Genomic DNA, 72,089 nt, shown 5'->3' on the forward strand with positions numbered 1-72,089 from the left:
ATTTTCTATGATTTTACAATTCTCTAGCCTAGAGACCTCTTTTCCCCTTCTATTTAGGCAAGATCTAAATCCCTATTTCAGGAATACAGCAGAACAGGAACTTAAGGCCAAGTCTCTTCTATGCCAGGTGAATACCCTAACCATAAGGCTACTCTGGTTTGTGTTTCTCCTGGGCTTTAAACAGCCAACAACCAATTAGAAGTGTTATACAGCCTCATTTCCAAAAAAGGTTGTAAATTAACTAAAGAGTTTAATTCAGATTCATCACATTTATAAGAGCATTTATGTGTCTAGCTCTACTTGAGAAGCATCATCTTTGTGAGAGTTGTTCTCTGTGCCAAGTTCCCAGTACAGGACCATGCACCAAACTCTCCAGTAGCCTAAGGAAGCATTATATTAGATTGCCATAATTTAGTGCGATCTAAATGGGCAGGCACAAAAGCATTCATAGTCACCCCAACAATCGCTCAATCTAAAGTTAGTTCTTGTCAGATAAGAACTAACTTTAGATCAGCCTGGGTTAACCCAACCTAACCTGGCCTAGTGAACACTGGCACAGGTCTCCAGCACAGCCCCCAGGCTAGGAAAGCCCAGCCACTTTCCACAGCTCCAGGGCTGTGCTGTTTTTGCCCCCCATTTACCCAAACCAGGCTTTTTTTTACCCACCCTACCCAACCAGTACCCCACCCCTACTAGGTACCCCAGCCTCCTCTCCCTCCCCCAGAAGACCTATTTGCTTTCAGTTGCCTGTGCACAGTAGAAACTGCCTCAGATTTAGGCAGCTCAAAGTAAGCTGCCTAACCTGAACTAGGTCTTCTGAATGCTTGTTTGCACTCTAAAATACATCCCTCATGGTGCTAATCATTAAGAGAAAACTCAACATTTGGTGAACACAGGGCAAAACCTGATTATTTAAAAGTTCATTGAGATTAACTAAAAGCAGCAAGAGGACATTTGACTCAATTTTTATACTCAAGCAAAACGTCTAACTTTTACTAACTGGATTTTTAAGGGATTGTTGTCATTAGTGTTTAAGAAATGGCCTGGAAGAGTTCAGTATTAGTATAAAAGGGAATCCATTACTTTAAAAATCTGCAGTGAAAGTGTCATCAGAAGCCCTCCTCCCAATGCATCTAGTTTCATCAACAGGAACCATGGTGCAGGCCAGTGAAATTTGAATATCCAACCAGTGGTGATTTTACCATTATAATTATATGTGAACTAGACATGAGTGTGGCAGAGCAGCAAGCTAAAGATACCCTTATCATTACAATCTCCACAGCTGTATATATTTCATTTTATTGCTGAACAATTTTTTAAGCCATACTAATTAACGGTCTTCAATGAGTTCTTTAAGTGGATTCCTGAAAAATGAAACCTCTGGGCTGGTATTTTCAGTAAAAGAAAAATTATACAAGCAGACTAGCAGACTAATTACTGAAAAGGGAGCTTAGTGCCTCAACCCATTGGAATACTGATACCTAGAGGTATGTACATGTTGCTTTTAGAGTTCTCTAGCCAATAATTCAAACTTCTTTGCAACCTTAATGAAAAAAATCATAGGAATCAATATGCTAGGAAGAACAGTTTGTCCATTTAACTTGAAACGGCTGTCTTTAGAATTAATCCAAGTCAACTCCTTCAAAAAAGAAATGTGGAAAACCCCAGAATTATCCATGAGGGACTGACAACCCCTGGTACATGTGCCAAACGTGGCACGCAAGGCCATTTTTTTGGGCATGTCGCAGCCAGCCCCAGCTTCGGGTAGCTGCTGCCAGTGATGGAGCCTGGGCTGCTCCCAGCAGGGCATGCAGCATCCCAGCTGCCTGCTGGGAGCAGCTCAGGCTCCTGACTGGCTGCAGCTCCCCAGAGCTAGGGCCAGCTGCAGTCGGGAGGCTCCAAAAAGCTGTGCCAGGCTCTGTGCAGCTCCAGCATCAGCTCCACGCTGGCATGTGCAGGTGCACCTCAGAGCAGGTGGTGGGGGAGGGCCCTGAGGCAGCGCAGCCCTGGTCTATGAAATCTATGAAATCTCATCTTGTTTTTCTGCCATGGCAGCACTCTGGCACCTTCTGAGGTAGGCATTGTGATGTTTTTCGGCACTCTGGCTAAAAAACATTGCTTACCCCAATCTATATTGTTGTAACAGGGACTCACGCAGGAGCCCTGTTACTTAGGTAAAATTAGGCAGGGTTGACCTGAGGATGAACCCCACCAGGTGGAGGGACTTGCACACCTAAAAGGGCAGTGGGTAATTAGCCGCCAAAACTGGCATAAAAGCCAGCGGCAGGAAAGACTTGTTGTCTTCAGGCACCAGAGAATGGACAAAGAATGATCATAATCGTGGTGGAGAAGACATCAGCAGCTGGACCTGTGACCCAAGAGGATGCAGATACCAATGGACTCTGGAGAATGGCAGGTCAGACACAAGACTGGTCCCTTACCTGTAGATTTTGACCGTTCTGGTGAGTCTGGAGAAGAACCAAGGCTCTACAATGCAACTCAGTGGTGGGAGCAGGAATCCCAGAGTGAAGAAGGTGTCTTGGGCTGAGACACAGGCGGGGGAAGCAAGCACCAACCCCTGAGATAGTTGGGACTGCTCCAGTGCCATAAGTGTTGGTACTGACAGCAGGGGAGCAGCCTGGACCACTCCCGGCTCAGGACACCTATAAAGAATAAAGAGGCACGGTGAGCATGTACCAGTAATGATGTAATTAGTGGCAACAAGCGGGTAACAATGTCTTTGCCTCCGTCTTCCTAAGTAGGAACCAAAACAGCCACCTCCCTGCTGGACCCCTCTCGGGCCCCAGGAGAGGCACACCTGGGCCCAGGGTTAGTGGGGAACTAGTTAGGGAGCTTCTGGAGGGACTGGACGTATTCAAGTCAGCTGGTCCGGACGATCTCCACCCTAGAGTTCTAAAGGAACTGGCTGAGGTCATTGCAGGACCCCTGGCATGGCTTTACGAGCACTCGTGGTGCTCTGGTGTGGTGCCAGAGAACTGGAAGAGGGCCAACGTGGTTCCCATCTTCAAAAAAGGGAAGAAGGAGGACCCGGGAAACTATAGGCCAGTTAGTCTTACCTTGATCCTAGGCAAGCTGTTTGAGAAAATTATTCTGGCACACATCCATGAGGGGCCAGCAGGGAACTGCATGCTTAGGGGCAACCAACACGGGTTCATCAGTGGCAGGTCCTGTCAGACCAACCTGGTGGCCGTTTACGATCAGATCACCATATCATTAGATGCGGGGGTAGCAGTGGACATAGTCCTCCTGGACTTCCGGAAGGCTTTCGACACTGTCTCTCACCCCGTTCTCATTAAGAAACTGGGGGACTACAGTGTCGACACCCACACAGTCAAATGGGTTACCAACTGGCTGGAGGGCCGCACCCAGAGGGTGGTAGTGGATGGGTCCTTCTCAACCTGGAAGGACGTGGGCAGTGGGGTCCCCCACGGCTCGATTCTCGGGCCCGCACTGTTCAACATCTTCACCAGTGACTTGGACAAGGGGGTAAAAAGCGCCCTCTTCAAATTTGCTGATGACACTAAGATGTGGGGGGATGTGGGCACACTAGAAGGAAGCAACAGGCTTCAATCAGACCTAGACAGGTTACAAGGGTGGGCGGACGAGAATAGGATGGGATTCAACACAGACAAGTGCAAAGTGATGCACCTTGGGAGGAACAACCGGCACCATACCTACAGGTTGGGGAACTTCCCTCTTGTCAGCACGGAGGCGGAAAAGGATCTTGGAGTCCTCATTGATGCCAAGATGAACATGGGCCGGCAGTGTGGGGACACAGTCAGGAAGGCCAACCTTACCTTGTCATGTATCCACAGATGCATCTCGAGCAGGTCCAAGGAGGTGATCCTCCCCCTCTATGCAGCACTGGTCAGGCCACAGTTGGAGGACTGTGTCCAGTTCTGGGCGCCGCACTTCAAGAGGGATGTGGACAACATGGAGAGGGTCCAGAGGAGGGCCGCTCGCATGATCAGGGGGCAGCAGGGCAGGCCCTATGAGGAGAGGCTACAGGACCTGAACCTGTACAGCCTCCAAAAGAGAAGACTGAGGGGGGATCTTGTGGCCTGTTATAAACTAGTCGGGGGGATCAGCAGGCATTGGGGGAGTCACTGTTCCCCCGAGCACTGCCAGGAGTAACCAGGAATAACGGTCACAAGCTGGCAGAGGGTAGGTTTAGGCTAGATATCAGGAGGTGCTACTTCACGGTCAGGGCAGCTAGGATCTGGAACCAACTTCCAAGAGAAGTGGTACAGGCTGCTACCCTGGGGGTTTTTAAGAGGAGGTTCATGAACACCTTGCTGGGGTTGTTTGACCCAAGTACTCTTTCCTGCTATAGCAGGGGGTCGGACTAGATGATCTACTCAGGTCCCTTCTGACCCTAGAAACTATGAAACTATAAAGTAACCAACTGACCGAGTGTTGGAGGATGCTTTGTACCTTTCCCTCCTTCCTGTTCTTATAAGCCATCAAAAGCATGGGCACATCTAAGATTTTGTAAAGAGGAGGGTGGAAGCAGTGATTAGTGTTTCAGGGTGGCTGCATCTGCACCCCCACTCCCAGCTTCTCCCTCCTACCAACACCCCCTCTCACTGGGTTGGACAGACTACACTGTGGCTTGGGACAGACATTCGAAAAGCCAGAGCCTGAATTGATTCAATCCTTGCAGGTTCATCTAACCTGCCTAGGCTGAGTCAGTGTTGGAAACTTTTGTATCTATAACCTGGGTGCGCCTCACCAATGAAGTAATTGGTGAGGCGATGGGTGCTGTAATGCCTGTGAAAATACAGAGAATAAACCAAACCCTCTGAGCACATAACATCTGGGTGGCGGTTATTAATCTCGAACAAAAAGAATACTGATTTCCTTCCTTTTCTTCTTTATCCACGTCGTGGCAGAAAAGTACAAAGGGGAAGAAGTACCTGAAATTGCCCAACCCGCTCATAATTGTACTCCCCCTCTCTAGTTTGTTTTTGGTTTTTTTTAGAAAAAAAGCAAAACACATGTACTATGTTTATGCCCTGAAACCTGAATTTATATGAACAGGAAAACTGAAATGGTTGTAACTGCAAACTGCTTTTGTACATATAAATATTTAATCCTTTTTCAAAGCTTTACTCTATTTGCCACAAGAATTTCCTGCAAGCAGTGAGGTACATAGGTTAATTATATATTGGTTGACTAATAATACACAACAAATAAGGAGTAAACAGTCACATTATGAATTATTGCAGTACTTGATATTAGTTCTCACAACAGCAAAAGAAGATACAATTTTCCAGTTAATTAGTAGTGAGACTTGAACACAGCGAGACTTGAATTATTATATAAAAGGAGTAAGAATGCTTGCAGTCAATGAACAGTATGCTAAGAACACAAAAATTAGTTTTTAGCTCGAGGATTTAGGACAAAATAAGTTTCCTTGTCTTATGTAATTTATCATGTTTGTTCAAATCACATCTGGCACCTCAGTACTATGGGTCACTTCTGTTCTTGTGGAGAATTTGATATCTCCCACAATTGTTAAATTATACAGTCTTCACACAAGCCAGAGTTGAAAGCCCCATATAAGGTAAATTCTAATCCTAAAATTATTTCATGAAGTAGCGAGATGAAGATGGGACACACCATACCTTAGAAGATACCCAACTGATGCCACTGCTCAGTGATAGTGGCAGGTAACCTCCAATTTTACAGAGTTAAAAGACTAAGATGTCTGTTTTCAGGTATGCCAAATGCCATGGACTTCCACAGCTCTAACTAAAAAAAGAATTTGGTCCTAGACATGGAAGACATTTCTTCAACATCTTTCTCTTGTTTTCCATTACTCCTATATGGACATTTCCCCCCATTTTGAAAGTGCATCCATGTTTAGTTGTTTTCCTTTTGAAGCAGTATGTTATAGTTCCTTATATTTGCTTTAAAATGGGCAATGTGTAAAGTGGTGCAGCAACCTAGCCTGTTTACAACTTTCTTGTGTGGAGAAAGCTTAGTGCTGGAATCAATCAAGCCAAATTAGGAGGCAGTTGGGATGCACAAAGATTATTAAGGATTAAAATTAAATTATGAACTCAATTAGTTTCACTTCAGGCCTCAAGAGGATTAAAAACCAAATGAAGAAATCCTCTAGGCCAGTTATAGACCCTCGCCTTCAACTACAGCAAAAGCTCTGTTATCTGGCACCCATTGGGAATGGGCAGTGCTGGATAACCAAATATGCCGGTTACTTGAGAGGCATGAACAGGCGTCTTTGCCTGTTCGGCCACTGCCCTCCTGCCACATCCGCTGCACTGCCGCCCCTCCCTGACATCAGTGTGCCAGGGGGACAGGGTAGGGGGCAATGCGCAGGCTGCTTTGCCCTGGGCCATGGTCCAAAGTCGGTCAAAGTGGAACTCAGCGAAACTGGAAGCGGGCCTTCTGGTTTCACTTTTGCCACGTTGATCAATATGCCAGTTAACGGAGCATGCCAGTTAATAAAGTGCTGGATAATGCAGCTTTTACTGTATGTAAGTTAAGAAAGCTCCTTGTCAGTCTAAGTCCTTAATTAGCCCTTATTCAGTCAAGATATCAAAGATATTTTAAAATAAAATGTGGGCAACAGAAAAAAAAGGCAGGGTTGGGGAAGAGGGAGAGGGAGAGTTGGTGGTATTAACTTTGGTTCTAGCCCAGTATAAGGCCTTCCAATTGATTTGACTTCCTGATAGCTCCATAGCTGGGAACTACCTCTGCTAGCACAGATTCTCTGTGGACAGACTACCAGGATAAAAGTGTCTGTCCTGCTGGCTTCTCTGATGAAGTGAACTGGAGTTCACAGAAGCTTGGGTTCTATCTGTCTTATTTAGTTAGTATATAAAAGGTGCGTTTCTACCCTGCCTTCTCTGATAAGGAACACGCTACCCCAGTGTCAGCTCACCCTCCACCATGGCAAGATGCCAAAAGTCGGGTGACCTCTTCCTCCCCCTGCCCACACAGGCCACATGACACACACTATATATTTGACACCCCTGATTTAGGTAGAAATAAGCTAGCCTGCACATTAAGTTAAAAATCTGCATTTACTATCTACTGCTGAGCATGTGTCAAGAGATTTAATACGGGGAACTTAGTAGCCAGCTCTTCCCTCTACCCCATCCTTAGTTGTTTGAAGAAACAAAAAAGTATGACCTCTTTACATTTGTGAACAATCTTTGAACTGTATGAATTGTTACTTGCAGACCTAGTCATATGCTTGTTGATTATATTATTTCAGCAAATGACTATTTTTGGCCAATAAGTTATTTGATTGGAATATAACTGGTTAAATTCTAGTCATCAGTTAATGAATCAGATGCTTGGATTGTCTACATTAATTTCATTCCAGGAATACCCTCTATTCAAACATGCTTAAAAGGATCTTGTCACATCTATTTCTTTGATATTTGTAAATAGATGGCATAAGAAAACATTTCGGGATATAGTTTGCTCAGGCTACTCATTCGAAATATTACTGCATGAATAGGTAATATTCACAATATGATGGCTCACAAGAGACATGGGACATGTCCAGATGAGCACGCATGTGTCTCTGGCCCCACCTCAAACCCCTTTAAGGTGGGGCCAGAGCCATATGACCTGCTCCACTGCAAAGCTAGACTAGAGAGCCACATGGGGCTGGGCCAGGTCCTCACACCCCCACAGGCATAGTGGGACAGAGGCAGGAACCAGCCATGACGCTCAGGTCCCCGCATGCCATGTCAGGTCCTGCTGCCTGGCCAGGCCCTTCCTACAGTGGTAGGACCCAACCCGGTATGCAGGGACCACACACAGCTGAGCTAGGTCTTGCTGGCCCTGGGGCTGCTCATGCCCCAGGGCCAGCAAGACCCAGCTCGGCTATGCATGGTCCCCACACACTGCACCTCACCGGTCTGGGTCCTGCCACTATAGAGCAGTACAAGCAGCCCAGGGCCGGCAGGACCCAACCGGCTCCACGTAGTCCCCACATGCCGGGCCAGGTCCTGCTGCCATAGGAAGTGATTGGCCAGGGGGCAGAGCAGTCCTAAGGGTGACAGGACCTGGCTGAGCCCAGCCCATGGGAACCGCATGCCATGCCAAGTCTTGTTGCCATGGGCCCGGCTTGGCCGGGTGACAGAGGGGCCCCAGGACCGAGGTGGGCCTGATGCCAGGTCTTGGTGCCATAGGCCCAGCCTGGCCGGGCAGCAAAGGGGCCCCAGGACCTGGCTGGGCCCAGCACTGGGTCCTGCCACCTGCCTGGGCCCTTCCTATAGTGGCAGGACCTGGCCCAGTGCATGGGGACCACGCAGAGCCGAGCCAGGTCTTGCCGGCCCTGGGGCTGCTTGTGCTACCTGGCCTGGCCCAATGCGCGGGGACTGTGTGGAGACAAGCCAGGTCCTGCTGGCCCTGGGCTGCTCATGCTGCCTGGCCCGGCCTGGCCTGCAGGGATCATGCGGAGCCAAGCTGGGTCTCGCCAGCCCTGGGGCTGCTCGTGGTGCCTGGCCCAACCTGGCCCAGCACATGGAGACTGTGCATAGCCAAGCTGGGTCCTGCCAGCCCTCGACTGCTCATACTGCCTGACCCAGCCAGGCAGCATGAGCAGCCCCAGGGCCATCAAAATCCAGCTCGGCTCTGTGTGGTCCCCGCGCACTGCACCGAGCCGGGTCCTGCCGCTATAGGGCAGCACAAGCAGCCCAGGGCCAGCAGGACCTGACTCAGTTCTCCGCGGTCCCTGGGCTGCTCATGCTGCCCAGCCTGGCCCAGCATCCAGGGACCACGTGGAGCTGAGCCAGGTACTGCCAGCTCTGGGCTGCTCATGCTGCCTGGCATGGCCGAGTGGCATGAGCAGCCCCAGGGCTACCAGGACCCAGCTCAGCTCTGCATGGTCCCTGTGTGATGGGCGAGGTCCTGCTGCTATAGAAAGGGCCCAGCTGGGCAGCAGAGCAGCTCTAAGGGTGAAAGACCCAACCACCCTGGCACACAAGGACTGCGTGCTACACCAGGTCTTCTTGCCATGGGCCTGGGTTGGCTGGGCGGCAGAGTGGCCCAAGCACTGTGTCTTGCTGCCATGGGCCCAGCCTGAATGGGCAGCAAAGGGGCCCCTGGACCTGGCTGGGCCTGGCCCGTGGTCCCTGCATTGGGTCTTGGTACCATGGGCCCAGCCTGGCTGAGTGGCAGAGGGGCCCCAGGATCCAGCTGGGTCCCATGTGCCATGCTGGGTCCTGCCACCATGAGACCGGCCCAGCTTGGCGCACAGTCCCCCCACTGCTGTGAAAGGTCAGTTATGGGCCCTGGGTGGGGGGGGGCTGGGGCCCTCCAGGGTGGAGCTGGGACTCTGGGCAGGGGGGCTGTGGCCCTCCAGGGGTGAGCTGGGACCCTGGGCTCAGGGGGGAATTCCATGTGCTGGGGGGAGCTGCACCCGGTGGGGGCCAGGGGACCCACCCCTCCTGAGCAGCCCCCTCACAAGTTCCCCAACACCCACAGTCCCCCCAGCAATTGCCCCACACCTAGCCACAGACCAACCCACATTCCCCAACACACACCCACACACCTTCCCCCACAAGTACACATCAACACATATAGGTATTTAGAATTTATTTTTTCATGATGATAGAGATAGTTGTAGGCTTCCAAATTGCTTTAACATTGTAAATATACCAATAAAGCATTACCCAACTAATCGCTGTCCCTCTGTCTCTCACACTCTCTCTCTCTATGGGGGTGGGGGTGCATGTGTAGAGTGGTTTTTTGTTTTAACTTTGGAAAAGCATGGATTTGGGGGTATTTTTAAAAATGGATTTGGGATGCTGCTGCAGCAGTCCAGCTGGCACAAGGGATAGTGTCCCCAGGTACCAATTGACTGGGCCCCAGAAACTCCTGTCTATTTATATCCTTCAAGTATCCTTCCATTATTGTGGGCTCTAAGGCCCACCTGGCTAACTAATAGACCCTACTGTGTGGGGCCAATGGGTAAAAGATACAACAGAATTCTTGGGACAAAAAAAGGCAAAAAACAGGATAGGAGTGTTTTGTGGGTCAAAGGGTCAAAACATGAAAGTAAGTACACCTGAGAGGACACCAAGCACAGCCCCCCAGGCTACACCTACTGGTCCTCAAAGGCATCCAAGGAGCCAGTGGATGCCACCCACTGGTGCTCCAGCCAGAGATGTGGCCCTGCAGTCTCTGGGCACCTTCCCAGCCAGAGCCTCCTTCCTGGTCAAATACAGGGCCCATTTGGTCAAGGCAAGGAGGAGGCTGACCAGGAGGTCCTAGGATTCGGTGGGGCTGTGGATGGGGTGACCAAAAACAAAAAGGTGGGGGGTGAAATTCAACCAGAACCTCAAGAGGAGGGTCTGGATGTGGAGGTGAAGGGCTGCAGCCTTGAGGGTCACATGTGCCAGGGTCTCCCTCTGCCCACAGAAGGTGCAGGAGACCGGAGTGTTCGTGAAGCTCACCACATACACACTTCATGGAGGAGCCACCAGCTGAGGTCCTCAGTGGCTCGTGGGATAAGCATGGAGTACAAACTCAGCCACTGGGGTGCCCCAACCATGCCCTCACTGAGCAGGTGTCGCCAATTGGTGTCTGGCCAGGATGCAAGGGTGACGCGATGGACAGTGCAGTGCACAAGCATGTAGAGGTGACAGCAATGGACGGTGGAAAAATGGACTGGTCTGGTCTCCTCCAGCTGGCTCAGGTGGTGAAGCAGGGAGCATCATGAAGCTGGGTGAGGCACCGGCCCCACAACAAATTCCGGTAGGCTGGAAGACATTGGGAGGATGGGGAATCACCGCTGTGCAGGACCTGGTCAATAAAAGGCAGGGCATCAGGAGGTAGATTTCACCTCCTGGACCATATGGTAGGTTACACATGTCATGGGTAGACCCACGCACCGGGCCAGCACAGCGGGGTCCACCCACTCCTGCCTATCGTAGTCTAGGAGATCTCCAATATGGGTGACACCAGCCAGAATCAACCTCTGTTGCAACCAGGGCACCTCTGCCATTGGCACCTCCAACTGGGTGTTTCAGAGATGGAGCTTGATGAGCAGGTTGGCACCCTGGGCAACTGTTGCAGGGGACCAGGAGGTGGAGACAAGCCTCCAGGTCTGGAGAAGGTCCTGGTACAAATCTGGCAGCCCTTGCAACTCCTGCAGGAGAAGCTCTGCAGGCTGAGGAGCTGCCAATCATATCAGAGCCCCTGGAAGTGGTGGAAGAAAGCGCGCCCCAGGTGGCCCCATGCCATGTGGCTGCCAGCACCATATAACAGTTGCTGCAGAGCCTGCAGGCAGAATGCCAAGACCTGGCTTCTCAGGCAAACCAGGCCCTAGCCGCCTTCCTGCAAGGGGAGGCTCAGGACCTCTGCAGCGACCCAGTGCTGTCCTGGCCAAAAAAACTCGAGCACCCATCTCTGGAGTCGCCACCAGGACCTCAAGGGGCACAGGCAGGGTGTGTATGAGGTGCCAGAGTATGGACAGGACCAGCTGGTTTAGCACCAGCACTCTCCCACGGAGGAAGAGACATCGCCCTGTCCATGCCCAGAGCCACTACACCACCCTTGCCTACAGCTAGGGCCAGTTCTCTAGTGAGGAGGGGTCTGTGGGAGATAGGTAGACCCCCAAGTACAGCAGTGAGCCTATGCCCCAGTGGATCCCGTGGAGCATAGGTGGGAGTAAGCCTACTTGCCACCTGTCACCCACCACCAGGCCAAAGCTCTTAACCCAGTTGACCAGGGCAGAGGAGGCCACTGAGTACAATGCCTGGCAGGCCTCCACCCACACCAGATCACCTGAGTCCTGGACATTCTGCAGAGGCGTACAGCACCTGGAGAGCCCACACGAAGTGGGGCCCAAAGCCAAAGGCCCGCAGCATGCCTGTGAGGTACCCGTGATCCACTCTGTCAAATGCCTTCTCCTCGTCCAGGGATAAGAGGGCAAAAGACAGGCCCTCCCCATGTGCTAGCTCCAGGGGGTCCCTAACCAGGTACAGGTTGTTGAAGATGGAATATTTGGGCACCATATACTTCTAGTCGGGATGGATCATGTCCATCAGCATGGACCACAAGCGCAACGAGATGGCCTTGGCTACCAGCTTGTAGTCTGTGCAGAGGAGGGACACAGGACACCAATTCCTCAGGCCACAGGGATCTCCCTTCCTCAGCAGGAGGGCAGCATGGCCCTCTGGCATGTCACGGGGAGCTTCTCACTTCCCTCAGATTCAGCCCAGACCGCAGCAAGGTCTGGGCCGAGGACGTCCCAGAAAGCCTGACAGAACTCCAAGGTCAGTCCCTTGATGCCTGGAGCCTTGTTGCCAGACATCAGGCAGAGGGTGGCTGAAAACTCAGCCAGAGTTAGAGGAGCTTCCAGCCAGTCCCAGTCAGCCACGCTGACCTACAGGCTTTGGCATCAGTCAGCTCCAGTGAGAAGAGCTCTTCATAGAAGGCCCATGCATGCTGGTGCATCTCGCCTGGATCCGTGAGTGGGGTGCCGTTACCAGCCAGAAGGCAGGTGATGTACTTCTTGGCCCCCTGCCTCCCCTCCAGGGCATAGAAGTGGGACCTGCAGTCCATCTCCCAAAGGAGCTGGACATGTGAGCAGACAAATGCAGTGCAGGTGTGGTGGTTGTTCAGAGCATGAAGTTCTTCCCGCCTCTCCCAACACTCTCCACAGAGGGACAGGTTGTTTGGGTTGGTGGCCGGTCACCTCTCCAGCTCCAGCTCTAGCCTCCACATAGTGGAGGCTGCAGAAAGCTCTGTAGGGGCATCTGTCCCCGCCCCCCAGAAGGTTCCTACCCTGCCATTGCTTCACATGTGGGGCTGGTGAATCTAGTAGGGGCAGGCTGGGGTTGTGGGGCAGAAAGGGGATAGGGAGGAAGAGAGCTGAAGCTCATTGAGCCACAGCCCCACAAAAGAAGAAAAAACCCCAGGAGGCCTACGCTTTGAGAATGGGGGGGGAGGGGAACACACACACAAGGTCCAGGAAAAATCGAGCTGGCTTCAGCCACACAACCAACACCAGGTCAGGAGGAGAGGACCACAGGACTTACCATACAAGGTCAAAAAACACACAGGGAAGGCTGCTGAGGCAGGTGTAAAGGATGGCTGGAGCAGTGGAGGGGCTTTGTTTGTTAAAGATCTGTCCAAAAGCCCCTCAGGCCTCCAGGCGGTCACTCAGCAACACAGCAGTAGGCAGGAAGACAAATCAAGATCAGATGCAGTGAGGTAGCTGTAGGGGAAGGTAGGAGCAGTCAGTCAATTAGGTAGTGATCCAGTCCAGGTGTGGTGTCAGGTGGTGCAGCAGGGAATCTCCCTCTCTCCTGGGAGGGGGCAGCAGCAGAAACAACGGCAGCAGCAGCAACAGCAGCAGTGATAGTAGGAGCCATCCAGTTCAGCCACTTAAGGTGTGCTTCTGGTGAAAGTGGAGGTGAAGGTCGGGGAGGCCTGCCAAGGCAGCTGAGGCAGGCAAGGTTCCTTTAGGCTCTGGCCGTGATGGTGGGAGAGGGGCCCACAGGCACTGCAGGCTCCCTCCCCAAGCTGTCCTCTGACCGCAGCTTCGCAGCGGGTTGGGCAGCAAACCAGAACAGGGCTGCAGAAGCTGGGGTGCAATGCTGGGGTGCAGTGCTGTGGGTCTCTCCCTGGGGGCAGCAGCATGCAGCAGAGGACCCCCCCTGGGGGGAAGCAACAGCAGCAGCTGCCCAAGGCAGGAAGGGGTACGGCCAACTTCTCCCCAGAAGCTCCTGAGACCAAGCTTGCAGCAATCGGCCACAGCAGCAGCAGTCTGGGACAGGAAGGGGCATGGCCAACTTCCTCCCAGAGGCTCCTCCCCCAGAAGCTCCTGAAAGTGAGTGGCCCTGAGCTGCTTGCCAGGGCAGCTTTTTGTATGGATGGGGCCAGGACAGGGCAGCTTTTTTATACTGCTGGGGACAGCACAGGTGCTGGCCTCAGGCTCTAGCTCCACCTGGCTGCAGATCCAGGATGAGCCAGCCAGGGTTATTTTGCCCCAGGTGTCACAATTTGCTCCACAACAAAGTGCATGTCTAAGCATGTGCACTGAGGCAAAAAGCCCTGGCTCAAATTTGCTCCACTTCTATCTGAGCTGCTGCAAGTGCACATGGTTGCATGTGTGGACATGCCCATGTGGTTTATTTCTGCTCTTTGTTTGGATGACTTCCAAGTTAGAAGGAACTTTCAAGATGGCCATGTAAACACTTTTCACACACACTCATGTGCATATTATATGACTATATAACATTATAACATCACATTATAGTAACTAAAGTACTCAACCATTTGCCATCACTTTTGGCAGACTTTCATTCACAGATGTCCACTGGAGCAAGTTCAGTTTTTAACCTTCAAAGATATTTGCAAGTGCCTTCCGCAACAATCACTTAAATTAAGTTGAGAGTCAGAAATGCAAGTAGTGAAGCTATTAAGGACATGAAGCAAGCATCCTGGATGATCTATGATCTACCTAGGCTGATCTATAATCTTTCCAATTTTTATATCCAAAAGTAAAAATTACAGAATGACCAGTTGCTATATACAGTATACCTCGTCTTTTCAGAAGTCACTTTTGCTCAAATAGAAAAGTCACTACACTTACGCAGATAAACAAGTCAGAAGCCATCATACATATGCTAGTAACATTATAATCTTACTGGAAAATAATAACTAAACAGATGCCTCATAACCAGATTTTTCCTAAAAATAAAGATGTCTGATATGTTTTACACATCACTCAGACAATACCAGCAAAAGCCTTTTGAAAACAATGAGGCCTCTTCTGCATATAGGTGGAAGCGAGGGTAATCTGTTAGAGTGGGAACAGAAAATAAGGTCATCTCTTTCAGTTAAAGTTAATTATGCCCTAATATTTCCATTCTTCGAGTAATGTATGAACATGTGCAAAATTTTCTACAATGCAACTATTACCTAGAGCAATGTAATATTTTCCCCATCTTCCAAAACATATTGCTGAGAGAAGCATTTGTCAGTGCTGCTTTTAGCCTGTTCTCAAGATGACCAAAATTGTCTCTCTCCATTCTAAGTCACATTAACTTAAAATCAGCTTGCTGCACCTGAAAGCCTTTAGATAAACAAACAAAAACAGTCTCATTGTTCAAATTATTCTGGGGGGCAAAAACTGAAAGTTATATTGAATAAAGCATAGAATGCTAGAAAACCAAAACTGCAAATTTTAAAACCCAGATTTAAAAGCCCCGAAATGTTTATTACATTTACATTGGTCACGAACATAAGCTCAAAACACAAAAGGTCCAAAAGAAAAAGCAGCTGAATGGAATCACAAAGCATCTTTGAGTAATTGAAAGATATGGCTAAACATCTGTGCAGTTCCACCAGTTTCAGTAGGGGTATATCCTTTACACAAGCTAAAAAGGCTACGGTTTTCAGGTGCAGGCACATGACAGTTGCAATGGATTATGTACCCTGGATGTTATTTCACTGTGCTTAGTAATAAGTAAAAAACATGTGACCTTTTGTCCATATGAGATGCCCATGGTAGTGACTATTATACCTCCTGTGCACTACATGGTAGAGTAGACAGCTTGCACTGAAAATAATTTAACTATGGAGACAGTGGCATACCATGGGTCTCCGGCACCTGGGGCCCAACACTTGCACTTGTGCTCCCGTTCCCACCACCCCCCCAACCCTGAGACAAACCAACTAGGGTGCAGGGTACAAGGCAAATCAGACTATGCAGGGCCCCACCTCCCACCCCACAGCACTTCCACAGGGGAATTAGCAGCACATCACACTGGCCATAGGGGGAGGCACAGTGGCTAGAATTTATGGCCTGAACAGCCAAAGACGGCCACAACCCACCAGGTGGGAGGGTGAGCCACACACAAAACGTGAGAGGTGCTGCAGCCTCTCCAGCTGGCACCTCCCCCTGCCCCACCCCCAAAGCCGGTGCCCAGGGACTATGGCCCCCTACCGCCTCCCCCCTGCATCAGTACGTCACTGTAGGGAGACCAACATGCCTCAACTTCTACATAGGTTGAGTTACTACATATTTTTCAAGGGGCAACTGTACTCTGGATTTGAAGTCATTTACTACTTGGCAGGACCAAGCGGTCTGCTTTTGATTACTATGAAGTAAGTGTGTCCACCACTTTAGTAAGGCATGATTCTCCATTGCTTTGTACCTTGTGTATTCATTTAGATTAATGGTGGTTGTAAAATGCTACTATTACAACTGACTGGAGAAAAAGCATTTTACAACAATTTAAATACTTTCCTGTTCCAAACACTACATGAATCAGTATGTCTTATCACTTACACATACCACATTTGACTCCAGATATTCTGATCTGGCACCACTTTATAGCCAGTTTGAAGAGGCTGAAAACAATCAGTGGCGAAACACCACCTACGCATTTTAGGAATACCTTTCAAAATAATTCCATAAATACTACATATGCCATAAAATAGAGTTAGAACCCATGAACTATTAGCTAGAGCATCCAAAAAGGGTTCATGGTTTTCCTATAGTAAGGAATTGGGTCAGTTCAGTTATGACAGCATTCGTTCCATACCATACAGGAAGCTTGTGATAGTTTCTGTCTAGCAAAGAGAGAACTCAGCCTGGCACTGAGCGGAGACTTTAGGCACAGTGGGCATTTTTACACATGCTCTGGGAGTGGGGGAGGGAGTGCTTTAATTAGAGCAGCTACAAGAGCTGCTCTAATTAAAGCACCCGGAGCATCTCATGTATTATCATCCCTGAACTGTAAAAAGGCGGGGGCTCATTTTAACTGAAGCTCATCAAATGAGCTTTAGTTAAAGTGCCCCCATCACTATTTTGCACTGATGCACAAGATGCAGAGGCTGGCTCAAGCGCAGTAATTACCATGCTCCAGCAAACTCGATTGAGTCTGCAGCCTCCAGGCTCATGTATAGACACCCAATGGCACCATGTTTTGCTACCATTCTTACAGAAGTAACTTAATTATAGCTCTGGCTGGGGTATTATGATCCCAGCACTCATTCCTGCCCAGGGCAGGGGTTTGGACTTGATGATCTGTTCAGGTCCCTTCCAACCCTAGAAACCATGACACTATGGACAGAATAATTCAACTGATTTACCACTGGCAAGGCTGAACTGATATAACTGTTTTGTCTATCCACAAACACCAGTATAGGGATGGAGCTGAACCACTATAGACAAACCTATTTCATGCTGGTTTAAAGCTACAGTGGTTGAGTTACATCTATACCAGTATAAGAATAGACAGACAAACCAGTCATATTGGCTCAGCTGATGTACTCCTGAGCTATAAGTGTCCTCTCACCTTTTAAAGCATGTATCACTGCATCTGTGTGTGGCCTCAGCGTAATGCAAAGTTAACTTCAAAGTATCTGAATTTCCTTAATAATGGCTGCTTGAAAAATATTTCAGGAGGAAACTTGTTATATTAACTGAAGGTTCACAACTCTATGTTCCTTCTTTCTTGAATTAAATGAAATTTTCTCTATGTGTTAAACTTTTAATAAGGTAGAATTTAGTTCTACTCATTTTGGAATTTTTTCCAAGATGATTAGCATTTCTTTTGATAGGAGAAGCCTGGAACATAACTATGAGTAGAATTAGTTAAAAAGGAACCAGTTCTGGTCTCTTGTACATGCCACCTTGTCCACTTTGATACTGGGCCTTAAATATATGGAATATTATTGCACCTGTGTGTTTCAGACTGTGGGGGAGGGAAAAGAGGATCTTTAGAGCTAATTGTTCACTGTTTAGTTGTTCATTATGTTGGTTGAAAAGCCTAATTTAGGATTCCATTTAACAAGCAAGGCTGCCAGTACACATCAAGTTATTTGTCATTTATGTGACAAAATAATTCATGAAGGGATTTAAAATTGTATCTGATTTCCCTGTAGCTAGCTGCAGTCTACAATACTTAGGAAACAGCTGCATGAAAGCACTTGAGGCTGAAAAATAAATGTAGTTTGATAATAAAAAAAAATACCCTGAAGACTTTAAAATACAGTCAGTCATTCTGGGGAGATACTCAGCATTCTTGTGAAAACACTACAAATCCAATCTTGTAATACTGCATGTAAAGTTTCAGTGTTTTTGAAAAGCAGGTGACATTAATAGACAACCCTTGGGTAGTGTGCATTTTCAAGAGAACTTACATAATTCCGGACAAAAAAGGTGCCATGTAGACAACCAATAAGAGAGAGGCTTTCAAAGTGCTGTATTTTTTCAAAAGGAATCAATTTTTATCTCAGGCATACATTTGCACCTTTAGACCCCCAGATACCTTTAACAATTTGCCTAAAATGCCAGACTGTTGACCCAATAACAAGTTTGGGTGCCTAAAGCACAACTTGGGTATGACTGTAACAGCTAGATCCAAAATCATGGTTCAACATCTTTTTCCCCACCTGAAGCAGCTGCCACCTAAACCCACGAGGTATCCAGAGTTCTGCACGTGTCCAGAACTACCCCAGACTGAGCAGGGTATCTTCTGATCAAGGTCCAAAAGTTGGACAGCCTCCCATCCACGTCCCCTGAGAGGCCAACCCCACAGCACCATAAAATGGCATTCTCAGAACATGACCCAAAACTCAGAGAGAATCCAGCCCAGCCTAAAACGCAGCTAGTGACAGTGACATGGTCTGGAAGAACATTTGCACCCAAAATGGGAGACCTAATCTTAATTTCTTCACACTAGGGAGGAAACCACCTGCCTACAGGCTAGACCTGGTGTGCGCAGTCCACCTCTCCCACTGACGCTAGGACATGGCAGGAAAGAATACAAGCTCACAGGGTCAAAGAGAAAAGTGTAAGAGGGGGCATAACTTTGTATTCTAGTGCAGTAGCATAACAATCAGTGGACAAGTAGGGCATTAGCTCTTGGCACTGCCTAAAAAGGGCATGCTTTTCACCCTCCAGTCCCGCCCCCCACCCCACCCCTTCAACCTGCACCTTCCTGAAGAACTTCTGGCCAGCAGTGGCAGTACAGGAGTGCAAGTGAGGAAGGGGAATTCTGAGACATGTCACCTCCTTTTTTATTGCCGAAATATTATTATTTTTTTTTTTTGGGCTGCTTGAAATGCATTTCAGCTCCAGTCACTTTTCCAGCACTGGGTATTGCTATTGCTGCTTGCTAGGCTGGAGCCAGAACTGCAGCTGCTGCAGGAAAGGGAAGGATACAGAAGGGGGAAGGGGACTGACCAGCAGCACCTCCGGTCTAATAGTTCAGGCACTCTCCTAAGAAGCAGACTTCTGGTTCCACTCCCTACTCCCAGGACAGTATAGACATTTTTTCTTTAAAGAGTCATTGCAGAAAATACGTAAACATCTTTGAAAAAATGGCTTTAGCTCTTTATCCTTTTCTTGAGTCTCCAGAACTGCAGCCCTCTCTGGCGTTACATACTGTTGGGAAAAGGCTGTCAACAAGAATTGTATTCCAGTAGATGCAGAGCCCAAATGTAAAAGTCAACAGGAAAGAGACTGCTGGTTGTCGTGACAAAACAGTTTGACCTTACAGTGCCAAACGGGAATCCAAGTTTTTCTATGGCCCCGTCAAATTCAGACTAACCATTGCAAAGCTCCTGAGCAGCATAGCTCCTGGGCAGCATTGTGACAATTGGCATCATTAAGCTAAGCAAGTTTCACTAAGCTATAGTGCTCTTATCTCTAACCCAAATGAATTCAAAAGGCATTTTTAAAAAGAAAAAGGATACATATGATATTTATGAAAGGTAAATTGTAATTGTTTTAATTAAATGGCCTTAATTATTTAAGATTCTCTTTCTCTTCTGATTTATGGCAAAACAAAACCAAGATAGTATCTTTTTTCCTCTCATTGTAAATATTTCATGCTGAAAATTTTAAATATTTATGTATGTTGGGAAAAAATAGAAGTTATGACAAAGTAGGATTACTTTAAAACACAGCTGGTTCTGTGAAGTTCCTTCCTTAAGAGTATAATTTTGAATATTTCCTTTATATTCCAAAGTCTGTTTTAGTCTATTATCTACCCAGGTGGATAAAAAACACTAAAATGGTTAGAATTCACTCCACTCCATTTCCCACTTCTCCTTCGGTTGAAAGAAATTCTTTTTAAGTATAAGGCTTTGATTGCTCCCTTTGTCCATGAAATCAATTGAATCAGTTCAGATGTGAAATTAAAATACTGATCAAAAAACAACCAAGTAGTTGAAATATAGAATACAGTAGCATCACCCACTGGTTTTCTTAATCATGACTGTAGTGTTGAGCTACTTTCACTCACATACATACAACTAGAACTTCTTTTTCAGTAGCTTACCAAACATTTGCAAGCTATATCTCCATGAATGTACGTATGCAGTGTGTGCACATGAAGTATGTACACACAAAATGTGATGCTAGATAACTTATAAGTTCTTGAGGTCAGGGACCACAGTTTTCTACTATGTGTTTATATAGCATGTACCTCAGTGGAGCCCTAAGCCTGGGACCTATAGATGCTGCTATAGTCTTACAAAGAGTTTCACCACATTATTCATGAGTAAGTATTTTGGATTATTCCAAATCCACATTTTCCCTGAGATCATGCAGACCAACCACCAGATCTGTAAAGCATGCATATATCTAAAACAGGATTTAGGGTGGAATTTAGGCACTCAAAACAAGAAGTGTGATGCTGAAAACCCTGTTCAGCTGCTGTCTAAACCCTTAGGCCCGTAAACTGTTCACCAGAGCGCCCCAAGGGATGATGAGGTCGAACGGTCACAAACTCTTGCAAGACCGTTTCAGGCTGGACATAAGGAAGAATTTCTTTACTGTCTGAGCCCCCAAGGTCTGGAACAGTCTGCCAGCGGAGGTGGTTCAAGCACCTACATTGAACACCTTCAAGAGTAAATTGGATGCTTATCTTGCTGGGATCCTATGACCCCAGCTGACTTCCTGCCCTTTGGGCAGGGGGCTGGACTTGATGATCTCCCGAGGTCCCTTCCAGCCCTAATGTCTATGAAATCTATGAAACTCTGATTTGACGGTTCCCCAGGTTGTACCACTGCACATGAGTACAAGTCCTCAAGGCTTGGCAAGACTCAAGTTCAGCACCTAGCTCATGTCCAAGCCGAATCCAGAAGCTAGACATTCCTCCCTATAAGTCTAGACACACTCAGAGAACACCCCATTTTATGCAATGGCTTTGTGGCTAAAATACTTGCATAGGGTTGCTCTGAAGCTTCCAAGAATTAGATACAAGTCTCCAGGACACTGCTGAGAGTCATTTGGAAGATAAATGATAGGACATTCACTAAAATAAATCTGATTTATACAGTAGTTTAGTGGGGTTTAAAAATGTAATAGCAACGTGAATTCTCCTTTCTGACTTAAAGTCTACGCACCATAATCCATAACTGATATATCCAAGCACATGGGCACATTTGCATTGTGTCACGGGAATATTGGCATTCCAGAAACCTCCCAGAATAGATTCAAACCGAGTAACAAGGAAATGGAAAACCAAACATCCTTTAGTCTGAAGTGATTGAAACCTACTTCTGCCACGTTCCAGGAGTATGTCCTAACCATTTTAGGTTCTGAGTATGGGCACCCATCACCTTTCCTGTTCAAGTTGTGAAACTATGCAGAAAACTATCCCAGCTTTATTAAACCAGAGACATTGTGAATTTAGGTGGTTAGGCAGTCAGCTGAGGGGGGAAAGAGATGTGGGCTCTAGTCCCTGCTCCTAGGACTATTTCTGCATTTTAAAATAAAAACACTCAATGGAGAAAATACATAAAAAAACCCAACCCTACTAGAAAGAAAGACTAGAACTCAAGAATCCACCTCTTCAACAAGTGCCACTAAGCTAAAGGGGTACACTGTCTTGAATTTTAATTTTGTCTTCACAGTGGAGGAATGAAAAATCGGCTATTCTGGGTGAACTCAGTGGTTTGGACATCTTCCTGGAAGGCAGGAAAATATAGGTATGATTCCTTTCAAAAACATGAGCATTCTCCTACATTTTGAAACCCTTCTAAGAGAGTGTTTTTTTTACCACTCAGCTCTTCTATATTGAGAGCGTATCACCCCTTCTAGCTGTGTTTTAAGAAAAAGGTACGCTGTACTGATTTCTCTGAAAAGGTATAGCAGCCTGCCTTCAGGAGAAGGATCAGGGCTTGACAATCCTTAGTAAAGGAGACTTTTCTACAGCCATGTAGAGATGGCATTTGACCTTCCCTTTGTTCTGAATGTTGCCTCAGGCAGCCACACACCAGAAGCTGCTGACTAATGAGAATTCCCCTCCAAGTGGCCTGACCTCCCCATGCATTGTACAGAGAAGCTAGGGGCATGACAATTAGGTGCCTAAGTCTTTTACTTGCCTACATGTAATGTCAAAACAGGTTCCTATTAGAAAATATGAAAAACAAAACCATCCCTGGTAACATTTTGGCCTCATATGTCATATATCCATAAAATGTAGATGCTTTCTATACACTGTGGTCAAAAATGTGATGACAGCTCGTGAAATAGGTTAGGTATTAGTAGTGCAGCATCATAGGGTTTAGTGCTGGCTGCAGAATCTTCCTGACAACCTGGGTGGAGCTAGACCAGCAGTTCTCAATCGGTGGTACATGTACCACCAGTGGCATGCAGACAACCTGTCAGCGGCATGCACGCAACTGGCCTATAGCACCCATCAACAAATTGTGTCCCAACCAGACCTTCTGTCCACGAGGGTGGGAGCGAGGAACCCACATGTACACACACCCCAAAAACATGCCCTATTGAGCCTTTCTTCCACCCTTGTGAGCAGAAGGGCCTGGCCTGGCCAGCAGGCAGCTTCTGGGTGGAGCTCCTACTGCCCCTGCTGCAGCCCCCAGGGACCTGCTCTGCTTCCTTGGTCACCTGCTGGCTCCAGGAAACAGGTAGGGAAGTGGTGAGGGTGAGGGTTGCACCTGAGCAGGATGGCAACGCTTAGGGCTGCACCACTAGCAGTACCCACAACCAACTAGTTCAAAGCTTCCTCGGGTAAGTTTACATGATCTGTAATCACACCCTTGACTGAAGTGTCAATGTGCCTTTTTTGAACAGAACCTGAGTAATCCCCACAGCACAGTTAAGTGGATATATACTATGTTGCTTTAGAGTACAGCAATAATTCAAATAAAGCAGTAAAGAAAACTGCATAGAGAATGCAAGGTCAAGTATTTAGTACACAGCATTTTTATCAATTTGCCTATAAAGAAATTGTTGTCAATCTCCAGTCCTCTGTATTATTCTTGCCATTTCAAAGCTTGTGGCCCAGTTAATCTGCCTTGTTTGTAGCTAAGCCATGAATCAGACAGAAACGGGATTAGACAGAAATGGGATTGGAAACAAAGCTTCCTGTCACGTGTTCCATCCAATACACCATGTGTTAACTGAGTAACTTTTGCTCAATTAATTTTTCATTCTCATCCACTTACTTACCAGCTCTTGCCTGATTAATTCTGCTTCATATTTTGGCTTGTTACAATCATAAACAATACATCTGGAGGTAGTGGCAAATGCTCTGACAGCTACATTTCCTAACAATGGAAAGTATGAAAAATAGCTTGTGAATACCGTAAGTCTTAAAGATCTTGTGTGCAGACCCAGTGAAGACAAAGATAAGAATTTAACATCAAAACTCTGATGCTCATGTGCTCCTGGAGGAACTCCAGGCTCTAGGGATTTTGAATAGGCTTGTGCAAAGAGCCTGGAAAGCAGTTTATTTGCAGGCAAGGCCTCTTTTTATAAGTCTCTCCACCAGAAACCCTGTATTCTGACTCCAAGGCTTAAATATTTCTGAGACTGCACAGAAATAGTATGAGACTAATACTAGGGCCACACTGCATCTGCTGAATCTAGCAATTGGTTTATATTTAAAAGATCTTCTGAAAGAGGGTTATATCTATAATGGAGAGGTCCGAGTTTAATGGAATTCCCATTTGTTATTTAGATTACTTTTTCAATTTGGCAAATGGTTGTACTGAAAAAATATATTAGGAATAGGGTCTTGCAGTCAAATTCAGATTCAGATCTGAATATGGGCTCCAAGACGGTAGGAATGTTAATATGGTTATTTCAAAGTTGAACCGATAGAGCAAAGAATCCAGCCCTACCTGAATTGAGTTCCTAGTTCAGGAACCCTAGAGTTTCCTCTCCCTCACTGCCTGGTGATGCCGGTACATGACAAGGCCTTCTGTTGATGAGACTGTTCACTTACGCAGCTATTGTGAAATGCCTTTAGTCATCATACCTTCTTTTTGCAGAAATGAAAAGTAAATCAGCTGATCTAGTTCTCTTTTGGCATAGACTTGAAAATTGATGCTTTAAAAATAAAGCATTCATAACTGAAGGAGTAAGCAAGTGTCTGGACATGTGAACAGAACAAGTGATTCTGAGCTAGACAGATGCCTCCCCCTCACCGTAAATTGCAAATGTTTTTAAGGTTACTCTCTCCCTTTCTGTTGCAAGCCTTTTCCAAATAAGCAGCTTGGCAGCCCTGAACAAAAGTAACACAGCATGTGAAGTCGCAGGTGTAAAGAGATTATGGCACAGTCCTGCAGAATCCCACAGCATCTCTTCTAATTGCTTTTTTGCCCCCATTGATTTGCCTGCAATTAGCAGCTATGCCTTTGCTGTCTTCATGACACCAGCTTAATCCCTCAGGAAGACAGATTGTTACAAAAATCACTCTTAGCTTGAAGAGACAGGATAAAAACTACAGTGCCCTTAAAGGTATGGAGACTAATTTCTTTCTCGGGGTTAATAGTGGTATAATAGTAATGAATCTAATCTATATTTGTATCCTAGGAGCAAAAGGTGACTACATTTCCTTAATGGGTAGATGTTACTGTTCTGATATCATCTATCCCATCCCCCACTCACTTAATCTCAAATCTATGCAGATAACATGGATTAGTCATTTAGTGTAGCTTCATTTACATGGAGCACAATGAATTACATTAACTCTGAGGTCCCTGCTCTTTAGAAGTAAAACCAAACAAAACCATGCTCATACGAAGCCACGCTAGAAAGAATTGTGTTGAAATAAAATTGGATGCCTCCACTTATAAGATATTGCTGCTTCCTATAACCTTGCTAACCACATTGCACTGACCTGGATGCAATTAATCTATAACAAAAGGCCATACGTTTAATAAAAAAGTGAATTTAATGGTATCTAACAAACAGCTTCAGTCTCCTTTCTGAAAATACAATGGATAGGAACTTTCTAATTTCCATATTGAGGAGACTTGTTAACTCTTGTCTTTTGCTTCATATTTTGGATCTAAAATTGAGCAAAAAGCACCAAATAGAACACCTGGACCAATACTTACCTGGCCTGAATAGTTGCTCACTAAGTCATTTGTTGACTATGAACAATTCCACGCATGCACATACACACAGAAAGGTAAGCTGAAATGTTGTTTGATTGCTTGCTATTCAGGATATGGTGCTATATCCCAAATACCTGGGCTACAAAAGGTTTCATGTAACTCAGGTATATACTCCCCTTCCCCAATTGAAAGGGATTGTTAGCTGGTAGGTGTGTTGTGGGGGAACTGCAGACCACTCAGTTTCCCTCCATCCATATAGAACCAGGCCAGGACAGTCAGGGGACTTAACTATATACACATTGATTTACATTAACTTATCACAAGGAAAAGAAATGTGGATATAAATATATGTACTATATATATAAGATATATAACAAATAACATAAACAATACCCTCTGGGTAAATATCATAAAACCTTATACCAGTGCTCCAGATACAGGTAAGTCACAGGTAAGTATCTGATCTGAAACAGATAAACCCCAAAATAAACATAGATAGCCGACAGATAAACTATAGATAAGTATGGGTGAACAATAAATAAGCCAAAAATAAATACAAATAGCAGGTGAAATAATAGCAACAGGGAGTCCCAGCAGAACCCTAGGACTCTACTCATCTACTAATTTACAACATGAAAGTTAACAAAATATATGGCATGACATCACACCACTTACGACTCAAGAACCCCAAGGATGAACTCAATCCCGAGGGGAAACTCCAATGCCCTTGGGCTTTTCCCAAGCCCTACAAAGAAGCCGGTAACTTTAGTGGGGCCCTCCCAGTGGGACCTCCCCTTTCAGGAGCCCTTAACTAAGGGGTGGGGGGAAGGGAACTCCCCTCCCCTGTGGGAATCCTCTGTTTCCTGAAACTCATGGCTCCCAGGCCTGAAGTGCTCTGTGGTCCTCATGCTCTGTGCCAGGTTGCTCTCTCGCCTGCAGTGGGCTTTGTGGGGGTTGCTGTCCCCTGGAACAGGGATCCTCTATGCAGGGCTTCTGGGACCTCTGGCTTGGCCCTGTCGGCTGGCTCAGTAGCCCGATCATCATCTGGCTCTCTGGACTCAACCTTTTGCTATGGGTCAAAAGCCTGGGCTGCCTCATGCAGCAACAGGCTTGGTCTGCTCCTGGACCCTCCATGCAGCACCTCCTGCACCGAGCTCCCAGCCTCGTTCTGGGGCTTGAGGACCTGAGCCGCCCAAGCGCTCCAAAAGTCCTGCTCTGTGCACCATCCTGTGTACCGTGGCTCTGGCCGCATGCCAGAGGTTGCAGACGCGAGCTGCCTCACACAGCTCCCAGGCTCTGGACGCCATGTGCCGTGCTGAACACCGAGAGCCTAGCTGCTGGAGCCGTCCGCCATTCCCTGCTGATGGAAGTTTTCAGGGGTGCTTCTAGGCTACTGCTTTGCCCTGCTGAAGAGCTCTCCTCAGCCTTTCTAAGCCTCACTCTTCTGTGTCCCGGATGTGCTCTCCTCATGCTGGGCACGCAGCTCCTTTTAAATGCTCCAGGGCTCTGCCCGGAAGTCTTCTGGACCTGAGTGTTGCAGTCTTCAATCAGGTCGGGGGGAGGGGGGGAGAGGGGCACTCCTCTCCCCCCCCTCCCCTCAGGAGAGGGGTGTGACTTAACTCCTGTTGCTGCTGCCTGATGGGGGGATGAGCTCCACCAATCAGAAACAGCAAGATTTCAAGCCTGGGACTCAACCCAAGCTCCAAAAGGCAAGCAGGCTACACTTTCATAGATCAGCATGAGATATGGTGTAAGTATCCCCGAGTTTCTCAAGGCTTGTCTACACTAAACAACATGAATAGGGCAGCATAGCTCCAGTGGAGACCACAGCAAATAGTGGGAGGAGGATTTTTTTTCTGGAATTTTAGTTATATCACCTGCCCAAGTTACATAAGTTAAGCCAGTAGACAACTTCTGTCAGCATAACTGAATCCAGAAGTAGGCCATTTGCCAGGCTAGCTATTCCAACTCTGGAACATGGTCTTTCTGATCTCTAGCAACATCACTAGGCAAAGAAACTTTACAATTTATTTCATCCCAAGTATTTTGTACAGCATGGAAGGTCAAGGTTCTTCCCCAGGGAAGACCAACCCCATCTGTGCACTTGAACAAGTCAAACAACAAGTTAGGATAGCTGGTGCCCCACAGTACTGTTCCGGATCAAGTTTGCTTGTCTACCAAGCTCTGCTAGTCTAAATAATTCAAGCGAGACTACATTCCACTTCATCACAAGCTATGGTAGACTTACTTGATACGGCTCAGTACTGGACAAGGTTTCCTGAAATCAGAATACCAATAAGCCCAGTCTGCCCACTTCAGCCCTCCTGAGGTGGAGCTCTTCATTTAGGTGGGGATTTGATTTGTATTTGGCCAGTAGAGAGCAAGTTCAGTGCTTTATAAGTAGCCTTACCAGAGCTATAAACAGGACAACTTTGTGCCCTGGGCAGCTTCAGTGCAAGGGGCAGCACTGGCTGCTGTGCCTCCCCCTAAAGGTAGCACACATCTGTTATGATACTGAGTCTTAATACCATGCTGCAACAAGGAGCTCAGCACTGCTTCAAATGTAGTACCAGAAATATGTATACTGTTACAGCTACAGTAATTATACAATCATAGGCTCTCGTTAGTTAATTAAAATGCATATTTAAATAGATGGATCACTGAAGCTTTTAAATTAAAAGTAAACCCATATTTTGCAGCCTTAGCTGAGGAGATGTAGTTCAGGTTAAGTCAAAACTAGCTAACTCATTGAATCTTTTTCTGCTCCCTTTTTCCAGTAGCAGCACAGAACAACATCTTCTATGTTGATTTAGCTAACTGAGGTCAACTTTGTCTCCCCTCTACTCTTCCTGAGAGATTCTGAGGGGTAAGGGGATGAGAATGGAAATTCAGAAGCCCATGAAAAGACAAAACATGTAGTCTGAACTTAAATACGTATTGCCAGCAAAATTCTAGGTTCACAGAAGCAGGTGTATGAAAAAACACAGTTTGGGACAATGAACCAGTACTCGGAGAAAAGTTTGACACATACTTCTTAAACAAAAAAAAGAGTTTATGATCCAAATTGGGCTCTACCAGTCTCTCTCTAATATCCATACCTAAACTTAGCCACTGTGGCTATTTAATCCTCACTAGCACAGTACTAAGAAGCTGTTTCATTTAGGACACCAATCATTTGTAGAATAGACAGATCAGGTAAGAAATGGGATTATTGGTCAAAGGACAGTAAAAGTTAATTCCTCTACTTTCAGTAGGCCAAAATAGGGGTCTAGTTAATGAGATTGGCAGCAGCAGCTGCTATGATAGAATAGGGAAGTCTAGTTGCATGCCAACTTTCAAGTAAACATTCTGGGGTAAATATGCAGACAATAAGCTTCTATTTCTTTTAGACTTTGATCTTGATCGTACAAGAGAATTATGCTTCTTTCTGTTTACCTGTGCTGCCATGACTACATCCCCTTCTCTGCAAATAGCTTAGTGCTAAAAGCACGGTAAAGCTTATGACCAGATTCCAAATACACCAGACTAGAGCAATATGACATTGCTTAATAGCACATTATAGCATTAGTTGCACCTTGTGACAGATATTGCCAGTAACTCCATATCATAATATTTAGATGAGGAGATTGCCAAATAATGGTGATTTGTCTCCTTAATTGACCCTACTCACATGAGCAACGTGACAAAGAAAAGGTATTTTAAAAAGTGACATGATCGTTCAGTCCATAGGCCTAGAAGAAGTTTCAAGTCTTGACTTTTTCTTTACTGAATCTGAGGTTCAAGTTCTAATGCAAGCCTCTTGATTGTAAGAGTATACAGATTTCTTGGTAATCAAAGCTCCCTCTACACCCAGTTATCTGGTTCCTTCACAAAGAATCCAGCCTCTCATGATCTGAAGTAATGGGGGGAAGGTGGAGGGGGAGGGCTGGAAGCACTGAAAGCTATAACAGAGCACCTAGGTGAGGAGGAATACTTCTATATCACCACACCACACTCTTCAATCACATGAGTCAGAAATGTAATAGGGGGACCAGATTGCCCACTGTGAGATGTTCAGAGACGCATCACCCCGGAAGACACTGGGACAAAGAAAGGATTATATCCAAGAGGAATATCCTCATCCCTTCTGCTCTAAAGCTACAATGCAGAATGCACTTCCACATTGGCATTCGCACCCCCTGAGATCAGCCATGTACCCCCTGGAAGTGCCAGCCATGAAACCAGAAGTGCCAGCCTTCTCCCTCCCGTTTGGCAATCAGCTGCTAAGGGACCACCCTCCATCAGTGATCTGGTGCCCCCCCAGACTCAGGAGGCACCAGTTGCCCATACACTTTCAGTGTGGTCAATCATCTCAGCAGGCTAGTACAGAGATAGAACATGGGTAGAGCCAGCTGTTGCTTCATCCTGAATCTATTTGCAATGGCTTATACCATAGGGGCACCTAACTTTTACTGTCCGAGCCCCCAAAGTCTGGAACAGCCTGCCATCAGATGTGGTTCAAGCACCTACATTAAATACCTTCAAGAGTAAATCAGATGCTTATCTTGCTGGGATCCTATGACCCCAAGTCTGCTGCAAGCCTGCTGGAGTGTGCTAATTAGTGCACTCCAGCAGCCTGCACATCATGTGTATTCAGCATACCCTCATTTCAAAATGGCGGCAGGGGTGCTTTAACTAAAGTTCCTTGAACAAACTGTAGTTAAAGTGCTCCTGCTACCATTTTGAAGTGTGAGATGATGAATACACATGATGCTGTGTGTGCTTTAGAGTGGCTCTGAAAGCCACTCTAATTAAAGCACCCCCCGAACATGTGTATAGATGCCCTATAAGCCTAAATTTTAACATCCCATACAATGAGTCTTCCCCCATATCCCTATAGAACTTGGTATAGATATTATGTTGATAACTTACAAATGTCCTGAAAAAATGACAAAGCCGAATACTGTGAGTAAATATAGATACAAGATAACAGTCTTTGTCCCAAAGGTGTCTACAAATAAGCTATATATGCAGTGCAGGCAAATGGGAGACATGCCATGTAGTATGTGTCTATAATTTACCTACAAAAGGACATTCCTACATAGTTCAACTATTCTCTGTGGCCAAAACCGGGACTGAAAATAGCCAGCTTCCGAAGAAACTTTATGCAGCTGTTCTCACTGGAGAGAATGGATCAGATTCCATGTTGCACCTCCCAAATTCCAGACTGCTCCAGGGGCTAATGTGAGCCACAGCATAAGTTAAAGCAGCTTCTGAGGTACTAATTACAGCAACCTCATCCAGATGTCCAAGGGATGCTTGTCAGTCTGGAATTACATTAGCTCCACACATTCCAGCCACTCCTCTTTCCAACCCCCAGTCATGCCCCTCCCAGTCCCCAGCAAAGTGTGTAAGATCATGTATATGCCACCTCTTTAAAGTAGGAATTCCCCCAGTCACAGCCCTTGGGCACCACTGAATGTCAAAAGTGAGTCATAGTAGAGGCTAGAAACTGACTCAGCCTGTCTAGGGTAGAGTCTTCAAAAAAGGCCAATTAAAGGACTTCTGGAAAGTTCAGCTTAACCTTGTCACTTTTAAGATAGGAGTGAGAGTTACATGTTAGAGTGCAGCATTGTAGCTTATAGCACTCACATATTGCAGAACATTCGTAGAATTCATGTCTTAAGATAAGGAATTAACTGTTATAGTCTCTTTATTTAAACTGTAAAAGATACTCTGTGTTTAAACAAATGCCTTCAACCAAGTATCCAAAATCAACACAAGACCTCCAGAGTGGTGGATTCGTATTTTCCTCAGAGATGATTTCCTTTTTCATTGTGAACGTAATTTGGGTGGTTTGTATTTCAGAGTTGATTTTACAAAACTGATACAATTTTGTGGTGTTTGGGGCCTGGACAAAGTGTATTTATGGGTTAGATTAGGCCTGTTATAAAGAATCCTGAGTGCAAACATCATTTTTCCAAATCCCAAGCTCTAATTTTCATAAAGAATAGTAAAATAAAAGGGGAACGGGGTTGAGCTTTAAGTGCATTGTTTTCTTTTAAAAAATGAGGGGGGGGAGGATTTTGTTTTTCACAGGAAGGAATCCTTAAAGAATAACAATTTTCTCTATACATTTCACCTTAAGATTGTTGGTTTTGCACTGCCTTGATTAGTGCCTTTCAAGGATCGGGAAATCGAGACATGGACATTGAGGGCACATCCACACTGCTTCCCCAACTTTCTTGTGTTGTCACTCAAGCACATGCCACACACATACTCCAAGCTTGGAAACAAGGGGCTATCCTGCCACCACTCTAGATCTGTCTCTAGCTTGCTTGAGAGCAACAGCAAGGCCATCCTTCAAAACATCTTCACAACCTCATCTTTAAGTTTATGTATGATGAAGAGAAGGAGGTGAGGAAGATGTGAGAAAGCAGAGTCTCTGGCCATATTTAAGTGGTATAACATACCTTAAGGCTAGGGACAGAAATTACACATAAACTGGTTTAAGTGATCAGAAACTGGTTCAAACCTGTAAACCCAACAGAAGTTAAGAACACATAAACTACTTTCAAAATGGCTAAAACCAGTTTAAGATAAGCCTGGATGGATGTAGTATCAGACTTAACTAAATTAGGTTAAATCACTATATTGAATTTCTGTCCCAAATCCCCTTGAGGTTCAAGTTAACTCATAATCCCCCCAGCACCCCAGGATGTTTGCACCTCCCCTGAACCCCGCCCCCTTCTGAAAACTAGATCCCTTCTCTTCTGAGGTCCCTTCCAACCCTAATTTCCTATTTCTATTAAATGTAGTTCTCAGGTTAGTTACATCTATGTACTGGTCTTCAGTGGGGTTGCACAAATACAGCCAACAGCATGTGACCCTTTCCATTTAACAGAACTGCCTCCTTCTTTGTGAATAGAGAAGTGACTTGCACACAGAGAAGTGTTTTCAAGGTAGGGCAGATGTTAATATTTCCTGAGCCTCCAAGGGGGCTTTTTTGTTTCAAGTTCTTCACATGTTGTTGCTTTAACAGTTTTACAAGTCTGCCTTATTTCACAAATCTACAGTAGCTGTTCAACTCAGTATGCAGCAGTCCAGACCTTCTGACCTAGCTGAGAGTTTTAACTTGAAACTCTAGCTTAAAATAGTGTGGCCTTTGTATTAGGTTAAAAATTTCCAGCACAGTTGAGAAATATAAAAACAACCTCTTCTAGTTAACATACTACTCCTGGCACCGTTTTATTACTGTATTTGTCCTGGGCTTATACAATATAGAATGTAACCATTTGCATTATCATTTCAAATTTTGCCACATATTACGGCTGGCTGTACTTTCTTCAACTACACCAGCCATTTGCACATTAACAACTTACAATAATGTTGCTCTCTTTTAGTTTCAGAAGGGAACCATTTGTGGGAGGAAGGGGGAAGAGGGATGGTTGCACCTTCTGCCTTGAAGCTAATTCCAGTTTTTACTACTGTCTCCACAGACATTGGGAAAAGGTCTTATTGCTTGCCAGTTTGTTTTTAAATTAACAGAATATTTTTTCCAATCCCAAAGCTGAAGAAGGTATCATTACTGCCGAGTCAGAAGCAGAGGTATTTAAATCTTTAAATACCTTTAAATTTTAATCTTTAAACTTTAGAGCTTGGAACATCCAGATCAAAACCAACATTGTGTCTAAACCTCCCAGGGTAAAAATAAAGAACGTACAAAAAGTTGAAACCCAAAAGTTTTCTGAAGTCCAGTGGTCCCATCTCTTCTGGCAGTGCTTGCCTGCTTAGTCATGCCAATATAGTGGTCTTGGATTTATGGTCTGTTGTTCAGTCCCATGGAGACCATGGCTTTTGACTTAAACACAGTTTCTTCAACTCCCTGAAGTCCACCTGCTTCTCTCGTACATCTTTTGGGATCGGAGGAAACAAGCGTAAAAGAAATCATGTCTTCTATGCAACCGGTACTTTTTATCAGAAAGATAGTCCCCCTACTGCAGCTTTAGTAGGATCTGCATGTGGTTCAGTGTTTAACCCATGGAAAGTGGAGATACACGCATTTGTTTTCTTAGGCACTCACTCAGCTGGAAGATTATGTAAGGCTATAGTTGAAAGTGATTCAAACAAAAATTTATGCTCTGTGATCATCCTGACAGCCAGAACTAGAGTAAGCTGGTATTCTTATCAGAAACAAACATTAACAAAACTATTCATAATGGTTCCCTGCAGCAGTTTCAGACAGTATGTAGAAGCAGTGACAAGTTTAGTTTGCCATTATGCCTTGTTCTGGCAATGTAGGCCCTATCAACAGAAGTTACAAACCAAGGATCAGATCTTGGAGTCTTTTAATACTGAAACAGTGACATTATTTTGGCTGCCACTTGTAATCCCTGTGAGAAATGTAGAGGGCAATTTATTTTCAGGAGTCCTAGGCTAAGGAAAAGGCTTATGGGAAGTGACATAGTAAGTGATTTTTTTCCACACGCAAATTAATTATTTGCTTAAAACCCCAGCCATTGTCAAAGAGTGGCTGGTGCCCCAATCTAAGTTGTCCTGACATCCAAGACAACTCAAACACAGAGAAACCATCAAGACTTCATCTGATTTAGAATGACTCTTCCACAGCACAGGGGGATCCTCAGCTGAAGGACTAATCCAGGCAGTCCTAATGCACAAAAGAATCAAGCTTACCATATTTTTCTTCCTCCCTCCACCATTCCTAGGGTTACTATACATCTGTTTTTCCCCAGACATCCTTCTTTTAAGTCCACCTATCTTTGTCCAGGGAATTTTTTATAATATGAACAAACAGCTGGGATTTCACTCACTCTGCTGGTGGGAGCAGGGCAGGACAATCAGAGGCAGGGACATCACATAGCTCTGCAGCCTGGCAGCTTCATGCAGGTAAGTCTATGGGGAGCAGGGGTGGGAGGGCTAGGGCTTGAGGACTGTTGGGGGGTGGAGAGGGTGGGTGTATGGGTGGTAGTTGCCTGCCAGTGCTGGAGAACAGTGTATAGGAGTGAGGGCCAAGGCAGACACAGGGGCCAGAGTTCTGTGGGTCAGGAGTGAAGGGCAGCAGGAGGGACGGGGATGCTACAGGCTGGAAGTGAGGGGCACCGGAAGAGCCAGGGGCTATGGTTTGAGAGTGAGAGAGTGAGAGTGAGAGTTGTCCCCACAACAAGAGTCTTCTTTTTTGGAACTGGAAATACTGTTACGCTAAATCCATGCTTCAATCCATCTATGATACTATGATTTCCTCTGTGTGCTCTAGCACCCTGTTCTGTACCCCCCATTTCAGTGTCTTTCTGCACTTCCTGCTATCCATTCCCTTCCCTCCACAATAAAGAGACAACTCAAGACTAGAGACAGATGTAACAACTGTATTGATATCCAAGCATACTAATAGGCTGTTAGGATGCAACTTTTACTCTGGCTCAACCCTGTAGCAATTCAAGTGTATCAAATTCCGTCATTTTAATCCCATTTCATTCAGTGTCCAAATTTGGGTGACTAAGCTAACAAGTATTACTACAGGATCATCCAGATCCAACTGTTTCATCATAACAGCTTCTGTGCATTCCTCAGTGGCACCCCCCCCCCTTCTCCACTTAAAGCAGTTAAAAGGCATGTTTGTCCATACCCTCAGTTAAATACTTAACATCTTAACTAAAAGCTTTTCCGCCTTGCTCATTTTTCATCAGCTTGGCACTTACGTCTTTAGTTCTTCAGTAACAGGATTTCTTCCAGACTAGACAACAGCTATTTTTTTTTTTTATTTTACAAAAGACAGCAACCAGGATAAAAACTGAACAGCCCTCTTCCTTCCTTCTCCAGAGACACCCTTTCTAACTTTCTCTTTCCCCTCCCCCCCCCATTTGCCTGAATAAAGAAAGTAGGGAGAGGAAGGGCCTTGCTTGTATCATTTTCCCAGGTAGCTTTGATCCAAGGAAGCAGTAGTTCTCCAAATTTTTCTTATTTGGAGCTATTCTGGGACTGGACTGCACATGGAAATCTAAGGAACTGGGAGGCATTGAAGGTTCCTGGGCTTTTGCAGGTACATGAAATTAAAGCATTACACATTCATGCTGTACAAGCACTATGGAGTTTACTCAGTTACATTACCAAACTCTTTTTCCCTTGTTTCTGAAGCAACAGGGTTTCACAACACCTTAGTTCCTGAATATTTTTAATACAGCTCTGACTTCTTACAGTGATTATTCAACTCGCGGATTTCCCTTGGCAAAAGTTCTAATGATATACTACAGACTTACTGTAACTAGATAGGAAGACAAAATCATTTCCATTACATGTGCTGGAAATACGCAACGAGCCAGATTCTGAACCTACTGAAACCTGCTAATTTTCATATAATTTGATAGGTGTACTCCAGAACAAATTTCCCTGAAGTGTGCCTGCAGTTTTTAGTCTCCCAAGTTACAGAACAGCATATCCAAGGATTTGTAAAAAGACAGTAAGTCTACCTTTGAAAGATCATCTCTAATCCCACTTTACATAAATATGGAAACACAGCAGCTGGGCTTTAATCATAAATACACATGCTTCATCTTATATGTGGTGTTTCTGACTGCTGAACAAGCCTAAAAGCAGGTCATTATCCCTGGTCTTAGTTTCTTCCTAATACAGATGCAAACATAAGATGCTATGATTTAGGAAAATCCTGGAAGAATCCAACAGAAACCTTAAGTGCACAGATCTGACCAAGAACCTTAAAACCTCAGTTTACATAAAGCAGCCTAATCTCACTGAAAAATACAAGTAATTCAGCAGCCAGAACCTCTGCTGGTATAAAGCGTATGGTGCATGTTCTACATAAAAGTTAGCTGTACCATCAACATTTTGTGCAACTGTGCCTGAGGGAACCAGGTATTCTTTCTGTTCTTCTTATGCTTTAAGTAGTGTCATGCTAAATTTGGTTCTCCATTCAGTTACATCATTGTAATGGTCTTCAGGTGGGTTGAATAAATATGACTGATAGCATTTTCCCCTCCCCATTTAACATCACTGCTGCCTTCTTTCCCAAGCTCATTCTTTACTGTTACTGATTGGTATGATATTTATCAGCTAAAACATTTCCCATGGTCAAGAAGTAACGAGTTAGGGGGGTTTCTTTTGAGAAGAGGGAAGAGAGGGTTTAGTAGTAGGTACTAAAAAATCTTCTCTCAACTCTAAAAGAGATTAGTTGATGTAAAGCATTTAGGTACTGTGATGATACACACTTGAGAAAGATCTAGAATAGGTCAGCTGAGACACTGTAAACAAGAGCCACAGAATAAAATGCCTCCCCGGGGAGTGAAGGAATTAGTTCTGAATGCTAAAGCAAGTTTTGTAATTGAAATCTTGTTTTTGCTGTGCAGGTGCATCTCTACTAGGAGAGAGTCACTTACTCAACTCAGAATTAAGTCACCCAGAACCTCAGTTACTCTCCAAGTTCAGTTTCTTTTCACAAGCTTCCTCTGGTTAAATAGTATGTTTGGGGGTTAGTCCTCCAGATAACTCAAGCGTCCTTCCCTCACATAGCAAAGCAGCACATGGGAATCAGAGTTCTTCCACCCACACTTCTTGATGGATCACAACCTTCCTTGTATGATCACTCTGTCATCTGCCTTCATCCCAGATAATAGCTTCTTGCAAAGTTGCTTCCCTCAGGTGCAGCGACATGAAGGGTGTATTTTAGTGTAACTAGATAAACCAACCAAGGAACTTATTCACTCACTTTGCTCCAAGTATTCAAACCATACAACAGCCATTAACTCTACTCATTCCCCAGCTTCACTTTTTATTATGCTGCCCTTTTACAGTCCCTGGGTCCCCAGCCCTTATGCAGGCTCCTTGCCCAGGTATTTCCCCAGGCCTATTCCTAATATGTTTAAAATTTTTAGGAACAGCCCTATATACAACACTTTTTCTTACACCACAATCCTTTTCCCTATAAGCAGCTCATTTTCATAGTCTGGGACCTTCCCCCAGAAGGCTTTGCTGCAATCATCTGCTATTAGTCACATGCTCTTCTGAGTCATACCAACTCAGTGAACATGGCTTTAAAAACTGCAGTCCTGAGAAAGCTTGCCCTGGTATGTTCCTGACAGGCTGCCTATACTGAGGGACCAAATAAAAGCACATCTGAGAGAACAAAAAATGAAGTAAACACATTCACCTTCACTCAAAAACACAGTAGCAGGAGAATCAGCTGGTGCCCATCTTTTGGATATAATGGCCTGTTCTTCATAATACTCACCCAGAAAGTGGAAAATCATGAGTGTAAGTTCTCCTCAAGCCACAGGTATTCAAATCTACATCTTCCACAAAACTGCCCTAATGAACAAGCTATAGAATAGACCAGGTTGGAGGACCCTCCACCCTATTGAAGCTGGACTAGGAATGCAAAAGATGTAGAGATAGGAGAGTAAGTGACAAGGGATAGGGCATGGTAACCTCATGGTTAGGGAAGTGCATCCTGGATTGCTTATATATTAAAAAATAAATAAATCTGGGAGCAGTAAATAAAACCTGGGCTGCTCTCCTCATAGCCGAGTGCTAACCAGAACCAGGAGTCCTCTTGTTTTCCTATCTTCCTGAGCTAAAGATTCTTAAAGTCTTGGCTGCACAGAAGCCCAGCTTCAACAAGAGGGGTGGGTTATTTGTCAATGTAGTGGACAGAGAATGCTCCTGGGAAACGAAAACTATGGGTTTGAATCCCTTGTAACCCAATGCTGCAGTTCCTGGTCAAGTGTCCTAACCACCAAGGCTACCCATTACACAAACTGGTTCAAGTGATCAGAAATTGGTTTAAACCTTTAATAGAACATATGTTCAGTGCTCATAAACCAGTTTTAAAATGGCTGAAACTTCTTTGAGGTAAGTCTAATGCTACATTCAGCCAGGTTTAACTGATTTATGCAATGTCTGTCCCAGACCCCTTGCTGGTTTAAGATGAACCAGACACCCCCAGCATCCCAGCATGCTCTCTGAGCTGGGTGGAGCTCTCTGCTCCTCATCAGGACTGGCCCCTTCCCTCTGTAACTGCCTGGCATCTCCATGCTAAGCATGGATTATCCCCCTTGCACCTCTGCCTTAGCAGATACCTCCAGATTAGCTAGCAGACCACATGCTGGCTACAGTCCCTTCTGTGGGAGAGGAAAAGGCAGACAGGCTTTTTGGAGCTAATTAACAGGTAGCTTAATGTCCTTCCTTGGAAACATTTGAGAAGAATTGTTTGCTCCCCTCCCTCCCCCTCACCACTGTCTGCTAAGTATAAATTCCCCCCTCCCCTCTGCCTTTGCTAAGATGCCTGTGTATTAGCCACCAGACCACATGCTGGCTCTGCTAAATCAACAGATAGCTGGTAACCTCTCTCTGTTGTTTTCTTCATGGGGCCATAAATACTGAGATAAAGGTGATAAACACTGTTATCAGTTCCCCCCTCTCCCCCCAGCTTGCTTGCCTTTCAGTTTGCTGCAGACAGTATACAGAAGCAGGGAGGGAGAGTGAAAAGCTCCATATTATCAACAGATGCATGCGCTGCACAGACACCTCTTGCTGCAGTGAGTGGGGAAAAGCCTGGGACTGAAGGCATGGTGGGAGGTCACACCCCTCTCTAATTAGAGACCTGCTGGGGCCTGGCCAGTTCCCCTCAGGCTAGCTCTGTGGAAGGGAAGGGAGGGCTGCTCTAGCACACCCGGCTTCCAGCCTGAGCCACTGCAGATATGTGCCTGAATGTCCTCAGTCCAGAGGGATTGTCTGTATGGCTGGAAACCAGTTCAGCCTAGCCAGGTTCAACCTTTGCAGGTTAGTTTTAATCAATTTAGGCTTGGGCTTTTTAAATGTCTGTCCCTAGACTAGTAGGCTATTATGTAAAAAGTGTGTATGCTACCACTAGCTGTGTCTTAACAAGACTATACCCTTCTCAGTTAAGAGCTTACTCTCAAAAAAAGAGGTAGCTTGGGCTCTGGATCTCAACTGAACAGAGGCACCTGCCACAGAAAGGAGCAGGGGTTCAAATATACCCTGGTATTTAGCGTTTCTATTGGTGAGCTCTAGGTGACCCCTGAGGCTCTCTGGATCACCCTTTGGGGCACCTAAATCTTTATATTGACTGCAGAGAAAACTTAGATACCTAATCTTACTTTTTAAGCAGCATTCTGAGACCAGATGTCCAATTTTAGATGTGTTAACACCTGAAATGGAGGCATCTTAGGAGCCACTATGGATTTTGCCTACTACAGAGTGACTTGGGCTCCCTGATGCAGTAGATGAAATGAGACTGTGTCTTAAGAAGCAGACTGAGTAGCATCACTATTCCATCTTCTCATAAATAGTGTACAATGAGGTTACTGGGGAAAAGATTAACAGGTTCTACAAGGTGATTTTGCCAAGGACAGAATCTCAGGGAGTGATACCAGTGTCACTGATTAACTATGCGACACAGAGAAAAGATCCTGTGCGTCACATGCTATAAACCCCAGAAACTTGGCAAATTTCTTTAAAATGTCTGGGAAGCAGCTTGCTGCCATAGTGATTTCCTTTTCATGGAACCAACACTGCAGCAAAGAAAGACACATTCTGAAATGCAAACAGAAATTATGGATCATTTGTAAAGAGATTTAACAAACATCTCCTATTTAAGCAGAACAAATATGCTCCTTCTCAGAAAAGAGAGAGATCAAAGTCAGGTGAAAACTGATTGGTTCTTCTGAAAATATCAAGGGGGATGCTAAAAGTGAAAACTGCTCTTTGTATGCACTCAGAAGTTCTACTTATAAGGGCGGCTGAGCTACTGCAAAATTCAACACTTGGTATCATAGAAACATAACAGTGGGAGCAATGGGAGGAGTGTCTAGTAACTGCCAGCTGGAAATCTGTGTGTGTCATGTAAATCTTCTTACCTCAAGTCCACACACAATGTCATACTTACAGGGTAGTATGTGACTGTATGATCCCTTTGACTTTTTTGGTACAGGTTGGATCTAAAGAAAAAGAGATTAGAAGAGAAATGCATACCATCAGGAACAGGCATACATTCACTGAGTAAAACCAAGGTTAAAAGGTAAACACAACTCTTCTTTCACTTGTAGCAGTTCTGAATTCAGCTTACAAAGTTTGAGGTAACATCTAGATGAACTACCAATTTAAGGTATCTCTACCCAGCACACTGAAGTGCTTCCTGAAATACCTCTAAATGAGCTAGACGTAGGACTCGAAACAATATAGCCATGTTAGCATGGTGCTCTGCCTGGGTTTATACACCTTGCAGTATATATTGCAGTTACATGCAACTGTGTTTGAGTCTGCTAAAGTCCCAGTTTGTAGCAGCTCATTCTTTTCTCTCTCTCAACATTCCAAATTCAGTCCCTAATATGTTGACCAAAATGGCAGACACGATAAAAGGACACACAGATGGTTATTAAAGTAAAGGTGTTATGTGCCTGTCTGGCTTTAGGTGTTTCACAATGACGGCAATCTTTTATAAAATGGGTGGCATTTATGAACCTGGGCATTCTCAAGCTAACAACTGAGCACACAGTTTACTTGTACCAAACCTCAATGCATGCACACAGATAAAGTTCAAACTGAATGCAAAGGGAATTAGTTTATACAACATCTGTTACTTGTTTGCATAAGTTATATTACACTAAAATCTCATGTCCATGTTGAAGGGATGCACATGAAAGCTAGGGTCAGCACGTCTACACATGATGCTATGTCACTGTAGCAATGTGTTATGGAAACTTTTAGCATCCACGAGAAAGAACTGTGATGCTGCAGCTACATCACAGTACCTCATTATAGCACATTGCTATAGCGACATAGTGCCTAAAATTAACCAGGCACAGCACGCACAGAGCAGGACAGGCTGTTACTGTGCTATCATTTAGGACTTCCTTTTGGATGCACATGTAGGCTAGGGTCCAAAAGGAAGTACTAAATGATGGCGCAGTAACAACGTCACCATAGCAAGACATGTAGATGCATCCAGAGAAGCCTATGTGGCCTAATGCATTATCTTTTTCCACAGTAAAACAAATAGAAGACCTGTTCCTCCATTGCTGTCAACATAATGTAGGCATTTATTTTCTGCAGTGTGACACTATGGCTACATGTATATTCTCAAGGTACAGTATCCTGGGGCGTATCTACAAATTCATTAATGTGCCATAGTTATGGTGCATTAAGTTTATTACTTAGATAACCAAGTACTAAATCAATGCTCAGTAACTTGCACTACTGCGTGGTAGCACCAGCACACAGGTTTTTAGTGATGATAACTGTGCAGTAGTGCATTAGCATGTTTTTGCCAGGCACACTACTGTGCAACGTTAGTAGGCTACAGATACGCAGTTTGCATCTCGAGTAGACGTGCCTATGGAGTACCATACTGACACAGGGTGCCTTCACATGTGACTTGCCAGACTATGTGTAGCACATCTACATTATTACAACGTTATATTAAATGTGGCTGTCAGCAGGGCTTACTGACATGTGCAACCTGTGCTGCAATAAGCACCTTAGCTTAATGTGGCTACTTTAGCTCCCTTTTGGGAGGCAACATGTGCATAGTGGATAAAGCACATCTTGGTTCAGAACTCCCTGATGCCATATAGCAGTGATGTTCAAGCTTTCGACCCTGAAAGCTTGATAAGTGGTGCATGAGCTGGAACAGCCTCACAACTAGAATTGAGTCCCATACCATCCTGATCTGCCTCACCTGCTCAATCTAGCACACAAGACCATGTTTTCCAGCCCCTGTGCCCCCTCCCTAGATCTAGAAATTGACAGCAGGGAAACAGCAAGTAGCTGCAGTCTCTCCCCCACTGTGAAATTTTCACACACATAGGGAGCCCTGTGAACCAGATGACATAGCTCTGTGTGCTAAATCTGCCCCATGGCTCAGGGATTGAGCACCCCTTCCATAGCATGCCCTTAACCCTAAAATGTTTCTGTGCTAACAATCTACAGACAGAGCTAGAAAACAACAACTCTGGAGGGCTTTTAGGGGTCACATCCTTTTATCTTAACTTTTCAGACTCCAGTGCTGGCAACTAGGAAGGAGGTAGTGTTGAAGCTGCTAAGACATCTAGAGATCCCAGGAGAGATTTTCCTATGGGATGAATATATTAAGTTTCAGAATGGAGAAACAGGGCAAGGGAGCTGAAGTCCAGCATAAGATATGAACCAAACAGTAAAGCAGAACAGATCCAGACCTAGAATTCATACATTGTTATGCAGAGAAGTGTTTAGCCATGTTAGTCTGAAATTCAGCAAAAAATAGAGAAAGAGTTGCGCTTGAGAGACTAACTGGTCCAAAGAGGCACAAGTTTTTGTAAGCAACAACATATTTTGTTACATGTTAGCACCTGATGAGGTAAGTTGTTACCTAGGAAAGTTCATACCCCTCTGAGCCAGTTAGGTTCTAATGGTATTTTTACATGTGCTTCGGGAGTGAGGGCACCCTACCCTGCTTTCTGCCATTGCTATGTAGTAGATTAAAAACTGTTTGGGATTTTTTCATCACCACTTCTGAGTCTTATCCACAATAAAAATGTTGAATTATTTAACCCTTTGAATTGTTACAATTGTGTGTGCAATGTCTATATCTGCTAGCCAGTGACAGTCACTTATGCATTTGATCATCTCTTGTAGCCATCCTTACTATTGTTGATACTTTAAAGTGCCAGTTAAAAAGCTTGAAGCCAATTACATGCTAGTAAGAGTTCCCTGTGGTCATTAAAATCAGATGAAACAGAGACTCAGACAGATAAGAGCCTTGTAGTAATCTTTCCAAGGTGATCCCTAATGCTTACAAATCTACAATGACCCTTGCGCTGGAAACTACGATGCAGAATCCAACACCTACTCAAATAGCTACTTAGAGGCATAGGTGGATTAACGCACAGGCCAGCAGGGCTCAAGCCCAGGGGTCCATGCTAACCAAAGGCCCTGCTTGCAGCTCCCGTTTTATTGGCAGGGAAGCAAAAGCCACGGATTTAAACCTGATGCCATTTTTGTTTCCCTACATAGGCAGCAAGCAGCTGGTCCCCCAGGGCCCCTCAGCCAATCAGCAGCAGGAAGACAAAAATGGTGCCAAATTTAAAATCATAGGTTTCACTTCCCCGCTGAAGAGAAAGCCACAAGTGCAGCTCCTCCACTAAGCAGCAGCAGGCCGTTAATTAAAGATGCTGCCACACACATGGCCAAGGGCACAGCTGGGCAGCTAGCTCCCAGAAGGTCTGTGGGGAGTATGCCCCCCCTGGATTTGTGCAGGGCTAGGGCAGGCCATCTTACCAGCGGGGGATGGGGCTGGGTCAGGCTCAGTGGGGTGGGTGGCAGCAGTGCTGGGAGGGGTGTCTATGAGGGGGCTATGGGGAATTTTGGGGTGGCTATAGCTCCCCAAGCTCCCTCCCAGTACTACGCCTGCTTAGGGAAGTCTGTTTTGCTGCCTTTCCTTCAGGAGCCCTGAGCAGATTGCCCCAAGCATGGGCAGCACTCAGGAGGAACTTGAGGGGCTATAGCCACACCAACATTCCCCATACCCACCCCTTCCAGTGCTGCTATCACCACCCACCCCACTGAAGTCACCCCTCTCCTAGCCCTGGCCCAGCCAGGAAGACTCTGGTGTAGCACCTGGCCCTGAGCCCGTAGCAGGCAACCTGCCTTCACCCCACACACAAATTGGGGGGGCACCCCCCATGCCTCCCTCTGGGGTACATGTAGCTGCAGGGAGCTGTTCCCCTCTCCAAACCATTTCTGCACCCCCTGGACAAGCCACCCATGGTTCCATTCTGCTCCTGGCCCCAGAGTTGCATTCACCACCTTGGCTGGGCAGTGTCTGCCCCAGCCCCAGCCCCACTCACTCCATCACTGTGGGGGACACAATCTGCTCCCCCCATTCCCCTTCCCCACCACAGATTTACCAGCTAGCTGCTGCTCTCCAAGCCACCCAGCTCCATTCCTGGCCATGTGCACATAGCATTTATCAGTGGCATTAATTGGCTACACCAGCCAAAAAAAGCCAATAGCCAATAATGTTAATTTTCCTTTTTATTGGTGCTGATCTGATATGCAAACAATGTATCAGTGGACCTCTAGAGGGGTCCCCCTATTCTGTGTTTGCCCAGGGCCCCAGTAAATCTTAATCTGCCTCTGCTTGGAGGAAAAGAAAAGTAGGGTAGCATTTAAAATTGCAGATTGCTTTCCTACACGGAAAGAGGTTCTCAGCCAGGGGTGCCTATGCAGTCATTATCATCCACATTTGATTTTATATTGGCTTGCAAGCTACAAGCATTCAATTGGAATTCAAACTATTTCAGCATAATTGGCAGTCAGTGCCCTAGAGAATCCAAGGAATGGAAAGGTATTGCAGATGATACAAGACAGGATTGAAATGCATTGACAGAGCTGCGTGCATGGCTCTTTTTGGAGTGCCTACCTGCATTAAGACCAAATAAAACAGAAGCTTTTACTATTTTCTCTGCTCTTTTACTCTGAAACACTGAATGTGTGAGTACCAAGCAAAACACTTGGGTACTAAAAGTGTCATTGGAAAGATCATTTACTCTTAACTCAAGAGAAGTGCTCAAGAAACAGCTGCCAAATACTAACATAACACTTTATTTATTCACTGATTATTCTAGTAAAGTAAATGGGACTACTCATCAAAGCTGTAATCCTGAAGATTGGAACCCTAGGTTAGCAAAACAGCAGTGGTGATATCAGAGATTAGGAAGAAAAGACTGGCCCAATTTCATTGGCACAGTAAAACATTTGATATACCAAAGCTAAATTACAAGGGAAATTGCTGGTAAATTTAGCTAATTAAACCAAATATACACCTGAGCTGTGTGATAGATTTCTTTTCCTGCAGACAAGTAGTATGATGCAGAGACTAATAGATAGGAAATTTCATTTTAACTGTCCGTTGACCACCATGATAGCAAATCTGGTATCACGTGATAGGAAAGAATTGCAGTGGAGTAAGCCATTCTTTTTCCATTTTTGCTGTACAGTACAAGTAAACAGCCCAATAAACCCTGAATCCTGAAGAGTTTTAACTGTTACTTGTGTCCTGTCTCCTTGTTCTGTTTTGTACATAATTATTTAATCAGGCAAATGAAATAATATAGGGTCTAATACAAAGCAAATTAAATTGTAATTATTAAATATGTCTCTCAGGGGAAAATTTCATCAGGATAAGTAGGGAATTAGGAATATCAATTAATATTAATGAGACTTCTGCTTCCAATTCCTCTGCACTACAGTGAAACTGTACCCCTTTGCCAGCATCTCCTGCCTCTAACATTTCGTTATATAAGCTTACATCATACCCATTAATGAAGCGTGGAAATTTGCACACTACTTCTTTTAATCTTTATCACATAACTGTGGAGATGAGGGGAGATCAGGAAGACAGCAAGGAAAATTCCTGTAGCAAAAGAAGGAGAAAATATGTGCTAAAGAATATTTTTATGGACAATACTGTTTCTTTCATTCAATGGAACAGTGTCATCAGGTGTTATCAGCGTGGTCATTGCTGTTGTCCTTGTAAGGTGTTATTAATGTGTTGTTAGCATTGAAGTTTCAGGAACTGCAGTGCTGGCAAAAGTCACAGCCAGGAGATCCCAATATCAGTCTTATCCTAAAGAATGACCAAAGGCTTGATTTAGTGGCAAAGATTTGGCCAGACTTACTGTCTACAAGCAGAGGCCAAAACATGTTAGGGCTAACAAGTACATCAGACCAGGAGTTAAGTGATTTGTACCTGTGACAAGGTAGTCAACACGCCACCACACAGGCTTTGTAGGTGGCTACAAATTCCCATACTTTCTAACCCTCCTTTTATACAGTGATCAACACAAATTGCACATGGCTTTCCATCTGTATCTTGAATGCCTCAAACCATCCTATGGGGACTTTTTACCATCTTGTACCATCTACACTTTTCCCTGACGAAGGGACTTTGATTCCGAAAGCTTGCAGAAAAGGACAATTTTCTTGCCATTTTCCAATTGGTCTAATAAAAGGTATCATTTCGGAACCAAGAGTTCTAGTTTTTTGTATTCAAGCCATCCTGTATCATGAGCTTGTTTCACCATCTGACCTGGGTGTTTCTATTCTAGTCCTATCATGCAGACACTAGGTTATCCTACACTTTGTACAGCCATCTCTTCCTTCCGCCTTCTGGCAGAAGTATCCATCTGGCCCACAGGCCAAGTTTTGCTTACATAACGAGTTCATGCATCAGTCAGGTTGGCTGGTCATGCCTACAATCGGACCTAGACAGGTTACAAGGGTGGGTGGATGAGAACAGGATGGGATTCAACACAGACAAGTGCAAAGTGATGCACCTGGGGAGGAACAACCTGCACCATACCTGCAGGTCGGGGAACTCCCCTCTTGTCAGCACAGAGGCGGAAAAGGATATTGGAGTCATCGATTCCAAGATGAACATGGGCCAGCAGTGTGGGGAGGCAGTCAGGAAGGCCAACCGTACCTTGTCATGCATCCACAGATGCATCTCGAGCAGGTCCAAGGAGGTGATCCTCCCCCTCTATGCGGCACTGGTCAGGCCGCAGTTGGAGGACTGCGTCCAGTCACTGTTCCCCCGAGCACCGCCAGGAGTGACCAGAAATAACGGTCACAAGCTGGCAGAGGGTAGGTTTAGGTTAGACATCAGGAGGCTACTTCACGGTCAGGGCAGCTAGGGTCTGGAACCAACTTCCAAGAGAAGTGGTGCAGGCTCCTACCCTGGGGGTTTTTAAGAGGAGGTTAGATGAACATCTTGCTGGGGTCGTTTGACCCCACTACTCTTTCCTGCCACGGCAGGGGGTCGGACTAGATGATCTACTTAGGTCCCTTCCGACCCTAGAAACTATGAAACTCTGGCCAAAGTTTTAGCAAAACGTTTGTATGAAGTATATATTGATCAATGTTCCAGTGAGGACTACAGTGAAAGGAAAACTCTTTCTATAACTCTTTATTACTGATCCATAACATGATGGCTAGTACAGGGTAAAGGGCACTATGCCATAGAGTTATAGGAGCTCAGGAAGCTATTCCAATTGAATGTTGTCCTAGACTTCTTGCTATGCATGCGAAAATCACTCATCGGTATATGCTTTCATCCTACTTGCCCCTCTCTGCAGATACTACTCTGGAGGTTGCTATAGAAGAGGGGTGAAACCATGCCTCAGTGCCTCCCCATTCCTTCTAGGCCCCAAAGGGTAGACAGAGGGTAACATCTCGGTGTTACATACAGTTCAGGAAATGAAATGAATTACTAATCATCCATTACACAGACCATACAAGAGAGAGGTTTTCATGGTCTTTTCTATCTACATTGTGTGCCAGTGAAAGGGTCAGCACTGCTGAAAAATTAGCTACTCTGAACCATACATCTCTTGTTGGTCAAAGGCTTTTCTACTATCACAGGACAGCACTGGGCCTCAGGTTATGTCCTTTTGACCATTTGCAACTCATTATAGAAGACAAAGCACCATCAGAAATGCACATTTATTTTATCCTGACTATACAATTGCTAGCCTTGTTGCTAGATGCTACTTTTGCCCTCTTGACTCACTTTCCCTCTCTCTAATTTTGATACAATAAAAGCATGAAAACTGAGAGCCAACAGGTGTTTCTTTTTCCCTTTCTGAATCCACAAAATATGGGGGGAAAAAAACAATGACTTAAAAAAAATCACATCAGTTCTGAAAATCACATCAGTTCTGAAAATTACCCTATATTCCTGACTGTAGCTTCCAGCTACTCTGTGGTTTACTGGGTCCATCTACACTTACCTATTTTTATTCACCACCATAAGATCGTCTTAATGAAGATATTCTTAAAGTTATTCTATCCATTATAAACGCACCCCATAGAATTTAACAAATATTAATCAATAGGCTTCTATATTAACTATGTTATTTTTTATAGCAGTTTCTGTAAAATGTATGAAATTTAATAGACATCCTTCCTATATAGTTTTGCTTTAAAACATTTAATTGAATTCTATATTTAGGATACAATTTTCTGTGAAATTTTATAGGTTTTCCCCAAAAACCCTGAGAAAATGTATTAATTTGATAGAAGTTTCCTGTAGGGTTTTTTTCTTTTTAGCTCTTTTTACAGAGGTAGAAAATCAAAGGGATATTCATGCACATACTCAGGATCTGCTTTAGGAGCACAATATTTCTAATGCCAGTTGACAAGAATGAAATGATAGCTTCTCTCAACCCCAACTTCACATGTGCAGTGTAGAAGTCTGGACCGGTAGTATCATTTTTTACTCTGAAAAAAGGCATCCACTGTATCATTTGTAGCTGAGAAAAACCTACATTCAAAGAGAAGGATTTCTCTGTGAAAATTGGAAATCCCATGTAAAGCTTGAAGTCCCTAGATTCCCTTTAAATCTGCTGCAACCTGAAAGTAAGCAGATATGCATGGTGATCTCACTAGTACATCATTGTAGTATACTTCAGAAACAGGCTGGCAAAAATAAAATCCCATTCACAGTGTTTACTCTGAAAGAACCCATCACTATAAAGAACGTCAACTGTAGCAGCCTGAACCTTGTTTGTCACTAGATTAACTAGAGATCTAGCAAGGAGCAGTGACTCAGCCATTCATGTCCACTAGGCTGAGTGTGAAAGGTTCCATTCACTTACCAGCTGGCACAGGAGAATGTGATCTAAAGATGTGAACAAGAGCAATGTTTTGAGGCGAATGGCCCCACTGCAATTTGAAACCAAAGCTGCAATTAATTATGTATGGAATGTGGCCAGGCACTCCTGGTATTGTAATCAAATGAGACCACACAGAGAAAAGAAAACACTCTATCATGCACCATACTACAGAGATATTTAGAGTCCTCATAATAGTAGGAAATAAAAAAGAAAACTGATCAACATATTATTATTGCTGCTAACAGGCTAACTGCAAGAAAGTTATATGCATAGATGTGCTAATCACATCTCCTATAACGTAACATAGTACAATTTGTATAGTACACTAAAGTATATAGTATGATATAGTACACCCTCTCTTTACCTAACTGCTGGCAAATTATGTATCTGACCCTGAAGATTCTTGACAAACTTCAACAGGTATAACTATATCGAGCAAGACAGAGCTGTGCAAAGATACTGCTAGCTCTTAATGCATTGTTTCTAGAACCAAAAGCAGGACAGCAAAGTTAGTATGGTGCTGTGCCAGGACTAAGGAGCTCTACTGCAAAGAAGGAACTTATTAGCCTGCTGGAATCCTGCACAAATTGTTCTACTACTACCAGTTCTGGAGCTAGCATATGCAGAGCCAGCCTTTGCACAGTGCTACCTTGCACTACATACAAGCCACACCCAACTCACTGTTAGAATTTGCAAGAATTCAGGACTTTCTAGGAGCATTTCAAAATGAGATACATACTTCTGCCATTCTTATAAACTGCGCACACCCACTTTTTGCTGTGGTTATGAAAAGTTACCCTGATTATGCAAACCATGATGAACACTACCTGATTTACAAATCTCAGCAGAAGCAGGATGGTCCTGGAGAGTTGGCATTTGGGGCACTTGGTGCAAGACAGAAGTTGGTGGCTATATGCAATGTCAGTAGATCAGTAACTGGGTTCTTCATTACTTAATAATGGCCAGTATCTGGTTGCAGATATCATTAAGCTTTATAGTTTGTGTATATCTTGAAAGAAGAAATGCCCCAGAGCTAACAATTTTAATATAAACAGTCTATTTAATCACAGATTTGTGTCATTGTTTTAAACACTCTTACAGCATTACCTAAAGACCCAACTCAGTCAGGGTCTCATCTTGTTAGCTGGTGTTCACACTTTTAGTCTTCTCCATGGACTGCCACCTTGACAGGATGGATAGATCTGCATGTACTGATGACCCTAAGAGCAATACTTCATCGAGAGTCTTGTGCTTTTGGTAGGGTCACCCATGGTTGTAAGGTCAAAGGTGAGGTATCAGATATAGAGCAGTCCAGCACAACAACACCTCAGTGGTGGAGCAGGTGGGTGCAGAAGGTTTATTTCTCAATGGTTGTAAAGGTAGATAAAGGCTTCAGCAGAAGAGTAACCCCAGTTGTCTTGGATCTCCTTACCACTGGACACCGGTTTCTCCTCCGCCAAGATCTATATGGTTGCCAATGTGCAACAGCCTCCTCACATTAAAGAAGTCACACGCAGGCTTCTTCCACTGGTCCAACATCTACTTTCATCTAAAACCCTTTATTTGACCCATGGGAGTGATCATCTTTGACCGTGCAGGATAGCCGACGCAGACACTTTTAGTAAGAGTTCCCAAAGAGCTTGGTAAGGCAAAGGGAGAGAGAACAGAAGTATTGTCCCCATTTTGGGACACCAAGTCACAGAAATGATGCTGATGTACGGACTCAGTGCCAGAATTAGGAACTGAACCAAGCTGATCCTGGCCAGTGTCTGAACCTCAGGCCCATTCTTCCTTGCATCTCTTTTCCCATTTTCTCCACCCATATTTCACTTCAGTTTGTATCTTGTCCCAATTTAGACTGAACTTTCAAAGCAGAGACGGTTAACTGCAGCATATTAGTATAAGTCCAATTTGATGGGACCTTCCATGTACCACTGAGAAAGATGCTTTTTGTTTTCTACATCAAAGCTGTAAAAGCAAAAATGAGGTGTTTAGCAAGCTGCAGTTGGCTGCATACCATGGAGCAGGTCCTATACAGCCAGGGTGAGCACATTTAAAGCAACTTGAAACAGTACCAAGAGCATCAGTTTCCTCAGAGGTATCTGATATACTTACTTGGCAAATGAAGCAGCACGTGCTAGTTTTAAATGTTTCATGTACAGCGCCAAAGACTGAACTAGTCCCAGTTCACTGTTTGCATTTTAATTTTGTTTTCTACATGGTGTATTTGTTGGCAAAGGATGTTATTTTCATTAGTTTATGTGTATTTTGATTTAACTGAGGAAAAGCCTGCTTTTACACAAATACATGAATACGCACTCTGCTGAATGTACAGGGCATTAGTTTTACATGTCATGGGCCATGTAACATAACAGTGGATGATCCCTTTAGAACAGGAACTGTGCTCTGAGGAATATTAGGGTCCCATTGATGCTTTATTAGAAGGAAGCAAATTCTTCTTGCTTACAATTACATCTCAGTGACATTACAAGCAATTCCAGGATCTCAACAAAAAAGACACAAGCTGAAAAATCAGTCTGATAACTTGCAGCCCAGCTGCAATAATGAAGTTTGGCAGACCAGCGTGAAACCAAAATCAATTTAAAGAAAATCCTAACAGAGTGAATGTGCAGTTACTACAAAAGAATGTAAATGAGGTACATTTGGATTTAGGATTTCCATTTTCTGACTGTAATTTGCATGTGACTAAGTAGGAATAAGAGCCTATGAGGCCATTTGCAACGTGGCAGCCTGTAAACTGCCGATGTCTGCTGGTTATGGGAGAGCTCACACAGTGGTATGTAACAAAACTGTTTATATATCTTCTTCCTTTCTCCTGAAGCTTATCTCCCTGTCACATTAAATGTATCCATGGCTCTAGGGGTTCACCAGCAATGGTGCCACTCCCCATAACATGTTTATTTTTTTTCCACAAAATTCTGTCTCTTCAGGTCCATCTCACCTACTTGGTCACTCTCCCTTCTCAATTCCTCTTGCAAATCCAGAATTACATCACCTCTTGGTCTGTACTTTAGCTTTCAGAAATCTGGTAATCAGGTCTTTTGTCCCTTGAACAGTAAAAAAAAAAAAGGGGGGGGTATAAACTTGCATTTTTGGCTTCATCCTTAAGTACTAGGGAAATCTGCAAGAAGAGAGAGAAAAAGGGCTAATAAGAGTACTAAATGTATATTACATAGCTTATCATGGTGGTCCTATGAAGAAAGCTGTAATTTTCACATTCCTCAGATGAATAATGGTCAGTATGGTTCTAGTTTTAAAATAGTACAGAACAGAAGCACCTAACACTGCCCTAAATAACATCTCTAACCCACAGAGTTCATGGAATGCAATGGAACGGATAGAGAGTAAATAGCCTATAACGTAAGTTATACTGCAAGAAGCAAAGTAGAACAGAATGAAGAGTCTCAATAGCATCTTCTTCTGAGAGGGAAAAGATAACTGTTAGACCAAGTGGAAAGCCATGCTGATAAATTCAATTTTGATACCTAAGGACAGCCTTCTGTATTGTAGCGAGGCAATGGAGCTCTATTTGGGAGTTGTTCCCTAACATTGCAGAACGATAGGATGTTACAAATGCAATCAGACTGATACTCTTTTTACATTTAATATGGCCTCCACTACTAGGGCATCCTTCCAAAAGAAAGAAGGAGAATCTGAATATCTCAGAGATATCCCCATGAAATACGAACATATTATTATCCCCATTTACAGATGAAGAACTTAGGAACAAAAGGGCACCTACATATATGCCCAACACCTGCTCCGATGCATAGTAATTAGCAGGCATCGGAGCCGACTCAAAGAATCAGAGAGAAAGCAAAAAGTGATTAACTGAGTCTGCTAGAAGATGCCAATTATGCTTCAAAATGGCTGTGAGGGTGCTTTAACTAAAGCTCATTCAACGAGCTTTAGTTAAAGCACCCTTGTTGCCATTTTGAAGCATGGGACACTGAATATATGAGATGCTGCAGAGCTTTAATTAGAGTGGATCCCGAGAGCTGCTCAAATTAACACCCTCTCCCCCCTTCCCCCAGAACACATGTGAAAATGCTCAAAAGAAGGCACATTTTCAGGGGAATTTAGACAATTATAAAAGAATAAATAATTGGAGAAAATACCCCAGGAAAATAAGAGCAAAAGCAGACACCACAGAGACATTTTGTTTTAAATGTATTCAACGTGAATTTAGAAATAAAATCTCTAAGACCTCACAATAAATAGTAACTCTGTGACAATGTTCATCTCCTTTGCAAAGAACAGAACAACCTGCTGTTGTGTTAGCGCAACTCAGCTGACTTTTTCTTTGACTAAAATACTAGAAAATCTGAAATAAATTGACCACATCTTAAATCTGGGAATTCTCCATCTTTTACCGTTTTGAAGGCACCACAAACTGAAAAGAGAAATCACCTTGTATCTCATTTTCTAACAAAGCTTGGAACATAAAACAGACAAGAAAGATGAATGATGCCTTAAAATGTTATATTTGCAACAACTTAAGCACTAGAAATGGGCAAGAACTAAAACTCTGGAAGCCAACATTCAATTTTTTGGGAAGTTCAGAATTTAAATCTGATTAGATATGTACATTACCAAATCCCAGGACTCAGCAGTTGGTGTTTCATCAGAGCTGAAGCCAACATTTTTCATTTCAGACCTGCCTCTACTGATTATGTCCTCAATGCAACAGCTAGAAAAACAAGAAGGCTTTGCTTGCACTTTAACAAAGACTGTTTTTTTAAGTGTTCCCTATTAATTAAGTTTATTTTTAATCCACCATTATTTGTAATTTTCATTAGTTCTCAACAAACAGATGACACAAAATAATCTGCTCTCTCTGAAAAAGCTTAAGAAAAAAAACAGCCCACCCTAATTTGTGAGGGGATCTTAAGGCCTTTTTTTAGTTCTATAGTGCTAATTTATCCTTCCTTAACAGAGTTGTTCTCCTTGCAGTCAAATGCAGTAATACCAATTTGTTAAACATTAAGACTATGCTCGCTTATTTTACACAATTTATTTTTCTTACATTTCATAAAAAATTGCTTTATTGGTATATAGAGTACTGGCCTGAATAATTAACAAAAAAAACCTGACACATCAGACCATCTTGAGAGATGCTGTTCCTTCCAGAGGACAGCCTCTCCATCTGCATGGTATTTTAATGTTGACTTCTGGCATTTACCAGTACAGAGCAGCTAATACCAACACTGAACAATGTGTTTATAATGGCTAAAGAAGAAGAAAAGAAGTGCTAATGAGAATTTAGCTCATTGTCATCTCAGTTTTTCATGTATTCAGTTATATGTCATTTGCTTATATCTTTTGACGGACAACATTCATGCCAGCTGCTAGCTGAATGGGAACTTTCCAACCACATTTAAATAGACTGTTTGTCTTCATTAGCTCTTTGTACAAATTCATTCTGAGAAGACTTGAAAACTGTCATTGCACAGTCCTAGTCTTTCAGCCACACCACCACAGTCCTAAGATATTTGCTTTAGAAGGCTTGCTCCACTTTTGTTAATTTGAAATACAGGAAGCCTTTTCTAACTTGGAATTTTATGCTTCCTCTCATCACTATAGTATTCAAGCACCCTTTTGTATTCTTACACTCTCTCTCTCTCTGAGTCACTGAGTTTTGATAATATTTTATCTGTATTTATTTCATTGTATTTCTTGGTTCTAATCCTTCACTATGCATGGACTAGTCAATAATTAAGTAATACTGTCATATCTGAGAGAATGCCAGAAAAGAAAGCCAGCTTTGTCTATCAGGTGTGTTTATGCATGCACAGAAGTAAAAAGGATCCGAAGTGAACGGCAAAATCAATTTCTATCTTTCAAAAAATGCGTGTTATGAAAGAGCAATCATGGTTCACAGTAGAGATGATATCTTTTATTAGACCAACAAGGTTTTTTGCCCAAAAAAATCCTTTAATTTTTTCTTTAATTTTTGCAAATATCGTGTTAGTCTTATAAAAGATATCAGCTCTACTACAAGCCCTGACTGCTTTTTCCTTTAGACCAATACAGCTACAACCTGGATATCTGCTGTGAAAGAGGGCAGAGAACATGGTGTAGAAAGAGAGCTGCAAAGGCCATGTAATCTACACAAGATTAGAAAGGGACAAAAATATTTTTTAAAAGATATTTTTGAAACTTGTTGGTAAACTTAAAAACATTCTCCCCTAGGTTTGTTTTGGGCTAGACATACAAGACTATTGTGGAAATCTGGTTCCAAATCACTCCTATGCTATGGGCCAGAACCCTATTTCAAAAGCAAATACTAGATCCTGCCTCCACACTTTCTATCCATACTGAGTCCAAATCCATTGTTTCTCTCTTCTAGAAGAATAGTCAACAAACCTAATATTCACTGCCTTCTTGGCCTCATTAAGGGAAGAAGCACAGGCTGGCCACTATCCTTTTCAGGTGAGTCTCTTCAATTGTGTCTTTCATTGCATAGGCTCATAAGAAAGTAGGGCTGGAAAGGACCTCACAAGGTCATCTAGTCCAGCCCCCAGCTCAATGCAAGATTATCCCTGACTAAACCATCCTATCCTTCTCCTGCAAGTGTCCACAGGTGGAGATTCCACAATTTGTCTAGTTAGGCTTTTCCAATGCTTGACCACCGTCATACTCAGAAAGTTTTTCCCAATCTCCTACCTAAATTTGCTGTGCTGCTGCTTGAAGCTAGTGCTCCAAGTCTCATCCTCTAGGGCCACAGAGAACAGTCCATCTCCATCCTCTTTATAATCATCCTTCAGGTTTTTGAAGATTTATCAAATAACTCCTAAATCTTATCTTCTCCAGGCTAAGTAATCCTAGTTCTTTCAGTCTTTCCTCATAAATCATGTTTTCCAGGCCTCTAATCAATTTTGTCACTGAGGTTTTTCTTAAAATGTGAGGCCCCAAACTGAACAAATTACTGCAGGTGAGGCCTCTCCAGTGCCAAATAGAACAGAAAAATCATGTCCCTTTATTTGCAAGTGGCACTCTTGTTAGTACAGCCCGGCATACAGTTGGTTTTTGGTTTTTTGATTTTTTTGCAACAAGTGCATAATGTTGTCTCATATTCAGATCAAAGTCCACTGTGACCCCCAGGTCCTTCTCTGCAGTTCTGCAACTTAGCCAATGATTCCCCAGTCTTTATTTGTATATAATTATTCTCTCCCAAATACAGGATGTAGCATTTGTCCTTGCTGAACTTTGTCTGATTGATTTCAGGCCATTTCTACAGTTTGTCCAAGTTATCCTGAGCCCTAACCTTACTTTCCAGAATGTCTGTAACTATACCCAACTTGGTGTCATTTGCAAATTTGCTAAGCATGAATTCAATCCCATCTTTATAGAATCAATGTTTGTCTAGTGGTGATAGTTATTCTAGTCCCCAAATTTCTCAGAGAGAAGTAACAATCTATTTCTTGCTCTTAGCACTAAAGGAAACCACACAAACATTTTAGGGCAACTGTTGCCAACAGCATCATTGTAGTACAACAAATAGTGTTAGTTTGTGATACAGGAGCATAGATCATCAAGGCAGTCACCCACTATCACATGCAACCACATTCTATAATCCTGTTGATAAAGAGATCGATTAATCAGGTTCTCCACTAATCTTGTACTCTAGAAGGCTGTTCCAGTCAATTTTCCTTAAACTAGTCTTATGATATTTGTTTTTTGTTTGGTTTTCCTGGTTTTTTTGTGAAGCCCCATTTCCATGTTAAGTTTCATTTAGAAAGCAATGATTGCCAAGGAAATCTTTAATGTATTAATCTGAAGCTCAAGAACAAGATGACAAAATAAAGAAGATATGTGTTTATAATTTTTAGAAACTTATTACTTTTAAATCATGTGACGTTTTTGAGAATCGGGCTTTTTTCACAATTTTTAAATGGCAGGATTGGTAATGCTTCAGATGTACCTTTTACCCACTGGTCCACTGGTGTATAAAAATCAAGTCAACATAGGAAAGAGAGCCCTAGATCAGAGAACAGCAACAGTGGATGCCTTCTCTAGGAAAAAGGAGGCAAAAACAGTGATAATTTCACACAAAGAGCTATTCTCTACTATGAGGAACAGATGCTGGATTTGAATTCCTATGTGGATTCCTACCAGAGCAGATTTATCAACAAAGTCTCGGATAATATATGTTTTACATTAAAACAAATGTCATATTTGAACTTCGGAGGCACAAATACTTAGACTGCATTGGGTCAGCTCATGTCTAGTTTTCAGTGGGAGAGCTTTGCAAGATATTACTCCTAGCATATGCTAGTGCTAATTGTAAATAATCACAACATAGATTTTTCAGAAAAACAAAACCCATTCTTGGGTTTCTTCCAGAGCAAGTATCCCATGTTTTCTATGGGTTTTAGAAATGACATTTCTGATCTCCAGAGAGCAAATTCCAGTCATTAAGTGTATAATTCAGTTCACTAAACTGAACCAAATTAATAAATTCATCAACAATGCAATCTTTCCCCAAGTGAGACAAGTGAGAACAGTTTAAATAGATATGTAACTTTTCATATACAGCAACATTTGGATTCAAAAGATGTGGGTGGATATTTCCATTGCCAAAAATAATTCATCATCCTAATTTCCTTTCAAATCACTTTTCTTAATTTTTTAATCATTATTCTGTACTTTATTTACTGTGTGTCAGATATATTCTTTTCCTTTCAGAAATGCAGTTATAACTTCTTGTTAAGAGAGAAAAGCTATGCAGGCACGGTTTTGACCAGAAGCTTCTAAGAAAACAATGGTAGTTACAGACAAACATATTCAAGAACTAAAGCTGCCTTTTTGTGTTTCACTGTAGTTTAGTGCTATTGAGGGTGTCTGGATCAAGAGCTGTGCAGAAAGAAGCCCTCTGTTTAGTTGCAGGATATGAACAGCATGACTGGTGATGAAGCAAGCTCCCTCAAACTGCCCAGAGCTTTCTTTTATTCTGTTCTTCAGGGACCATTTATGGGCATTATATCTCTGCAATTTTTAATTAGCACAATAACTGCTCTACTTTTAGAACTAACATTTAAACCTTCTGGGAAGTGTGTTTTTTTTGGTGTTTTGACAGACATATTTTAGTCCTTTATTTAACCACTGAGAAGACCATGGCAACCACAATGGGAGCTTCCCCATACTAGCCTCCAATAACGAACAGTTCACTTCCACATTTACTGCCAGCTGTCAAGAAGTAGTCAGGATCTGATGGCAGTACTCTTCCTCTATGACAGAAACAACACGTTGCTGCAGAAACAAACAAATGTAACATGTATTGCGAATGAGGTAAGTTCATTTCTTGTTGCTTCATCAAGTCTGCAAAGAGGTGCAACAATTCTGAGATGTGGATTCACCAATTAGTATGAATGGGGGTTCACTCTGTAGCCCCAGCTGCAGCCTCTGCCCTGCACACAAATTCAGGGGGCATATGTACCCCATGCCTCCCCCAGGGGTGCTTGCAGCAGTAGGAAGCCTCCCCCCCATACCGCTGACCTGCCCTGGAGCCAGGGTCCCATTTACCCCAGCCCCTGCCCCAGCTCCACTCCCTCCCTCACCATGGGGGCCTTGATCTTCCCCTTGCACCCCTTCTCTTCCTCTTCCCCGTCCACAGCTTTACACACCACCGGGCTGAATTACTGGCTGCATGCATGCTGTGGCTGCACGTTTGCGCATGGCATCCCAAGATGGTAGCAATAGATTGGTGCACCTCTAGACTGTGTATCTGTGTGCACACCCACCCCCACCTTCCTGCTGCAGCAGCCCAGAGCCCACACCCAGGATGCCCTACAGTCCTCTACACTGCCACCACTGCCCTGCTGTGTGGCCCAGAGGTAGCAGTGACAGCTGCAGAGCAGAGACCAGGATCAAGCTCCAAAACCACATGTGCAATTAATGTTACAAAAATTAACCCAAGAATTACTTAATTAACCAAGAACCAAAGCATTAACACAAGAACCAAGGTACCTGGATCTCTTCAGCCTCTGCAAAAGAAGGCTGGGAGGTGATCTTGTGGCCACCTAGAAATTCACTGGGGGGAGGGGGGGAGCAGCAAGGAATAGGAGATGCTCTGTTTACCAGGGCACCCCTTGTAGTAACTAGGAACAACGGCCACAAACTGATAGAGAGATTTAGGTTACACATCAAGAAGAACTTCTTTACGGTAAGGATTGCCAGAATCTGGAATGGGCTTCCAAGGGAGGTGGTGCTCTTCCTTACCTTAGGGGTCTTTAAAAGGGGGCTAGACAGGCACCTGGCTGGGGTCATCTGACCCCAGAGCTCTTTCCTGTCCAGGTCAGGGGGTCAGACTCAATGATCTACTGAGGCCCCTTCTGACTCAAACATCTATGAAGCTATGAATCAATTAACAAGTTAATCACACACGTTAAAGGAGAGTACTACTGGCTTGCATACAACATGCCCCCAATGTGGAATCTCCATCCTTTTTTAGATCCAGGTAGACAAAGTCTTGTCTGGGATGATACAGTTGGGGATATCTTTGCTTTGAGCAGGGAGCTGGACTAAATGACCTCCTGAGGTCCCTTCCAACCCTCATTTTCTATGATTCTAGGAAATAACATATGCACTTTGCTTCTGAAAAAAAGAATTAAGAAAAAAAGGTCTTGCCTTGAAAATACTAATAAGTATGGTAATTTCCCAGGGTAAACACAGGCAGGTGCAGTTTGGGGGAAGAAGGGGGGGAGACCTGCAAGCTGAGCCAAACTGCCCAACCCCTCTTCTCTTCTCAAGCTGAGCTGGGTGGGCAGCCAGCAGTTCCAGCCAAGTCAGTTGAGGCCCAATTCTGGCCAGTAGCCCCCATGGACTTAGCTGAGATGTCATCTAGCAGGAGCTTCCACTCGAGCTCTGCTGTTTTTGGCTTTTTCCTGTGATCAATTAACATTAACCTTAAGTTACCCCAAGCGCCAGTGACCTCAGGTAACCCCAGGGGCCACCTGACCTTAAGTAACCCCAAGCCCCAGTGACCTCAAGTAACTCTGGGGCCACTTGACCTCAAGTGACCCCAAGAACCAAGTTACCCCAGCACCTCCTAGTGTTAACAAACAGCCATGAAATTGCATTTTTGTGTATGTGTGTGTGTGAACTCATAGTGGTGTTTGTATAGTTTGCATGTGTATATAATTGTGTATCATGCCCTCCTGTCTAACAGCGCAATATTGGGATCCCAAGTGTTGATCTGGCACGTGTCAAGTCAACAGGAGCATATTCTTTAGCCTCTTAAATACAGATCTTTTTCATTTATCCCAAGATAAAATTGTGAACTCCTTTTCTGGCTCTCCAAATTACTGTCAATTCACTTTAAAAACAAACAAAACAAAAACTTATTGTATTTTAAATGCCTCCTGTTAGCAGCCAGGCCATCTCTATGAATACTTATAACCCCATTCTTCTGTCACTTATTCTGGTGTTAGAAGTATACAGATGTTTAGATATATACACGTGTTGGGAGTAAATCATTGAAGTTACACTGGCAAGAAGTTTAAAGAAGAATCAGTCCCTAGATATGAGGACAGATAATGTTCCATTCTTTCCTTTTCAATGGGTATTTTCCATAGATTTAGAGAAAGTAATTCACTTCAGATTACGAATACACCACTCAGGTTCAGAAGTCCTCCTGGAATAATTTAATTATTAATAGCTATTTGCAGAACACAGATGAGAAATTGTATCAGATGGGAAATTCTAGACACAGAAAAAATGTAGCAACTCAGAACCACAATTTATGCTTCCTGTTAGTTAAGAATAGACCCTAACCACAACGACAAGAACATGGAACTAGAAAGGACATCCCACGTCATCCTAAATCCTGCATCTGGCTATCGAAAGCAATTACAACATATAATTCCTTTCACAGACTTGATTAAGTAGTTAGATGGTTTTCCTCCACTACTCCTTTTACAAAGCTGTTCCATCCCCTCTTTACCAATGGTTAGAAATGCTATTCTTTTAATTTCTTGCTTATGTTTATTTGTGGCCAACTGATACAAATTTGTTCTGGTGCCAACATATTCCTCTACCTTAAAGAATCCTTTCCTTTGTATCATGTTATCCCTCAGCCACAATAATACAGACTTTCCCCATACGTGTTTATCAATGTAGAATTATGAAATCAGTGATTTTTAATACGAGTCAGTCAAGCACTATAAACATTTATCTAAAAATACGGTATTATATTGTTTCTTGTAGTTTGGAAGTAAATATGAAAATGGAAGAACTGGTATCTTAAAATTACCTACCTGGACTGTGATGCTATTTAGTATGCAAATACAGGTCAGGCACAAGAAATATATAATTCTTTTTCTTCACATCTCTATGATTCTATTTCCAAAATTTCAAGAGTAAAATTCTAAGCTTGTATGTAACTAAATACAAGATGCACACATAAAATGGATCCAATCCTGCTGAAACATGAATATTTCTTTTATACATTATTTCCACTGAAGTCCAGGAAGACGCACACCTCTACAGTTATGTATATACTCATGACTCTGAAGGAGTGCAGCCAACCCCATGTATAAACAAAAATGTTATTAAATAGAATATACCAAGTCTACAGGCCAAATAATGAAAGAAAAGCAGTATGGTGCTTGCTTTTCTTACCTGAAGACATGTTGGATTTATGTTGGCTTAAGAAGCCAGCTAGGCAGACTGTAGCTCTACTGTTGACTTTTAATTTAATCATTTTTAAAAACTGTGTATTTGCTATAACAACTGAATCAAGACAGGTGGAACAGCTGTACTAACCTCTCAGACACATTCTTTTATGACTACTTAAAGTGTGGCCTCAAGCAGGAATATATGAAAAACAGAGTACCCACAGCACTGAGATTGTACAGATGATAACTTTAGTTATTAATGTACAAGAAATTACATTTTTTTTATTACTGAACTCACCAAAATGAGTTAAAGTCTAGAAGAATACTTCCAGAGGCTAAATACAAATGATTGGACAACTTATCAACAAACTCTCAGATAACATGTTTTTACAGAGGCTAGATCTCTGCCAGACTACACTATGAACTCTTTAGAAACTGTCATTTAATACCTAACCAAGTTAAAACATCCAACAAAATACTGGGGGACTTTAGGAGAATTAGGACATAAAAATGAATGAATCAACCTCCTACAATTCACAAGTCAAAAATATAATTCAAGGCAAAATATTTCACTAAGAATGTCAATGGAAAAGTGAAAGTGACTAACATAATTTGGGGAACTTTAAAGTAAAGTAAGATATCTATGGAGTTTAGGTACCTCAGCTAAGTACAATTAAAAAGCCCAAGGCTGAATCAGTTCAATCTGTGCAAATTAGTTTAACCTGCATAGATTGAACCAATACACAAGTGAACAGACATTCACTTCAGATTCTGGAAATGCAGCCACATGCCTGCAGTGGGCCAGGTCAGAAGCTGGGGGGTGCTAGAGCATGCCTCCCTGTTTGGCTGAAGCGGACAGCTTGGACCAAGGCTAGCCCACCCACCCTGGAAGGGGTTGGGGGAGGTGTCAGGGAAGTTCCAAAGCATCCTGGGGACTGTACATTAACTGAATGTGGAGGTGATCTGGGACACAAGTTCAATAAAGTGATTTAATTTAAATCAGTTAAGTCTGATACTGCATCCATCCAGGTTTATCTTAAACCAGTTTTGGCCAGTTTGAAAAGCAGTTTATGTGCACTGAACTTTTGTTGTATTACAGATTTGAACCAGTTTCTGAACATTTACATTCATTTATGTGTAATTTTTGTCCCTAGCTCTCCAGAATTAGATGGAAGCTAAACTTTTTTTTTTTTTAGGCGCAAAAGAATCTTAGCCCCTTCACTTTTGAATAGTCCAGTTCTCCATAAGCAAAGCTAATGATTTGGTCTGGAAATACCAAGTGAGAATCTATCCAGTAAGGAAGGTATTATTTTCCTGTCCTTCTTTGATTATACATCACTGTGGTAATTGGTTTCCAAATGCAAAACTCCTAGACCATTCACGTCATGTTACTTTATCCGGATCAGGAATATTGGGATGGTATTTATCTGGGATACTGAGACACAAAGTCAGCTTGAAAAGGAGAAGGAATACCATCCCTTTGAAACAAAGGAGTTTGAAATAGGATGGTTGGTCCCTTTATGAACAGTTGAGAGCCAGCCCTGGTCTGGGGAATGCTGACTAGCAGGTGGGACTTGCTGATTAGGGCAATGTGCCAGCTGGGAGGTTTAAGAGGGTTCCCAAGGAGAGAGAGGGAAAGGAAGGGACAGCTCTGCTACTAGGATGTCACCCCCCTTGAGCTTACTTCCTCCACCTTGGGGTTACTGTTTCTCATAAATATTCATGCTAATAGTGGAATTTGCTCTAATACTGTATTCACCCAGGAAAGGATGATGCATAAAAAACATCAGCTGATGGTCATCTAGTATGCTCTTTGTTACAGTTTTTCATTTAACTGAGTGTTTTGCCCAAAACTGCGGCTTGTGAAAATTAACCTGCTCCTTATATAATGAGAATTTCTTTAGTATAAATAGACTATTCATTGTGTTGTATACTGGGCTAGACATTCATTTCCAAACAAACTATTCCAAGTGACTGCCCTCCCTTACTACGCCTTATCTGGGGTTGCTATTTTACCTCAGATAAACCCACTGCCTGCCAGCAGCAACTGTACATGCTGCACGTACTAGCCTCAAAGCTAATAAGACAACTTGCGAAGGCTGCAGTATTGCTCTGTTATAGCCATCTGCTGTAGGTTACATGTGATGGATAGTAGACCCAACCCTCCTCTCTTCAAATAGAAGCATCATCTCTAAGAAACTCAAAATCCTTGACAGCCTCTAGCATGAAACCTTCTGATATCATCTGTCTGAACTGCACCATTTTGCATAACAACAGGTTGGGCTACCTGCTGAGCCATGGGGCAAGGACTGTGCCTCCATCACATTAGCATAATACTGTTATCTAATGTCTGACATGTAATGAGAAGGCTAGCAATTAGTGCAAAGAACTGATTCAGTTAATCCAAACAATTAGGGTTGACTGGAAAGAGGTTGCTACGTGTCAGGAAGCAATGCATGTAGAGGAAATCTCCCAAAAGATAAACGCAGAATTAGCACAGTGAATGTAGGAGACAGCTAGGCTGGGTCCACACTATCAAAGGAGATGGTATGGAGTGCCCCAGTGAAGCTCAGCACACTCACTCTGCAGTACTAAACTCATAATAGATAAGCTCCCTCTCACTCCCTCTCTTGTGCTTATACACCCATCATCACAGCAAGGCAACTGCATTATGTGTTTTGGGTTGTAGCATGCATAGACTCCCTACCATGGTGTAGATATGTCCCTGGAGTATTTTCTAGGGCCCCTCTGTATCCTTCAGGATTTGGCTATATTCCCAGAGCTTCTCTAGTTCATGTGTAGTCTGTCACTCCATTTCAGAGTTTAGCTAGTGTGGCCGCATGAGCAGAAACCCTTCCCTCTGCCCTTCCTTTCACTGTGTAGGTCATTTATATTCAGGCATGCAGGATTATTTAGCTGTTACATGTAATAAGATGATTGAAAGGCTTGAAGACCTGCTTTTAGCAGGTCAGGCCCTGTGCTGCAAGGGAGACCCAGAGGGATTCATATGCAAATAACTTTGGAAATGACTACAAGGGAAAGAAGGGGAGGGGGGAGGAATTGTGTTAAAATGGCAAGGCCCACATGTCTGCATGAGAATAAAGACAGTGTAAGAATTACACCCAAGACAGACTTTAGCATTATTCATACCCATCACCTCTTACCATTGTATTGAGGCAAATCACCCTTAGTGAATCAGGGGTGGCAGCACCCCAGGCATAAGTACTGCTGCTGAATGTAAATGTAAGGAGCTATGTACAATTTCAACTTTGCATTTGTTCTTCTTGCTGGTTTGGTGACCACATATGCAAACAGTACTACTTTGTTCAACTCAAAAAACCAAAGCAACTAAGAAGTTTTCAGGTAATCCAACTGCAGATGTAGCCTACAGCTCAATGCTATAGACACAGGAAGAGTGAAAAAGAAGGTGATACAATTTAGCAAGACAGCAACCTCAGTAACATGTTTTTTGCAGATTCTTTATTTACACCAGACATGCTCTGAAATCTATTGAGATGTATTGCTAGCAAATGTTAAAACCTTCCTTCTGATAAAACCTGACCTCAAATATCCAAATATAATTCCTTGCCTTCTGGCTGATTTAACACTTACTCAAATATGAGAGAGAAAAATTGCTCATGTCCATTTGTGGCTGGTCAGAAAGAACAGAGGACTAGAAGGAACCTCTTTGGTCATTGAGTGCTATCTCCTGCCACCTTAAGAAGCCATAACCTCCAATCCAGTTCATAAACTTACCAAACTTTTGTATGCAGCCATATTACAGTAGTACAGCTGGGGTTGCAACTTTGCATGTAGTGCTGTCAGACTAGTGCCTTCCACCCCTGACGTGGGCCTTGTGTGTTTTTAGACAATATTCTTAGTTATGGTATGTAAGCATGTAAAATATATTTACTGCAATAATCTCAGACTACAAATGAAAGAGGTGGGCTGCATAGTGTGAGTGTTTTGGGGAGAGCGCTATGTAGTAGATGGGTGACAGGGGGAGCAATTGCTCACATAGGAATGCAAATACAATGCAGTGTCTAAGCGTGGAGCAGACAGAGATTAGCTCCTAAAATATCCCAACCCATCAGGGGCATTCCTCTGGTAGGTCCCAGGAATGGGACAAATGAAGGTTCTTTGCCATTTGTTCCCTGATCCTAAATTAACAAGTCAGTACTTCCCCCCACTGCGGGCAGGGCCTGGGCAAAACAGAACTCAGAGTGTGATCCAGAGACTCTTCCCTAGGGCTATTTAGCTGGCTACTGTGATCACCAAGAAATTCATATCCCAGTCTTCATCCATTGCCCACACACCAGAATGTTATACATTTACCTCCACCAGCCCCATGCAACATAGCATGTTCAGCTCTTCAAGCAGTCCCATAAGCTCCACACACCAAGCTCTACAGCCCCACTCATGTCCCCAAAGGTCTCCCACATGACCCTTATGTCACCTTCCCCTAACCCCAGAGCATCCAGCAGATTGCTTTTTTATTGAATGCTACTTTCCCTCAAGCCAAGTCTCAGGGCATGACTGGACTGGCACAGTGCATGTTCAGTCACTAATTTGCCTATAGAAAAAGGCTGGACAAAATGCTTTTTCCCCACAGGAAACATTGTATGCAGTTCTGAACACTGCATATACCTGCTTGTGTCCTCAGTATCAAGACTGACATAGAGTCCTTTACCTTATCTACCAACATATGCCAACATTGTTCAGCAGGAAGGCAAGCAAAGCCATTAACCCCTCCTCCTCCCCAGCATTTTCTAGGTAAGTAATAAATACCGAGGACTTCTATTATGCTCTTAATATCCATGTGTGGCCTGTACTAAGCAATAGAAAAATTATATGTTCATGCAAGGACAAAGCCCCAAGCATGTTATTTAAATAATAATGAGATAACTCATTAGCTATATGTTATTTAGCATACCCAAAAGGCAAATTTGGTTACAGGCTGAAAATAACTGCCTAGGGTGAGTATTTCTTTTAAGATATGAGTCTAATTCAGCAGATGAAGGACAAATAAAAAAGCACTGGCTAAAAGTTGGTGCTAAATTAGAAATGAGTCTTTTTTTTCTTTTTTCAACAGCTGTAAGTGGAATACTCATTTATCCATATGGTAGATACTTTGCAACATGAAGCCTTTAAATTAAATATTTGAATATACAGGGTGTGCCATAGTCTACCAAGAGGAGATCAAATTCTATCAGGCCTATAATAGGGTAATAATGCAGTCATTCAACACAATATGTCAGGTATACAACTATAGGGACCTGTAACAGGATACAGAGTCTCTGTTACGAAGAATAATGAAAGAAGGCTAGCAAGGGAGCCTGGCTTCTTTAAAACCAGGACCTTTGGGGACAGCAATGACCAGATGTGGCCAACTAAGCCACGTCACTGGATAGGTGGAGTGTCCCAGACAGATAAAAGCTCCCCCAGGAGAGAGAGAGGGGAAGTAGAGCTCTGCCTACTAAAAGGGCTGGGTGCTCCCTGCCTGAGGGAGACTAGGCCTAGGTGATTACTGTAAGTGAGTTTTATTGAGTTTGCTCAGAGGATGAAGCCTTGAGCAGAGACTGTTTGCTACCCCAAGGCAGGGGAAGAATTTTAGCTTGAGATTTTTCCCCCCCTTTTTTTTTTTTTTTGGTAATGGATGCCTGGTGGACCAGAAGCAGCTGTAAGGGGAGCGGTGGAGGGTGTCTCAGCACCCTGCCTAATCTGCTTCTCCTGGGGAGAGTTAGAGGCATCAGCACAATGGTCCAAGGGTTTTCTGTGGTGGTGCCAGGCATTGGGTAGACTGGTTGCAAAGCCTGAGGTCGTGGTTCACCCTGGAGGAGTGGAAGCCTGGAAGTAGCCTGGATTCTGGAGGCAGTTGAACTGATAGGCAGAGACAGAACTGGGATATAGGGAAAGAGGCAGCTGGCAAGGTGCTAGCATAAACAGCAAAACCAAGGAGCAGGTGTGGCAGGTAAATGGGATTGGGAGGTCTCCCAGCAAGCACTGGCAACAGGACAGATTGTAATGGAACAGAGGATGCCCCACTTCCCTGGGTGGGTCCTGTTCCAGAACTATGTAACTATATTTGTACCAATTTCTGTCACAGCAGATCCTAAGTGTAAACCCCACCTTTCAACTTTGACACTTCATGTCTAAGGTAAATAACAGCAATGCCTTTGTGTGTGAAGGTGTACTCAACAGGATGATGCAGCCAGAAACAAGCCAGTCCCTTCTAGGATGCATTAATACAAGCATTATATGCAAGACAAGGAGTGCAATTATTCTATTTTACTAGCCACTGGTGAGGCCTCAAGTGGAATAGCATGTCTAATTTTGAGCAACACTCTTTAAAATGTAGACAAATTAGGGAGCAACAGGAATAATAAGTGGTGATGTATAAGGAAATGTTAATGTTTACACTAGGAAAGAGAACATGAAATATGATAATAATCTTCCAATATGTAAAAATGTATTATAAAGAAGATAGTGATCACTGTTTTCCATGTGCAAGAAGACATTAGCTTAATGTGCAGCAAAGATTAGATTATATAAAATCCTTTCTAACTATAAGGATAGCTATAAATTGGAACAGCTTTCTGTTCCAGGGAGACTGAGAAGTCTCCTTCATTGGAGGTCTTTAAGACACTGCTGTCAGGAGCAGCTTGTGTAGACTTGAACCTCTGTCAGCACAGGACTGGATAAGGAATAAAGGTTTCCTGTAGGCTACTACCAGCACTACATTTGTAGAATGCAAGTGCAAATGTGTGTTCATATGCATGCATAAATGTATGTACGAGGTGGAGATTTCATGATCTGAAATAGTACAATTTGTTTGTATTCTCCTCTTGTTATATATAGTACAGAATAAGTGCATCTTTGCAAGCTTTTTAGACAGCCACCAAACCAGCTGTTGCCAGGGTCATAGGTGGGCAAGGAGAAGGTACCATTAAGCTTCAATAGCTACAATTCAAACCACAGTGTTAACCACTGGTCATCTTCCTGCTGCTAATAAAAGAAAGGTCTTTAAGTATGTAATCTCACTATAAACATTTCCCTCTCATTCATGCAGAGCCATATTCACCCTTGTGCAGCAGAACCATAATAAGGCCCAAGTGCCACTTTAGTACATGGTTCCCAAGCTTCCTGATGGCTCTCTGCAAAAAGGTCAACTTTCATCCCCCTCTCCTAGTACAATAGAAGTGATTTCTTGATCAGTTGATCAAGATGGCAAGTTAACTGGTAGAGCAATTATGTGAAGCATTTGCACAGGACTACAATTTCAGAAATACCACAGAGGTCAAAGCTAGTGACCTACAGATTTAAGTATTGCAACCCAAAGTTAGGATTAAGGGTACATACAAGCTTGACATTTAGCAAGGCTAGGTTGATCTAAATGCCCAGCCATGCAGGCATTCACAGGGTCTAAATTGGATGCCTGAGGTTGTTTACCTTAGGAGATGAATTAACTTCAGTTTTCCCTGGGTTAACCAAGCCTAAAATGGGTTAACCCAAACTAGTGAGCACCTGTATGCATTCCTAGCACAGCCCTAGGTCTGGGAAAGTCTAGCCACTCACCCCAGCCCTGGGGCTGTGCTGTTCCTACCTCCCCTACCCCATTCCTCCAACCCCAACCTGGCTACTTTTGCTCCCCAGCTACCTCACTCTGGACTGGGCGACCCCCCAAGGCAGCTTATTTTAAGCCACCTAAACCTAAACAAGGTCTTGTTTGCATCTTAAAGCAACACAACCCAAAAAGAGGCCCAACCAAACTTAGTAATACAGTTCAGCATGGCCTCATTACCTTAGTACTCTTTCCATTTTGCTTGCTTCTCACTGCATACAGAACACCACTTGGGGCCTGGAACTGACCCAAGGTACCTGACAGATGACCCCCCCCCCCCAACATGATTTTCTACAGGAGCTGTCATACTGGAACAATAAAACTGTTGGCCAGCAAAGGAAGGATGTTGAGCAAAGGAAACAGACTTTTGGAGTGCTAGTCTGAGACCCTGGAACTTACTTGCTTTCCAAGGAGAACAAGATGCCTCAGCCAGAACAAAATGTGAAAACTGCTTCATCTTAACATTCTCGTGTCAAATTCTTCACACATTCCACCTACACAACACACCAAACTATTTCACTTTCAGACTATGAAAGGGACAGAAACAACAGTGTTTGTTATATTTAGAAGGTGCTCATATATCACGATATAGGCCAGAAACCAGCAGTATAAGAGTGGGGTCGGGTGCATGACTCACAGGGACAGTAGCTGCCACTCACAGGGACAGTGGCCTTCTGATTGCCACTGCCACTGCAAATTACAATCATACAACTGTGGCAAAAGCTATGTTTGCATTGGTCCCCAAAGCTGCTGCCAGAAACTGCTTCAACAAATAAATAATTGGGCATAAAAAGCCAAAGCCAAGGTGCTTTGCACAATAAATCAGCTTATGTTTTTTTTTACTTTATTTATTTTGAGGTTAAATTTTCATATAGAAAAGTTTTACATAGACCTCTGCTAAAATGATGTTGCATTCACAAAAGTTATTCCAAACCAAAAAAAAAACCAAACCATTTGCATTCTGTTTCTCACACAATTAAGATTTTAATGATTAACCTACAAAACTGAAAAACTACTTCAAAATTAGATCCTGCTCTAAGATAAAAAATAGGGGGGGGGAGGGGTGGCATGAGCACTAAGGTGCATAGTTGACAGCCCAGAGTTCCCAAGTTTGGGGCCTTAGTCAAAGTGCTCCTGGTGGGGAACATGTGAATTCTGCTAAATACCTTGTCACAAGAATGCAGGAAAAAAGATAAAAACTTGCATGAAGTAATTCACCAAAACTTTCAGTTGTTTCCATTCATGTTCAGTGTAGGATAAATTGGAATCACCAGCAATAGAAAACATTTGCTTACACATTTGTGTAAGTACAGCTCTCTCATGCTCTCACAAACAACAATATTCAAAAGTTGCTTGTTGATTTTGAATCTTTTCTAGCTGTTTCCCATTCTCCTATGACCTCCTCCCTGCCAGGTACTGCCAATATCCATTTTATGTAAATCCCACCTCCAAGCCACTCCTTTCTACCAAGTTACTTGTCAACTATTTGAAAAGGACTGCTGCATTTCACCAGAGCCCATCCCTGGTGGCTCCTGCTTTTCTGGTCCTGTTTATACTACAGAATTTTAATGTGTTTGAACATAGATATGGATTAGTGGATTATATGATACAAATTAATTAAAGGTCAGTTACAAGTCTTATTTCTGTTTCAGCTTGATGTTTTGGGCCACCACTAACACAGCCCCATCCCTGCCTCTTCTCACCCTCAATATCAGGTGGTCCTTAACTCCCCCAGTAAGGGAGCTTTCTGGATACTTAGCCCATTGTATTTTTAATGTACTTCTGCAGTGTCAAAATGTCAGTCCCACTTTCCATCAGGATTGGAACTCCATTCTATAGGTGCTATATGAACGCATAGGAAGATGTGGTCCATGTCTCAAAGGGGCTACCTGCAATCTACATACCAAGTGTAACCAGGTGAAACACCACTGACTTCAGAGTCAGAGTTAGAGATACTTGGCTGGAAGAATATGGATGTTTGGTGGAACCCACTCACCTAGCCTGCAGTTTTGTTACTTCTACACCAGACCGTAGGCTTGAATAAACTCTGCAATTTCTGCAAAAAACTCCATAATCCTGGCAATATTTCTCCTCCCCAACCTATTCCTCAATCTATTTGCCTTACTAGCCAACATGGGTCTGGCTGTACCACACCTGCTTCCCCTTCCACCCTGTCCATAAAACAGAAAAATCACTACAAATTGACCCTAGTGGGTCACATTCTGCAGTGCCAATCTTAAGTTTTAAATAAGTTATGGTTCAAGATCTCTGAAGTTATAATGCAGACTTAGAAATGGTTTTTTTTTAGGTTCTTCTTTGTCTCCTGGCTTCTGAGCCCTTAGGACACACAGTAGTCACATTTTCAAGGTCTTCTCCACGACCAGAAGGACTGGAGACTTATTAAAAAATTTAAGGCAAGAAAAGCAGATGTTCATTTAGCTCTAGAAGCTAGGATTTTAAGGAAAAACCGAATACCAGAAGACCCAGTATAGCTACAGTTGGTAACACTGAGCCTTCTTTTAATTTCATTTTCTGTACATTGCATTACAGTGATGTTACAGAACTAGGGGGTGTCATATGAGATCTAGGTTATTTTATCAGATTCCACTGCCACTGCCTCCTCCCTTCATTTTGAACACTAAATTGTTCTGGAAAAAAAGTCTGGGACAGATTAACCAAATACAAAGATGCAAAATATAAAATTATAACAAATATTTTGCTAGGCAAATAGATATGCTCAGCATGTTCAAAATTGGATTGTAGGCTTCTGTAGGTTTTATGATTTCACACTCTTGTAGCTACTTT

General features: G+C 43.6%; 1 long non-coding RNA gene across 1 annotated transcript; it reads right to left on the reverse strand.

The window, feature by feature from the left end:
• Window positions 1-9,597: 9,597 nt before the first annotated feature.
• Window positions 9,598-40,314, reverse strand: LOC149864838 (uncharacterized). Its single transcript, XR_016442654.1, has 3 exons — window positions 40,262-40,314; window positions 13,050-13,228; window positions 9,598-10,809 (listed from the first exon to the last, which is right to left on the reverse strand). It is a non-coding gene; the product is annotated as an uncharacterized LOC149864838 (long non-coding RNA).
• Between the last annotated feature and the right edge of the window lie 31,775 nt (window positions 40,315-72,089).

Source organism: Crocodylus siamensis, chromosome 5 (assembly GCF_052110815.1).
Source record: "Crocodylus siamensis isolate JL-2025a chromosome 5, ASM5211081v1, whole genome shotgun sequence".
NCBI lineage: Eukaryota > Metazoa > Chordata > Crocodylia > Crocodylidae > Crocodylus > Crocodylus siamensis.